Source organism: Mandrillus leucophaeus, unplaced genomic scaffold, assembly GCF_000951045.1.
Source record: "Mandrillus leucophaeus isolate KB7577 unplaced genomic scaffold, Mleu.le_1.0 Scaffold649, whole genome shotgun sequence".
Taxonomy (NCBI): domain Eukaryota; kingdom Metazoa; phylum Chordata; class Mammalia; order Primates; family Cercopithecidae; genus Mandrillus; species Mandrillus leucophaeus.
In genome coordinates, this window is record NW_012107019.1 from 458,169 (window position 1) to 529,467 (window position 71,299).

The 71,299-nt window shown below is 44.7% G+C and overlaps 2 protein-coding genes across 3 annotated transcripts in view; one reads left to right on the forward strand and one right to left on the reverse strand.

The window, feature by feature from the left end:
- The first annotated feature begins 6,918 nt into the window (after positions 1–6,918).
- CHRNA6 (cholinergic receptor, nicotinic, alpha 6 (neuronal)) lies at positions 6,919–22,732 on the forward strand. Of its 2 annotated transcripts, XM_012001042.1 has the most exons (6): positions 6,919–7,353; positions 10,509–10,648; positions 16,543–16,587; positions 18,324–18,433; positions 18,537–19,515; positions 22,064–22,732. In XM_012001042.1, the coding sequence occupies exons 1-6, from the start codon at positions 7,275–7,277 to the stop codon at positions 22,193–22,195; spliced, it is 1,485 nt and encodes a 494-aa protein (XP_011856432.1). In that variant the 5' UTR covers positions 6,919–7,274; the 3' UTR covers positions 22,196–22,732. The 2 variants fall into 2 exon arrangements, with proteins under 2 accessions (XP_011856432.1, XP_011856433.1); XM_012001043.1 differs by lacking the exon at positions 16,543–16,587.
- Positions 22,733–44,078: 21,346 nt separating this feature from the next.
- Positions 44,079–71,299, reverse strand: part of CHRNB3 (cholinergic receptor, nicotinic, beta 3 (neuronal)) — a 34,534-nt gene continuing 7,313 nt past the window's right edge. The window contains exons 2-6 of the mRNA XM_012001044.1: positions 65,930–66,081; positions 64,363–64,407; positions 49,207–49,316; positions 47,690–48,572; positions 44,079–44,996 (exon numbers count right to left, since the gene is read on the reverse strand). Of these exons, the coding sequence (XP_011856434.1) occupies positions 44,862–44,996; positions 47,690–48,572; positions 49,207–49,316; positions 64,363–64,407; positions 65,930–66,081 (1,325 nt within the window). The 3' untranslated portion in view covers positions 44,079–44,861. The remainder of the gene's footprint in view (positions 44,997–47,689; positions 48,573–49,206; positions 49,317–64,362; positions 64,408–65,929; positions 66,082–71,299) is intronic.

The window sequence follows — 71,299 nt, forward strand, 5'->3', positions numbered from 1 at the left end:
AGACCAGCCTGACCAACATGGAGAAACCCCATCTCCAGTAAAAATACAAAATTAGCCAGGCGTGGTGGTGCATGCCTGTAATCCCAGCTACTTGGGAGGCTGAGGCAGGAAAATCGCTTGAACCCAGGAGGCGGAGGTTGCAGTAAGCCAAGATCCTGCCATTGCACTCCAGCCTGGGCAACAAGAGTGAAACTCCATCTCAAAAAATAAATAAGATTGCCCGCACCCTTGATTCTGATGCGCATTAAAATTTGAGAACTGCTAATTAAGAACCGTCATATCTACAGATTTTCAGGGTTTTTTTTCTTGAAATGAACAAGAAATTGGTATAATTTTTCCTTTTTTTTGGTTGTTTTGTTTTTGTTTTTGTTTTTTGAGGCAGAGTCTCGCTCTGTCACCCAGGCAGGTAGTGCAGTGGCGCAATCTCGGCTCACTGTAAGCTCCGCCTCCCGGGTTCACGCCTTTCTCCTGCCTCAGCCTCCTGAGTAGCTGGGACTACAGGCGCCTACCGCCACGCCCAGCTCATTTTTTGTATTTTTAGTAGAGATGGGGTTTCACCGTGTTAGCCAGGATGGTCTCCATCTCCTGACCTCGTGATTCGCCCGCCTCGGCCTCCCAAAGTGCTGGGATTACAGGCGTGAGCCACCGTGCCCGACCAGTATAATTTTTCTGTAAAAGCAGTCATAGTTTCTGGGTCTTCCTACTGGCTCCAAAAGCCTGTTATTATACCCATCAAAATGTTGTTCTCTGGAAGAAGAAAATTAATGTGCATTACCCCATGTATTTCAGTAGCTGCTGTTAGTTACGTATTCTAATTAAATCCTTACCACAATCATGGGACGTGGTGTAGTGAGCTGAAGGGTGGCCCTCCAAAAAAATATACTCACGTCCTAACCCCTGGTACCTGTGAATGTGACCTTTAGAAAAAGGGTCTTTGCGAATGTAATTTAATTAAGAATCTAGAGATGAGATTAACCAAGATTACCTGGGAGGTCCCAGAATAACCAGCTTGTTTGTAAGAGACAGAAAAGGAGAAGGTACAGGCACAGAGAAAGCCGTGCAACCACAAAGTCAGAGGTTGGGGCGATTCCAGCCAGGAGCTGGAAGAAGCAGGGAAGGATCCTCCCCTAGAGCCTCCACCGGGAGTGTGGCCTTGCCCTAGCACCTTGATTTAAGACTTTTAGCCTCAGCCAGGCGTGGTGGCCCATGCCTGTAATCCCAGTGCTTTGGGAGATCAGGAGTTCAAGACCAGCCTGGCCAACATGGTGAAACCCTGTCTCTACTACAAATACAAAAATTAGCTGGACGTGGTGGTGCATGCCTATAATCCCAGTTATTCGGGAGGCTGAGGCAGGAGAATCACTTGAACCTGGGAGGCAGAGGCTGCAGTGAGCCAAGATTGCGCTACTGCACTCCAGCCTGGGCAACAGAGCAAGACTCCATCTCAAAGGAAAAAAAAAGACTTTTAGCCTCAGAACTGTGAAAGAATGACTCTTTGCTCTATGAAGTCACCAAGTTGGTGGTAATTCGTTATAGTGGTCCTAGGAAACAAACACATTGGTATTGTTATTTTCATTTACAATCACAGAACTGAGTCTACTACAGTAGAATAAATTTTATTATAATAACTGCTGTGTTCTAGGACAGTGATAACTGAATTGTTTTAAGGGACTTAAAATTTAGGCACATTTCCTTCTACCTTGAAAGGCCCAGAGATGATCATTAAAGGTTGGAGGGAAATAATAGAAGGTTATTACTGATAGAGGGCTCTCAAAGGTCTGTACAGGAATCATTCTGGCTGGAGGTGTGTGGCCCATGTGCTCTCCACCAGCTCTTAGCTTCGAGATGTTCATAGCACAGCTAGCAAGGCACAACCTGGATGGGTGTGGCTGTCATTGGCCACTCTCCCAGGGTTGGAAACTTGCCTGATATTAGTTTGTGGCCTAAGAGGGCACTCTCCCCAGCTCCCACTTCTGTCTGGCATTATGTCCGTTGTTTCAACTCCCTGTATTAATTAGTCTTGGCTTCCTCACCTTGTGGAGTGGAACAAGGGGATCAGTGGTGAATAATGACGCAGGTGGAGCTAACCATGGCCCATGTCACTAACAGCTTTCTAGAAATATATTGAACTTAAAAAGTATTTATGGATTAAACAGCACTTTTGGATCACCTTAAGGTTAAAGCATAGCTTTGATATAGACGGACCTGGATTGGAATTCCAATTCAGCCACTCATCAGCTGCGATGGACATTTAAGCGAGTCACCTTGCCTCCCTGAGTGTCCAACTCCTAACCTGCAAAATCGGGTCTTGCTTTATAGAGCTGCTGTGAAGATTAAAATAGATAATTTAGAGACCCTGGCATGGTGATTGACACATAGGACGTGCTCAGAGGAAGCTCTAATTGTTATTCAATGTCTCAACATTTTCAGCAGTTTTAACTTTCACTGCTTGACACCATCCCAGGTTCTAAGCCTGTCTTTTTTTCTTAAAATTTTGATGGACAAAAGCTGGGCATTGTAGAGTTAATTTGAGCCTTCCTTATAATTAGCGATTTATTAAATGTTTCTTTGTGGTTTAAAATTAGCATTTAATTTGAATACTTACCCTACTGCTGTTTCATTTTCCCTGCGTGATTTGGACATGTCAAGAGTGGTGGATGTGAAATACTACCGACTAGGGATGTAGAACATGTGAGAGTTAATGACAGTGGATATTTTAAAAAAGCAGATGGGATCATTAAATTATTGATGATGTTTTTTGCTGCAGTGGAGTTATAAATAATACATGTTTAAAGGGCTATTTCCTTTATATTTCTTTATGGACAACTAAAGAATGTTCTCATTTTGAGTTTAAAGAGAACTGACAGTTGGAGAAAGGTCAACAAAAACGTTCATTTGTGCAGTTTCTATGCCAAAAAACCCTCAAACTTCAAACAAGAGCATAGCCAATTTTGTAGAACCATATCAAATCATCTTTATTTTCAGAGCAGAATGAAGCACTGGATTTAATTTAGCAAATGGGGGTAGAGGGGAAGCTTGAAATAATTTTTATAATAAAAGTTTCGGCCAGGCGCGGTGCCTCACCCCTGTGATCCCAGCACTTTGGGAGGCCAAGGTGGGCGGATCACGAGGTCAGGAGTTTGAGACCAGCCTGGCCAACATGGTGAAACCCTGTCTGTACTAAAACAAAAATTAGCCAGGCATGGTGGCAGGTGCCTGTAGTCCCAGCTACTCAGGAGGCTGAGGCAGGAGAATCACTTGAACCTGGGAGGTGGAGGTTGCAGTGAGCTGAGATCGCACCAATGCACTCCAGCCTGGGATGACAGATGAGACTCCGTCTCAAAAAAAATAAAAATAAAAAGAGAAAGAAAAAAGAAAAAAAAGTTTTGTATTAAACAGTATCAACCTCTTTTTTTTATTTCAGAAAACCTCTAAATTGAAATGAGCTTCTATAAATAAAACAGAAAAAGAAACCCAACAATTATTCCCTGAAGTCTATCAGTTTCCTAATACATTAGCTCTTTAGAATGTATTGTTTATTTATTATTATTATTATTTTTTGATGCCGGGTCTCATCTCACTCTGTTGCCCAGACTGGGGTACAGTGATACAATCACAACTCACTGCAGCCTTGGCCTCCTGGGCTCAGCGATCCTCTCATCTCAGCCTCCCAAGTAACTGGGACTACAGGCACACACCACCACACGCAGCCAAGAACGTATGATTTTTTTTTTTTGACGGAGTCTCACTCTGTTGCCCAGGCTGGAGTGCAGTGGCACGATCTCAGCTCACTGCTAGCTCTGCTTCCTAGGTTCACGCCATTCTCCTGCCTCAGCCTCCCAAGTAGCTGGGACTACAGGCACCCGCCACCACGCCCAGCTCATTTTTTTTGTATTTTTTAGTAGAGATGGGTTTCACCGTGTTAGCCAGGATGGTCTCAATCTCCTGACCTCGTGATCTGCCTGCCTCAGCCTCCCAGAGTGCTGTGATTACAGGTGTGAACCACTGTGCCTGGCCCCAAGAATGTATGATTTTTTAAAAGGGATGGTATAGAGTGACTGGGAACAGATACTGGGGGAAACTATGAAACCAACTATGGTTGGTTTTTTAATGAATCTGTGAGTTCCCAGAAGTCATATGCAAAATTCTGTTTAATCTGCATATGTATATGGGGAGGTATAGGATCCATAGCTTCTTTCTTTTTTTTTTTTTTGAGACTTCCCAGAAGTCATGTGAAAAATTCTGTTTAATCTGCATATGTATATGGGGAGGTATAGGATCCATAGCTTCTTTCTTTTTTTTTTTTTTGAGACTTCCCAGAAGTCATATGCAAAATTCTGTTTAATCTGCATATGTATATGGGGAGGTATAGGATCCATAGCTTCTTTCTTTTTTTTTTTTTGAGACAGAGTCTCATTCTGTCACCTAGTCTGGAGTATAGTGGCGTGATGTCGGCTCACTGCAACCACCTCCTGGGTTCAAGTGATTCTCCTGCCTTAGCCCTCTGAGTAGCTGGGACTACAGGTGCACACCACCATACTTGGCTAATTTTTTTGTATTTCTAGTAGAGCCAGGGTTTCACTATGTTGACCAGGCTGGTCTTGAACTCCTGACCTCAGGAGATCCGCCCACCTCAGCCTCCCAAAGTGCTGTGATTACAGGTGTGAGGCACCATGCCTGGCAAGATCCATAGTTTCAATCTGACTCATGGACCTGAAAAAGTTAAGATCCACTGCTGCTTCTTATTTCCCTTTAAAAATGGCTACGAGGAATGAGGGGTAATGTGAAGAGGGAAATAAGGGACAGGAGACACCAAAGCTCTTCCAATATTAATCAGCCTCTTTCTGTCCAGGCTTGCATGTATCCCTCCACCTCCGTTTATCCTTTCCACCTCACTAAACCTTGGACAGCACTCTAAAGTTTAGACTGTTTAAACAGTATAGCTGAACAAAAAATAATTGCTGGAATGTGAACATGAAGCAGTATCAGGTAACATCAGGAAACGACAGAATGTCTTTAAATTTTTGGTTTTTTAAATTTATTTTTTGAAAACATATTTATTTTCTCCCTATACATGTGTTTGCTTTTAACTTCCATCTCTGCAATTTTCTTTTCTTTTGAGATGGAGTCTCACTTTGTCACCAGGCTGGAGTGCAATGGCACGGTCTCAGCTCACTGCAGCTTCCACCTCCTGGGTTCAAGCGATTCTCCTGCCTCAGCCTCCCGAGTAGCCAGGATTACAGGCGAGTGCCACCACACCCGGCTAATGTTTGTATTTTTAATAGCAACGGAGTTTCACCATGTTGGTCAGGCTGGTCTCAAACTCCTGACCTCAAGTGATCCTCAGGCCTCGGCCTCCCAAAGTGCTGGGATTACAGGCTTGAGCCACTGTACCTGGCCTGATCTTTGCAATTTTCAAAAAGAGTTTGGAGCAGGATGAAAACCTGTAAATTCAATGACAAATCTCAAGCATTTTTCTGATGATGGGGGCACAGTTTAAATGTTTTCTTTGAATGGAGAATGTATTTTCTTTATAAGCACTTAAACTGTATCCTTCTTACAAGCTGAGGCTCCAACATTTACTTAAATATTGTGTTATCTATTTGAACTGGCAAGAGAGTGAATAACAATTACATGCAAAATTGGTAGAGAGAGATTCAATGATTTATATTACTAAATTTAATCACATTTTTCTGATGAGGACAGACTGAGGTAGCTTCAGTGACTTGCCCAATGTCCCCCAGGTGAGTCTCAGGACCAGAGTCCAGCTCTGGGTTTGTCTGACTCCAGAGTCCATATTCTCTCTCCTGCATTCCTTGCCTCTGGGGAGCTCTTCCGCAACCTCTGGACATGAAAACCCCCATCCTCCTGCTCTGCACCCTTGGTATAGTGGCATGCAGTTCGCCTACTCCTAGAATGGAGCAAGCGCTGACTTTTGGCGTATTCCAAAGGACTCCTCCTCTAGAGGGGCTTTTTTTTTTTTTGAGAAAGGGTCTCATTCTGTCACCCAGTCTGGAGTGCAGTGACATGATCAAGGCTGTCTGCAGCCTTGAACTCCTGGGCTTGGGTGATCCTCCCACCTCAGCCTCTCAAGTAGGTGGAACTACAAGTGGATGCCACCATGCCCAGCTAACTGTTTTGTGTATTTTTTGTAGAGACAGGGTTTCACCATGTTGCCCAGGCTGGTCTTGAACTCCTGAGCTCAAGGGATCTGCCCGCCTTGGCCTCCCAAAGTGCTGGGATTATAGGCATGAGCCACCATGCCTGGTCTTTCTTCAGTTCTAACTCCTCTTTAACCAACACTGATATCTGGTCAGAGGCTCAATTAATTAGAAACCCACTGACATGGCCGGGCGCCGTGGCTCACGCCTGTTATCCCAGCACTTTGGGAGGCCGAGGTGGGCAGATCACAAGGTCAGGAGATGGAGACCATCCTGGCTAACACAGTGAAACCCCGTCTCTACTAAAAATACAAAAAATGAGCTGGGCGTGGTGGTGGGCACCTGTAGTCCCAGCTACTCGGGAGGTTGAGGCAGGAGAATGGCGTGAACCCGGGAGGTGATCCACCATGCTTTGCAATAAGAATATTTAAATAAATGTGAAAATATCCAGGTGGTATCCATTCCTCTCATTCTCTGACATCTAGTCTCTAGTCCTGGATGATCACTGAACTCCGAAAAGGCACTGGAAGCCTGGAGTCAGAAAAACAAAAACAAAAACAAACTTCTGTTCTCTCCAAGCTGCACTCATTAAGAGAGAAATGAGGATTCATATTGCAGAAAGTTTTCTAACAAGGTTAAGCCTTGATTAACTGGAGAACTCCATGAGTCAGAACAAACTTGTTGGGACCTAGCGTGAGCTTTACCTGTAGTTGGAGCTCAGTGAATTCCCCTAAGATTATGGTTGAAATTGCACCACAGAAAGATCTCAGCCACTCACAGGTGCTTGTCCTCCCAGGGTCCTGTCTGCCCCAGCATTTCCTTTCTGCTTTTCTTCCCCTTTCTTGCATGAAGAGACATCTAGGCTGATAGGAAATGTGATGACTCATCTGACATCAGATCGAATCCTTTTTATTCGCCCTTCATGTCTGCCTCAGTCTCTGATCCTGGGAATAACCATGTGAAGTCCTGGGGATGTTTTGATTTCTCAGAAGACACACACAGATTGCAGTGGGCTTCTGATGATGTCAAGGTTGGATGCATGTGGCTGACTGATAGTTCTTTGTTTTCCACAATCCTTTGCCTAGAAAAAAGGAATCCAAGTGTGTTTTGACCATGCCGACCAGCAAGGGGCAGGGATTCTTTCACAGGGGCTTGTATCTCTGGCTGTGTGTGTTCACACCTTTCTTTAAAGGTAGGTTTCATTTCTGCTTTATCTTCTATTTCCTTTTTAGCTACATGTATTTACTCTCTTTTCTAGTTGTGCTTGAGAAGATACATTAGTAAAAGATTCTGTGGTCTGCATAGGAACCACGACTGTTACAACTGCTAATTAATCTATTTGGTTTTTATGCGTTAGGTGTAACAAAAGATGAAATCTGAGGGGTACGGTGGGGAGGAGAGGACCATGAAACATAGTGCAAACCATATTTTATTTTATTTTTCCCAATGAAAATATAAGAAAAATGATACAGTTTTCTATTGATCTTTGCTGTGACTGTATTGAACTTATTTACTGGCAGTTATGTTTAATGTTTTTTCAAAGTGGTAATATATTTGTTAGCTGATATTATTACTCAGTCAATGAACTCTTCCATTTTGTAGGTAATTGTGTTCATTTGGGGAAACACATCACATGATTATGCTGAAACGTATCCCATGAGTAAGATCATTCATTTTAAAAGTTACAACTTAGAAATGGACCACTGCTGTTGTGCTGAATAAAATCACATTTTTATGCTGTTAGATTTGCAGGGGACTTGCTTTTCAAGGCTGATGAAGGGTTTATCTGCTATAAAAAGTCTTCAAGAGGAAGAAAATGGGTAATGAGGATTATTTGTTGTCTGCCATGGAGAAATATGTTTATCATGATTAATTACGATGGCAAGAATGATGTTTTACCTTAAATTTGTCCTTCCTGCTAAAAGCCTAGCATTTCAGTGTTTCCAAAGGCATTCGTCAGGCAACTCTTTCCATTTAGTAATTTAACAGAGATCTTTCCATTCGTGTTGCCTGATGAACTTTTCAATCCCTTTCCATTTTTTTTCCTTCAATGTATAAATCCCTTTGGGAAATTTGTGGCGTCCTACGTTAGGTATCAAATTTAAATTCTGTGAGGGAAAATGTAGAGGAGGTAGTAATGAAATCAATTATGTCAAATGAGGACAAGTAACCCCACTTTTAAGGTTTTCTTGGAAAAATACAAAGAGATATGCATAAAGTTATTGTCGAAAACTTAGTGAATGAAAGTGCTATTATTTAAAAACCAATTTCAACTTTTAAAAACGTTTCAAGTGGCCAGGCGCGGTGGCTCACGCCTGTAATCCCAGCAGTTTGGGAGGCCGAGGCAGGCGGATCACGAGGTCAGGAGATTGAGACCATCCTGGCTAACACGGTGAAACCTCGTCTCTACTAAAAATATAAAAAATTAGGGCGCCTGTAGTCCCAGCTACTTGGGAGGCTGAGACAGGAGAGTGGCATGAACCTGGGAGGTGGAGCTTGCAGTGAGCCGAGATTGTGCCACTGCACTCCAGCCTGGGCAACAGAGCGAGACTCCATCTCAAAAAAAAAAAAAAAGTTTCAAGTAAATTTGCCTTAAAAGCCTTGCATTCTCAGAAATCTCCACAATAACTGAATTTCAAAGTTGATTTTTGTTTTATTTTAAGTTCTGGGGTATATGGGCAGGATGTGCAGGTTTGTTACACAGGTAAACGTGTGCCATGGTGGTTTGCTGCACAGATCAACCCATCATCTAGGTATTAAGCCCAGCATGCATTAGGTATTTTTCCTAATGCTCTTCCTCCCTGGACCCCCTCAAGAGGCTCTAGTGTGTGGTGTTTCCCTCCCTGTGTCCATGTGTTCTCATTGTTCAGCTCCCCCTTTAAGTGAGAACATGCAGTGCTTGGTTTTTCATTCCTGTGTTAGTTTGCTGAGGATAACGGCTTCAAGTTCCATCCATGTCCCTGCAAAGGACATGATCTTGTTCATTTTTATGGTTGCATAGTATTCCATGGTGCATATATACCACATTTTCTTTCTTTTTTTTTTTTTTTTTTTTTTGAGACAGAGTATTGCTCTGTCGCCCAGGCTAGAGTGTAGTGGCGTGATCTTGTCTCATTTCAAGCTCACTTCAAGCCTCCCGGGTTCACGCCATTCTCCTGCTTCAGCCTCCGAAGTCGCTGGGCCTACAGGCACCCACCACCACACCCGGCTAAGTTTTTGTGTTTTTAGTAGACACGGGGTTTCACCGTGTTAGCCAGGATGGTCTTGATCTCCTGACCTCGTGATCTGCCTGCTTCGGCCTCCCAAAGTGCTGTGATTACAAGCGTGAGCCACTGCGCCCAGCCTATACCACATTTTCTTTATCCAGTCTATCATTGATGGGCATTTGGGTTGATTCCATGTCGTTGCTATTGTGAATAGTGCTGCAGTGAACATACACATGCATGTATGTTTATAATAGAATGATTTATATTCCTTTGGTATATACCCAGTAATGGGATTGCTGGGTCAAATGGTATTTCAGGTTCTAGGTCTTTGAGGAATCGCCACATCATCTCCCACAATGGTTGAACTAATTTGCACTCTCACCAACAGCGTAAAAGCGTTCCTATTTCTCCATAGTCTCTCCAGCATCAACAGATTTCTTGACTTTTTAATTATTGCCATTCTGACTGGCGTGAGATGATATCTCATTGTGGTTTTGATTTGTGTTTCTCTAATGATCGGTGTTGAGCTTTTTTTCATGTTTCTTGGCCACATAAATGTCTTCTTTTGAGAAGTGTCTGTTCATGTCTTCAAAGTTGATTTTTTAAAAGAACATGACTTGCAAAGACCATCATGAAATTACTAGTTATTTCAGTTTCCTTGGTGAAGATTCCCCAGCTAAGCGCCTTGCTGGTGTAGATACAGATGTTAGTTGATTCAGTATTTTAGACAAGAAAGGACAGGATTTTCCTGAATTACTGGAAAGGGTCTAGTGCCAGCAGTAAGACTGCGAGTTACTTCAGTGGCATAAGCGAAGATTCCAAGCCTTGTGTCTACTCCTTTATATCTGCAGTGCCTTAGACTTTAAGAAATGCTCTGACCAACATAATTTTCTTTGATATTGCTCTAGTCCTGAAATTCAGGCATTACTCTTTTTATCTCCACTGTAAAGGTGAACAGCTGAGGCATAGAGGGTGGGGTGAGATGGGCACTGGTGGAGCATGCACAGGTGGGGACAACACCCGGATGCAGTCATGGGCTGGGACATCCACTCCCCACAGGGCCCGGGAAGAATTGCCTAGAATCTCTGCAGTGGCCAGTGGCCTGGCTGGCTTTAACTCTCCCCTCTGTTTGGCCTCACAGGCGGTGCGGGCTGTGCAACTGAGGAGAGGCTTTTCCACAAACTGTTTTCTCATTACAACCAGTTCGTCAGGCCCGTGGAAAACGTTTCTGACCCCGTCACGGTGCACTTTGAAGTGGCCATCACCCAGCTGGCCAACGTGGTGAGTGCCATCTGATCAGAGCATTCCCCAGCATTGTTACGCTTTTGCAGGCGGTAAATGAAGGAATTTTAGAAACACAGATAAATGCAGATCTACAGAGATCTGGCCCTTCAAAGCCATCCATTTGGGAGGCAGGCACTTTTCCCACCAATGCTGCACCTGTCTGTGTGAGGCAGTGTTTTTCCTTGAAGTGCTTTCAGAACCAGTTTATGAATCAAAAAGTTGCAGGGGGAGTGAAAGGCAGCTAACTTCATGGGGCACCCATTGTGCACCAGACGCCTGTTAACACTGCGTGGCCAACATCTTCATCTCACTGCTGAGGAAATGGAAGTTCAGTTAAGTGACTTTCCCAGGGTCACTTAACTATAACTATAAAATGGCAAAATTGAGATTTAAATCCAAAACTCATGCCCTTTTCACTCCACAGTTAAAAAATTGCTTTAAGGCTGGGTGTGGTGGCTCACCCCTGTAATCCCAGCACTTTGGGAGGCTGAAGCAGGCGTATCCCTTGAATTGAAGAGTTTGAGACCAGCCTGAGCAACATAGCAAGCTCCTGTCTCTACAAAAATGCAAAAATTAGCCAGGTGTGGTGGCACATGCCTATAGTCCCTGCTACTAGGAAGGCTGAGGTGGGAGGATTGCTTGAGCCCAGGAGGTCAAGGCTGCAGTGAGCCAAGATTGCACCACTGCACTCCAGCCTGGGCAACAGAGCAGGGGAAAAAATATTGCTTTAAGTCTTCTATGTTATGAGAACGAAAAAAATGCAATTTTCATTTAGCCTTGGGAAGAAAAAAAAGGATGGGAATTTGAGGATCTTAATTTAATTCCTTGCTACTGTGTTCAAGGGCAAGTAGGACTGGAGCTCTTTCTTTTGGATCATCTTTGCTCCCCCATTGCAGGGAGAGGGAGTGGCGAGGCCCGTACTCTTGAGTCAGCAAGGTCTGGGCTCCAGGGTTCAGACCAAATTCCAGGAAGATGCAGGCTTAAGAAGCAAGGGAGGTCTGAAGTGTCTCCAGAGAGGGGCTCTGGAGCGTTCTTGAGACTACAGCATGCGGAGGGGAGCCCTGCCCATCAAGTCAGCCCCAGCCATGGATAGTGAAGGGGCCTCCTTCCTCCCAGACTTTGCTCTGTGGGTGAGGTGGCGGTGACTCTTCTGGGTACACCTGGGGAAAGACCCTAATGACAGGCATGAGTCAGACCCCACCACATTCTCCAGTCCATACTTCCCAGTGGATGAAACCAACCCTGGCCCAGTCCTCTATCTGTGACCCAGGCTGGAAGTGTGCATGCACTGGCTGAAAAAAATAAAGCCAGATGTTTCCCCTTACCTGGATGCGCCCTCCCATCCTTTAGTGAGTATTTATTTGGTGCCTGTTCTAATCTCTTTCCCAACTCCAGTAGCTTTGTCCTGGTTCCTGGTCTCCTGCTGGGCTGGAAGCAGTTCTTGCTGTGTACTAGGTTGTTGTGAACTGAGAGCTGAACTGAGTTTCCTCTGAAGTCTGTGAGGGCCACCTCACTGCATGGCATCACTCCATAACCCTGCTGGACACGCCCTTGCAGGAGGTTATTCTGAAGATGGGGGTGAAATGGCTGGTAAATGCAGATTTTGGCATTTACATTTGGTTGCAAGTATCAGATATTAAAAGAAAACCCACAGCCTTTACAAAACAAAAAGTGTATTCCTTTCTTATGCAACAGAAATCTAAAGATTAACAGTCCAGGAGATTAATATCAGTCAGTTTCTCGGTGTTAGTGGTTGCACATGTATGTTCAGTTGTCCAAGTTATGCACCGCACAGCTCCAAGGGATATCATTCCAACGGACTGTGATTCTAAACGTATAAACCAGATGAGGCAGCAGTGACCAAGGTTCCTTCCTTCTTTCTATTTCACTACTGTTTGTGCGTGGCTTCTTCCCTCAGTGTTGCTTCATGGTTCAAGATAACTGATGTATTCCCATCCTCACATTCACATTCTTTGCAAGAAACAGAAGGAAGAGAGGAAAAGGGCAAAGTGTACATCCTGGACTTCTGTGACTTCCGTAAGAGTTGTTGCTTTCCGTCTTATTGACTACCTCCAGCTGCAAAGCAGACTTGGAACTGCAGGTTTTTAAAATTGAATTTTTATTTCTTGAGATCGTTATAGATTGACATGCAGTTGTAAGAAATAACAGAGGATCCCTTGTAGACTCTGCCCGTTTCCCCCACTAATCTGCCCTCCATTCTGAAATCTTCTCCTTTCAACAATGTCATACGTAACTGGAATCATAGAGTGGGTAAACTTGTGGGGCTGGGTTTTTCCCTCAGCATCATCTTTAGAGATTCCTCTGAGTCGCTGAGTATATCAGTAGTTCATTCCTTCTTGTTGCTGAGTAGTACTCCAGATTGCTTTTTTTGTTTGCTTGTTTTGTTTGTTTTTGAGACAGTCTCACTCTCACCCAGGCTGGAATGCAGTGGCGTGATCTCGGCTCACTGCAACCTACGCCTCCCGGACTCAAGTGATTCTCCTGCCTCAGACTCCCAAATAGCTGGGATTGCAGGCATGCACCACTACGCCCGGCTAATTTTTGTGTATTTAGTAGAGATGGGGTTTCACCATGTTGGCCAGGCTGGTCTCGAACTCCTGACCTCAAGTGATCTGCCCACCATGGCTTCCCAAAGTGGGGATTACAGGTGTGAGCCACCACACTTGGACTACGATGTTTTAACCATTAACTTGTTAAAGGACATTTGAGCTGATTCCAGTTTTTGGTCTATTGCAAATAAAGCTACTGTGAACATTTGTGTACAGGTTTTGGTGTAAATATAAACCTCCATGTCTCTGGGATAAATGCCCAGGAGTGCAATAGCTGTGTGTTGTCAGGTGAACTTGGGGTGGCGGAGAGAAGTGGCACAGCCAGGAAACTTTGTTGCCCCTCCCTTCTGGAGGGCCTCGGGGCCCTCTGTCTGATCCCCAGCTTGGCTCTGGAGCACCAGGGCTCTACCTGGAAGTGTGTTCGTGTCATGCAAAATGACCTTGGCCAGAAGGTTTTCTGGTTTCTTTCAGTGCAGGAGCAAGACCAGGTGCCCCTCGGAGGGATCCAGTGTTTGTGCTGGCCTGGTATATCTGAAATGACAAAGATAAAGCTTTGGTGTAATGCAGCCCACTTGGCCTTTCTGATCCGAGTCTCCGAGTCTGCTGCTGCTCCAGAAATGAGTCCATTTGAAATCATAACTCAAAGCCTTTGATGCAGCTGCCATGTCAATGAATTGATTTTTCCAAGAAGGAGGTACAGGTTGATGGCGCTAGGAATGGAGTTGATGCTGTGGGTCTTTGGATTCCTCCAGCAGGGACGTGTGATAGCAGTGCCATGCCCATTGGTGGGATCTGGAATTGGATGGAGAGAGTACGACTTGCCAGACAGGTCCTGCTCCATAGGGTCAGCTGACATCTCTCAAGGTGTCCACACCCCCATGGGCCATGTCCATAACACTTGGAGCTTCTCTGAGCCTGTGGAAGTGAGGCTGTGGAGTTGGCTATTGCCAAATGATCTCAACTTTCTGAACACAGTGTGCTCATTCAGAGACAAAGCAGGCTTTGGAGGGCAGTTAGGGCTTATACCCTCACCCCCGAGGCCTTCCTGGAACCGAGACTGCAGGGCTAGTCCATTCCTGACCAGCAGTGAGTGGATTTATGGACACAGCCCCTGCTGGACTCTGCAGATTGCAAGGGGACGCTCATCACCAGAAGGCACTGACCGCAGGCTTGTGTAATTGTAAAGCCATGAATTGGTTGACCAATAGATAAGTACAGATAATTTCTTTGCTTCCTGGAACTCACAGGAACCCATGACTGCAACTCCTTTGCTGATCTTTCAAACCCCGGGGCTTACCCTGTCTTGTCACAGGCCCATTTGAAAGAGGAAGCCTGGCAGGGTTTCTGTTTAGAGTTTTCCAGGAGGAGCAGCAGTGGGGATGGAGTAGGGGAGAAGAGAACTGCAGGGCAGCCACTGGCCCAGGGCAAGCTGGTGTCTGAGCCTGACCACGGCTCCCTCGGCCACCACCACTGAGCTCATTTACTCTGGAGGGTGCCTGGGTGTCTTGGGAAGCAAGGCTGACTGAGGAAGACTTGTGAATCTACGACTGGCCACTGGGGACATACCACAGCCACCAGGCTGCTGGGCCGTAAGGCTGCTCAAGGTGCCAGATGTGTCTTTGCTAGTTCTCCCACTGAGAGGTGGTAGCTTAGGAACTCATTACATTTGGAATGCCACCTGGAATGCTCTTCCTCCACACAGCCCTGTCTGTCTTCTAGTCATTTAAGTATCTGCTTAAACATTACCTCCTCAAAGAAGCCTTCTTTGCCCATCCCATCTAAAATAGATATGTGTGTTTGAGACTATGTGCACGTGTGTGCATGAGCGTGTGTGTGCATGAGTGTGTGTGCATGTGCACCAGCGTGTGAGAGCATGTGTATGAGTGTGTGACTGTGCCTGAGTGTATGAGTGTGTCTATGTGCATGAGTGTGTGTGTGCATGAGTGTGCACCAGTGTATGAGTGTGAGTGTGCATGTATGAGTGTGTAAGTGTGTATGAGGGTATATGTGTGAGAGTACGAATGTGTATGAGAATTCATGAGTGGGTATGTGAAAGTGTGCATGAGTGCGTGTGTTCATGAGTGTATGTGAGAGTGTGTGCATGAGTGTGTGTGTGCATGAGTGTGTATGAGAGTACCATGAGTGTGTGTGCACATGTGAATATGTGTGCATGAGTGTGAGTGTGCATGAGTGTGTGCGTGTATGAGTGTGCATGAGTGTGTGTGCATATGTGTGTGTTTGTGTCCACACATGGACCATTCCCTCCTCCTTTATCCTCATAGGACTTACCGCTCTCTTATGTTATAGTATAGATCTATTAGTAATTTTATGTCTCCCCATCTAACAGCTAAGACACATGAAGGCAGGACATTTTCCCATCCTCTTACTGCTGTATTCCCAATATTTATAGAGCACGTAGTGGTTACTCAATAAATACTTGTGTAGTGAATGATCGAAGTGGTGGCTTGGCTGGGGGTGAGTAGCAGCTGCCAGCTGGAAATTCCATGGTGGCAGAGGCTTTTTTTTTTTTTTCTTTTGAGATGGAGTCTCGCTCGGTCGCATGGGCTGGAGTGCAACGGCGCAATCTTGGCTCACTGCAACCTCCATCTCCAGGGTTCAAGCACTTCTCCTGCCTCAGCCTCCCAAGTAGCTGGGATTACAGGCACCTGCCACCACACTTGGCTAATTTTTTGTATTTTTTAGTAAAGACGGGGTTTCACCATGTTGGCCAGGGTGGTCTCGAACTCCTGACCTCAGGTGATGCACCCGCCTCGGCCTCCCAGAATGCTGGGATTGCAGGTGTGAGCCACTGTGCCCGGCCGACTGAGGCTGACATTTTAAGGTGGAATCCCAGGGCAGGGGTCTCAGGACTCAGAGCCTGGAGAGCCCTGAGGCACAGTCGGGGATGGGAGGCGTTTAGGGAACAGGCAAAAACACTGCAGGATTGGAATCCCCACCACTATCTGTAGCATCTCCCTCCCTCCTTCCTGCTGTCGCTCTTCTTTTCTTTCCTTCCTTTCATGGAACTAGAAAACTTGATGGGCTGCAGAGATCAGAAGCACTTCACAGAAGAGGTGAGACTTAAATCAGCTATGAAAGAGTTTAAAGCCACATTTCCTCTCAAAATCCACAGGGCTGGAGCCAGATGTGAAAATGCTGCATTTCTGCTTGCATGCTGAATGCTTTCACACGTTGCCTTTAAGTCTTCTTTCACTGGCATGAATATGTCAGATTTGGTTCTTTTTAGTTGTAATTTTTGCTCTAAGACTCACCTCTATGGCAAGCACATTTGAGGCTAAAAATATTATTTCTTCTTCCCAGGATGAAGTAAACCAGATCATGGAAACCAATTTGTGGCTGCGTCACGTATGTGCCTATATCATCTGTTGGCTTAATGATGTCAAATGGATAAAACCCACAAGCACTACCTTGTTCCATCTCCAACTGGTTTTAGAATATAAAATATTATCCTCTAGGTCATCTCCAAAGGCTAAAGTGCAGCTCTGGTAATAGCTGACTTGATGCATGCTTCACAGGTGCAGACACCTAGTGACAGAGGTCCTTCTGACATAGAGATTTCCATCCTTCCTGGTTGCTGCTCTCAGATCTTCCACTTTTCTGTAACTTGAGCTCCCGGGTCGGATGCTTGCCTGCTCTTTGATCCCTGCTTGACCAGGCTTGGAGAAGTCAGTAGCTGAGCTTGGGAGCATGTACATGAGATTCCCAGCAGCTGGTTTTATCAGTCGTACCCCTTCTTCCTTAGGAAAGTCTTGGAGGGGTGCAGTGGCTCACGCCTGTAATCCTAGCACTGTGAGAGCCTGAGGCAGGAGGATCACCTGAGGTCAGGAGTTCGAGACCAGCCTGGCCAACATGGTGAACCCTTGTCTCTAATAAAAATACAAAATTAGCCTGGCGTGGTGGCGGGCGCCCCAAACCCAGCTACTCGGGAGGCTGAAGCAGGAGAATTGCTTGAACCAAGAGGCGGAAGTTGCAGTGAGCTAAGATTGCGCCACTACGTTACCAGCATGGGCAACAGAGCAAGAGTCTGTCTTGAAAAAAAACCAAAAAACAGAAAGGAAGTCTTAATCATTTATTCAGATTTTGTTAAAAGAAAATCCAAAACTTATCATCGTACCCTTGAACTTTTTGATATTAGAAATGGGTTGCCACTCCAGTGTGAGTGTTGTACCTCATGGAATATGGAAGTTAAGCCTAAAACGTTGACCTGCTAACTAATAGTCAATACATAATTATCTAATGAAATATTTGCCTAAATCAGCTTAGCTATTTAGCTCCCTGTTCCCCATGGATAAAATTGTCCGGATTTTGATAGAAACCAATGCATTCTTCAAATAAGAATGTATTCTTTTTACCTTTTTTTTTTTTTTTTTTTTGACGGAGTCTTGTTCTGTCACCCAGGCTGGAGTGCAGTGGTGCGATCTTGGCTCACTGCAAGCTCCGACTCCCAGGTTCACACCATTCTCCTGCCTCAGCCTCCCGAGTAGCTAGGACTACAGGCGACTGCCACCATGCTTGGCTGCTTTTTTTTTTTTTTTTTTTTTTTTTGTATTTTTAGTAAAGACGGGGTTTCACCGTGTTAGCCAGGATGGTCTCGATCTCCTGACCTCGTGATCTGCCCACCTCAGCCTCCCAAAGTGCTGGGATTACAGGTGTGAGCCACCGTGCCCAGCTGAATGTATTCTTTTTTGAAAAACAACTGTTGAACCATCATAAAGTTAACATTGGAAGAAAGATATTAAGAAACGATTTTTTTTTTTTCCAGATAGTCTCACTCTGTCACCCAGGCTGTAGTATGGTGACATGATCTCAGCTCACTGCAAACTCTGCCTCCCAGGTTTAAGTGATTCGCCTGCCTCAGCCTCCTGACTAGTTGGGACTACAGGCGCGTGCCACCACACCCAGCTAATTTTTGTATTTTTAGTAGAGACGGGGTTTCACTATGTTGGCCAGGTCTTGAACTCCTGACCTCAAGTGATCTGCCCGCCTTGGCCTCCCAAAGTGCTGGGATTACAGGCATGAGCCACCGTGCCTGGCCAGAAAGTTATTAAGAAATTTTAAAAGCCGATTTCTATTTATTTTAGATCTGGAATGATTATAAATTGCGCTGGGATCCAATGGAATATGATGGCATTGAGACTCTTCGAGTTCCCGCGGATAAGATTTGGAAGCCCGACATTGTTCTCTATAACAAGTATGGGTCTCTGACCACTGTAGCCTCTTTCCAAAGCTGCTGTTGGTGTATTCTGGCCTATAGCAAAGGGAGTGTTACTAATGGTGTCTGACTTGCTTTGCAGTGCTGTTGGTGACTTCCAAGTGGAAGGCAAGACAAAAGCTCTTCTTAAATACAATGGCATGATAACCTGGACTCCACCAGCTATTTTTAAGAGTTCCTGCCCTATGGATATCACCTTTTTCCCTTTTGATCATCAAAACTGTTCCCTAAAATTTGGTTCCTGGACGTATGACAAAGCTGAAATTGATCTTCTAATTATTGGATCAAAAGTGGATATGAATGATTTTTGGGAAAACAGTGAATGGGAAATTATTGATGCCTCTGGCTACAAACATGATATCAAATACAACTGTTGTGAAGAGATATACACAGATATAACCTATTCTTTCTACATTAGAAGATTGCCGATGTTTTACACAATTAATCTGATCATCCCCTGTCTCTTTATTTCATTTCTAACCGTGTTGGTCTTTTACCTTCCTTCAGACTGTGGTGAAAAAGTGACGCTTTGTATTTCAGTCCTGCTTTCTCTGACTGTGTTTTTGCTGGTCATCACAGAGACCATCCCGTCCACATCTCTGGTGGTCCCACTGGTGGGTGAGTACCTGCTGTTTACCATGATCTTTGTCACACTGTCCATCGTGGTGACTGTGTTTGTGTTGAACATACACTACCGCACCCCAACCACACACACCATGCCCAGGTGGGTGAAGACAGTTTTCCTGAAGCTGCTGCCCCAAGTCCTGCTGATGAGGTGGCCTCTGGACAAGACAGGGGGCACAGGCTCTGATACAGTGCCCAGAGGCCTTGCCAGGAGGCCTGCCAAAGGCAAGTTTGCAAGCCTTGGGGAACCCAGACATCTTAAAGAATGCTTCCACTATCACAAGTCAAATGAACTTGCCACCAGCAAGAGAAGATTAAATCATCAGCCGTTACAGTGGATGGTGGAAAATTGGGAGCACTCGCCTGAAGTTGAAGATGTGATTAACAGTGTTCAATTCATAGCGGAAAACATGAAGAGCCACAATGAAACCAAGGAGGTAAATGTGTGTTCCCTCCACCCAGCCAGCTTGCACCCTTCGCAGCCTATGGGCACTCTGGAGGCACAGTCAGACCTTCAGTGTGAGTGTTGTTCCTGAGACAGTCCTGCAGCCTTGCTCTGAGACCTGGCTTTGTTATTGTGTGGTTATGGGTGGACTGACAGGGTCACACCTGCCAGTGGAGTGGGGTCAGGTGCAACAGCCCTAGAGCAAATCTCCACCTCCAGAAATGTGAACTCAGGTAAAATTTGCTTAAAATAAACATTCAGGGCCGGGCACGTGGCTCACCCCTGTAATCCTAGCACTTTGGGAGGCCAAGGTGGGCAGATCACCTGAGGTCAGGAGTTTGAGACCAGCATGACCAACATGGGGAAACCCCGTCTCTGCTAAAAATATAAAAATTAACCAGGCATGGTGGCACAGGCCTGTAATCCCAGCTACTTGGGAGGTTGAGGCAGGAGAATCTCTTGAACCCAGAAGGTGGAGGTTACAGTGAGCCGAGATCACACCCCTGCACTCCAGCCTGGATGACAGAGCGAGACTCCATCTCAAAAATAAAAATAAACAAACTCAGGGCAACCTCAGTTAATGAAACCAAGAACCTCAGCCTGAGCAACATAGCGAGACTCTGAACTACCAAAAAAAAAAAAAAAAATTAGCAGGCGTGTTGGTGCATACCTGTAGTCCCAGCCACTCAAGAAGCTAAGGTGGGAGGATTGCTTGAGCCCAGGAGTTTGAGGCTGCAGCCTGGGAGATAGACGACAGATCAGGGTCCTGTCTCAGAAAAAAAAAAAAAAAAAAAAAAAAAAAGCCCCTGCACAAGAAACAGCGGCAAATAAAAAGGTAGAGAGAGAAAAGCTGCCCCAGAGGGAAGGAGAAATGAGTTCAGAGTAGCGTGCAGCCTGGGGGTGCTGGGAGACATGGGAGAGGGCAGGAGTGCTTTCGCTCCGGCAGCTCTGGCTCCACTTGTCCTACTTGAGAGGGATTTAGGTGCTGGTGAAATGAGCCCCAGGGATATTTTTAGCATTCACGTACTCTGCTCCTGCTGCCCAGAGTCTAACTATAGCAGCATGTGCCTCCCTCAGCCTCCAAAGACAGAGCTCAAGAGAATCATGCCAATTTCCCACAGCATGTGGGTGACTAGCGGAGGGCATCTGAAACTTGGGCCAGGTGTCTGGGTTTGACTTCAGACTGCAGCTGCTGGCAGCCATCACTCCTAGTGAAAGGATACTGTGAGACCGAAAGTCCACCCTGTTGGTGTAGGAGGAGGATGCTGTGAATGGCTGTCATGCGGATGTGTCACGGGACAAGAGAGCCCAGAAAAATTCACCTTCATACAATTTAAAAGAAGACCCTCTCTCTACAAAAAATACAAAAATTAGCAGGGCATGGTGGCGCATGGCTGTAATTGCAGCACTTTTGGAGGCCAAGGCTGGGGAATTGTTTAAGTAAGGCCAGGAGTTTGAGACCAGCCTGGGCAACATATTGAGACCCCGTTTCTAAAAAACAAATTTTAAAAAATTTGCCATGTCTGTTGTCCCAGCTACTTGGGAGGCTAAGGCTGGAGGATTGCTTGAGCCCAGGAGTTCCAGGTTTCAGTGAGCCGCAATCACACCACTGCACTTCAGCTTGGGCAACACAGCAAAATCCTGTCCCTAACATTTTTTTTTTTTTTTTAAATTTAAGAAACAGCTGCTGTTGACTTAATCACTACCAGTTAGGGCTCTCAAGACACAAGTACAGAGACAGTGGCAGAAGGCTGGAGGGTCAGGAACTGAGAGAAATACAACCAGCTCTCCATGGCCAGTATCCCTTTGAGGGCTGGAGGGCTGCCTATTCCTGATGAAGTGGTTCTCAATCATACCTCATGTCCTGCACCCCCAGCGGTACCTGCTGCGTCAAACTCATTCCCCAGACTTGCCATGGAGCCAGACTACCCAGCGTTGCAAAGCATGAGTCTAGCTCTCTGAGCAGCTGCTTCTCAGTAGTGTCTCTTGCAGTTGGGAAAGTCCCTGGGGACCCACGGAGTCAGGGCTTTGCCGCAGACTCTGCTGTCTGAGGCTCTCACAGAGGCTGTGCATTCGCCCTCTGCGGACGAAACAAAATGTCTTGTGTGTCCTATACAGGAGACATGGATTCACCAAATACCAATATTTGCTTTATTTTTATTTTTATTTATTTTTCGAAATGGAGTCTTACTCTTGTCACCCATGCTGGAGTGCAATGGTGTGATCTTGGTTCGCTGCAACCTCCACCTCCTGGGTTCAAGCGATTCTCTTGCCTCAGACTCCCGAGTAGCTAGGACTACAGGCACATGCCACCACGCCTGGCTAGTTTTTGTATTTTTAGTAGAGATGGGGTTTCACCATGTTGGCCAGGCTGGTGTCGAATTCCTGACCTCAGGTGATCTGCCTGCCTGGCTAATATTTGCTTTAAAATGTGCCAGAGAAACCTTCTTTGAAAAAGAAGCAGCTTATTGATGAAACAACGCATGTTTCTTATGATTTTGGTTTTTTAAAACAGCTCTTAATTTTTGTTTGCATTTCAGGTAGAAGATGACTGGAAATACGTGGCCATGGTGGTGGACAGAGTATTTCTTTGGGTATTTATAATTGTCTGTGTGTTTGGAACTGCAGGGCTATTTCTACAGCCACTACTTGGGAACACAGGAAAATCTTAAAATGTATTTTCCTTTATGTTCAGAAATTTACAGACACCATATTTGTTCTGCATTCCCTGCCACAAGGAAAGGAACGCAAAGGCTTCCCACGCAAGTCCCCCATCTGCTAAAGCTGATGGCTAGATGGAAAAAGAGGACTTTCTTGCACCTGAGGAGGCGGAATATCCTCCAGTGTAGCACAGGGGGAGAAGTGAGAAGTGTTATGACATTAGTGCCTAGATTGGGCAGCACCCACGGCTACAGTATCAGGTCAGTTTTCTCATGTCTGTGTACTTGGCTTCCCAGGACACAAATGACTTACAATACAGCCTAACTATGTAATTTACATCAAGCCACACTAAGAAGTTCTGCTTTACCTCCAGCGGTTGCTGTTTCTCAGTATTATGACAGGTGACAGGTGAACTCCGGGAATTGGACCTTGCAACATTTGTGAACCGTTTACAATACTTGTGAACTATTGCATCCTTGATTTCTTGTGCATGTCTCTGTGATGTAGCTCACCCTCCTCAGCATTATTTGATATAGATTGTTTGTTTTTTAAAAAAAAAAACAGTTTGGCCAGGTGTGGTGGCTCACGCCTGTAATCCCAGCACTTTGGAGGCTGAAGAAGGAGGATTGCTTGAGCCCAGGAATTCGAGACCAGCCTGGGCAACATAGGGAGACCCTGTGTTACAAAATTAAAAACATTAGCCACTGTGGTGTTTTGCACCTGTGGTCCTAGCTATTTGGGAGGCTGATGTGGGGAGGATTGCTTGAGCTTGGGAGGTTGAGGTTACAGTGAGCCATGATCACACCACTGCACTCCAGCCTGGGTGACAGAGTGAGACTCTGTCTCAAAAATAAATCAATAAATAAAAACTACCAGATAGTCAGAGTCTTTCTCAACAGGCTGTATTTGCTTAGCATTCATCTGGCAAGAAGCTTGAGGGGAAACCCAGCACTGTGCTAGGCATTGCAAGGGTGACAGCAGTGGATTCTTTCACACAAGTGCTTGTAGCTTCTTAGGAAAAGTAGTAGCTATGAAGACTGCAGGCCAGATGTCATCTGGGGAATGTCACTAGAGCAACCAGAATAGGAGAACATGACGAGACATGGCCAGGGAAACCCAAAGCAACCCTTTTGTTGTGGGTTGGAAAAAGTTGTCTTTCTAGTCTTTTTAATTTTTTTTTTTTTTTTTTTTTTGAGACACTGTCTTGCTGCAACACCCAGGCTGGAGTGTAATGGCTCAATCTCGGCTCACTGCAACCTCTGATTTCCCTGGTTCAAGTGATTCTCCTGCCTCAGCTCCCCCGAGTAGCTAGGACTACAGGTGTGTGCCACCACGCCCAGCTAATTTTTGTATTTTTAGTAGAGACAGGATTTCACCATGTTGGCCAGGCTGGTCTCGAACTCGTGACCTCAAGTGATCCACCCGCCTCAGCGTCCCAAAGTGCCAGGATTTACAGGCGTGAGCCACCGCGCCCAGACATCTAGTCTTTTTTCATCAACAGTTTTCATTTCTTCATTGTACTGATATTGAAAATAAAGTTATTTCTTTTCTTTTCCTTTTTTTTTGAGACAAAGTTTCACTCTTGTTGCCCAGGCTGGAGTGCAATGGCGCGATCTGGGCTCACTGTAACCTCTGCCTTGCGGGTTCAAGCGATTCTCCTGCCTCAGCCTCCTGAGTAACTGGGATTACAGGCATGTGTCATCATGCCCAGCTAATTTTATATTTTTAATAGAGATGGGGTTTCTCCATGTTGATCAGGCTGGTCTCAAACTCCTGATCTCAGGTGATCTGCCTGCCTCGACCTCCCAAAATGCTGAGATTATAAGCGTGAGCCACAGCGCCTGGCCTAAGTTATTTCTTTTTTAAAATTTTCATTTAGGTTTTTAGTTTTAAGTTGGGTCCAATGCCACATGCATATTTCTTCTATAAGGAATTATAATCTTGGAGCTTTTGGAGCAATTCCTTTTCTGAGAGGGAGGAGCTTGGGAATTCTGTTTTATCATACTCTGATTATCTTCTTATTTGTCGTATAAATATTATAACACTTTTAAACATGTATTTTAAGGCAGAAAACAATAAATCAAATCTAGCAAAGGAAATAATTTCATTTGTGCCTTTTCCCTTCTAGTCTTTGTCTATATGCAAGCACTTCAATTTTACCTTGCAATGCCGTTTCCTTAAAACATAATATCAGCAACATTCTCCTTTACAGAGTCTTGAAGTATAATTTTTATGATGGCATAATTAACATTGTGTTGGTACATCATAATTTTTATGACTACCATGTGAATTCTTCTTTGTCTTTTTTCTGCTGGAGCTTGAGGTTCTCTGTAGGACGTTAGGCAGAGGTCTTGAATTTGAATGACTCTATTTTATTTTTTATTCTTTCTTTATTTTTTTGAGACAGACTCTCACTCTGTCATCCAGGCTGGAGTGCAGTGGCACGGTGCCGGCTCATTGCAACCTCCTCCTCCCGGGTTCAAGCGATTTTCCTGCCTCAGCCTCCTGAGTAGCTGGGATTACAGGGGCCTGCACCATGCCTGGCTAATTTTTGTACTTTTAGTAGGGATGGAGTTTTGCCATGTTGGCCAGGCTGGTCTCGAACTCCTAACCTGAAGTGATCCACCCGCCTCAACCTCCCGCAGTGCTGGGACTACAGGCATGAGCCACCGCACCCAGCCTGAATGACTCTATTTTAGAGCATTTTTTATTCCCTGTAATGTTGGTGACTGTAGTACCTACCTTTTATCTTCCTGTCTTTATAGAGGATTGGTTGTTACACAATACTTTATTTTTTATTTCTAAGCCCAATCAATATTTAATTTCATTTACCTTTTTTTAACTGTGGTAAAATCATATAATGTAAAATTTCCTATCTTAGCCATTTTTAAGCATCCAGTTCAATGGTATTAAATGCCTTCTTTTTTGTTAAGATGGAGTTTTGCTCTGTCACCAGGCTGGAGTGCAGTGGCACAATCTCTGCTCACTGCAACCTCCGCCTCCAGGGTTCAAGTGATTCCCCTGCCTCAGCCTCCCAAGTAGCTGGGACTACAGGCACACACCACCACGCCCGGCTAATTTTTTGTATTTTAGTAGAGACAGGGTTTCATCATGTTGGTCAGAATGGTCTCAATCTCCTGACCTCGTGATCCGCCCACCTCGGCCTCCCAAAGTGCTGGGGTTACAGGCGTGAGCCACCACACACAGCCCATAATGCCTTCATGTTGTTGTACAACCTTCAGCACCATCCATCTCCATAACTCTTTGTCCTGCAAAACTGAAACCCTGTACCCAGTAAGCAATTACTGCTCCTCCTGTCCTACCTCACAGGCAACCCCCATTCTACTTTCAGTCTCTATGAATTTGACCACTCTGGGTACCTCAAATAAGTGGAATCATATTGTGTTTGTCCTTTTGTGACTGGTTTATTTCACATAGTGTAAACAGCTTCAAGGTGCATCTATATCGTAGCATGTGTCAACATTTCTTTCCTTTTCAAGGCTGAATAATATAGTGTCGTGTGTATTTACCGAACTTTATGTATCCATTCACCTGTCAATGGACACTTGGGTTGCTTCTACCTTTTGCCTGCTGCCATGAACTTAAGCTTACAAATAATTCTGAGTTACTGCTTTCAGTTATTTTAGGTATACACTCAGAAGTGAAATTGCTGGATCAGATAGTTATTCTATTTTTTAATTTTTAATTTTTGTGGGTAAATAGTACTTGTATATATTTATGGGTTATGTGAGATATTTTTATATAGGTGCACAATGTGTAATAATCACATTGGTGATTATTATAAATGGGGTGTCCGTTACCTCAAGCATTTATCCTTTGTGTTACAATCTAATTATACTCTTTTAGTTATTTTTAAATGTACAATTAAATCATATTTTACTAGTCACCCTATTGTGTTAGCAAATACTAGATCTTACTCATTCTTTCTATTTCTTTGTACCCATGGTTATTCTATTTTTAATTTTCTGAGGAATCATTATACTGTTTTCCACAGGGCTGCACCATTTTACATATTCCCACCAGCAGTGCACAAGGGTTTTGATTTCTCGACATCCTCACCAACACTTGTTATTTTCTGGGGTTTTTGGCAGTTGCCATCCTAATGGGTAAGAGGTGATGTCTCATGGTGGTTTTGTTTTGTGTTTCCCTAATGATTAACAATGTTAAGCATTTTTTCATGTGCTTACCGGCCATTTGTATATCTTCTGTGGAGAAATGTCTATTTAAGTCCTTCACCCATTTTAAAAATCAGGTTATTTGTGGCCTTGCGTTGTGGTGCACGCCTGTAATCCCAGCACTTTGGGAGGCCGAGGCAGGCAGATCACAAGGTCAAGAGATTGAGACCATCCTGGCCAACATGGTGAAACCCCATCTCTACTAAAAATACAAAAATTAGCTGGGCATGATGGTGCACACCTGTAGTCCCAGCTACTTGGGAGGCTGAGGCAGGAGAATCACTTGAACCCAGGAGGTGGAGGTTGCAGCGAGCAGAGATTGTGCCACTGCACTCCAGCTTGGCAACAGAGTGAGACTCCATCTCAAAAAATAAAAAAAATCAGTTTGTTTTTTGAGTTGTTGAGTTGTAGGAGTTCTTGATATGTTCTGTATATTAATTGCCCATCAGATATAAAAACAAGACTTTCAAGAATTGCATTGCAGCCAGGTGCGGTGGCTGATGCCTGTAATCCCAGCACTATGGGAGGCTGAAGCGGAGGGATTACCTGAGTCCAGGAGTTTGAGACCAGCCTGGGCAACATGATGAAACCCCGTCTCTACAAAAAATACAAAAATTAGCTGGATGTGCTGGCACCTGCAGTCCCAGCTACTCATGAGGCTGAAGTGGGAGGATTACTTGAGGCCAGGAGGTCAAGGTTGCAGTGAGCTATGATCATGCTATTGCATTCAGCCTGGGCAACAGAACGAGACCCTGTCACAAAATAAAACAAATAAAATAGAAAAAGGAACTGCATCGCAGGAAGATGGGAGGAGAGTGCTCCCAGCCAGGGTCAAGCAAACCCCATCCTGACTTCTTAACACATACCTTTCTACTTGAGCATGCCTTAGACTGCTCAGTTCAGCTTTCCAGAAGTTGCTCAGTGACCCTTAGGGGAGAGAGAATCTTGAACTTACAAGTAAACAAACTAGCAACATAGTTTTAAGAAGAAATGAACTGAGCATTGGCGGGGAAAAAGGGGGAATCACAGCATTTGTTCAGAAGAACATATGAAAGCGTGGATTGAAAATGTATAAAGGGGCATGAAGGGAGTAAAAAAAAAGGATCTCTTTGTTAATTGAGATTTTTAGCTTTTATTTTTATTTTTATTTTTTTTTGAGCAGGAGTTTTGCTCTTGTCACGCAGGCTGGAGTGCAGTGGTGCGATCTTAGCTCACTATAACCTCTGCTTCCTGGGTTCAAGCGATTCTTCTGTCTCAGACTCCCTAGTAGCTGGCATTACAGGCACACGCCACCATGCCCAGATAATTTTTGCATTTTTAGTACAGATGGAGTTTTATCCAGTTGGCCAGGCTGGTCTCAAACTCCTGATCTCAGTTGATCCACCGGCCTTGGCCTCCCAAAGTGCTGGGATTACAGGCATGAGTTACCTCGCCTGGCCCGAGATTTTTAACTTTTAGAATTGACTTCAAATAATCTTGATTATGATTTCATCATTAATATCTGTATGTGTGTATGTTCACACATGTGCACATGCATTGGGGATTGTCTGTGTATCTGAACTATAGAATCAATGACTTAGACGTGAAATGAAACTCATAGATTATTTAAGCCAAGTCTTACTTTATCTCAAAAGATAGAGTAGTTTGTCCACAATCATACAGCTAATTAATAACAGATCCAACACTAAAAAACAAATCTCCTGACTCTTTAACCATGTCTCTACCTCCTGTACAATTCATCCTCTTCCATGAGATGAGAGTAGAAAAAGAAGTAAATCAATTGAGATAGTTCAACCTGTCCCCGCCCCAAACCCAGGCTCACCACCACAGGACAGGGGTGGCAGGGGATGCCCGAAGTAGGGAGGGTGGTTTTGGGGACACCTTTCACTGTCAGTAGTCAGTAAGGAGAAATAGGCTTTCAAATGTAAACCGTGTCAGAAAGATGATGGAGCATGCGGCCCACTTATTTTAGGAAGATCAGGGACTGGGTGCGGTGACTCATGCCTGTAATCCCAGCACTTGGGGAGGCCGAAGCGGGCGGATCACGAGGTCAGGAGATCGAGACCATCCTGGTTAACACAGTGAAACCCCGTCTCTACTAAAAATACAAAAACTTAGCCGGATGTGGTGGCGGGCGCTTGTAGTCCCAGCTACTCGGGAGGCTGAGGCAGGAGAATGGCGTGAACCCGGGAGGCAGAGCTTGCAGTGAGCTGAGATCGCGCCACTGCACTCCAGCCTGGGCGACAGAGCAAGACTCCGTCTCAAAAAATAAACAAATAAAAAAAATAAAAAAGGAAGATCAGGACTATCAGTTGGGGGGAGGGAACCTGAGAAAGTTTATTTTAATGAGCATAAAGGATAAAAATACCTAATGTATACAAGTTTTCACAATGAGACCAATCAAGGAGGTGGCAAACTGAGTTGCGTGGTTGATATTTGGAGGAAGACAAGTCACAGGCCAGATGGAAGCATCCCAGGTCTCCTCTTTCCACTGCCCTGCCCCACCCACCCTGTCACACTTTCCATGGCAGAGGCAGCAGAAAGTGGGCAGAGGAAAAACCACTGACATCATCAGATGCTGAGTGCAGAGGGGCGATGTCCGGAGTAGGTCATCCTGGGAGCTCATGAGCCAGATTGGAGTTGGCTGGGAAAGACAGGCAGACACCCCTGTGCCCTCACCCAGCTCCACTCGGTAGCCCTCGAAGCCGCATGCTGGATGTGGCCTCAGGTGCTTGATCTTCTGATTTTTCAGAGAAACGATGACCAAAATGAAGGACTGAGGCATGTCTCTATCACTGAGGTTTATTAAACCACTTGAAGGCGAGTCTGGGAAAAACACCGCACCTGTGGGACACACCTGTGGCTGTTTTTCAGAGGAGGATTTCAGTAGGTTTAACATTTATACACGTCCTTAGAGGTGGGGGTGGGGCAGGTAGGGAGAGGGACAGGCTGGCTCCAAATGGTGCATTTTACATAAGAGAAGGTGAACATCTGGAGAGGAAAAAGGGAAAGAATCAAGCTGGGCGTGGTGGCTCATGCCTGTAATCCCAGCACTTTGGGAAGCCGAGGCAGGTGGGTGCTTGAGCCCAGGAGTTCGAGACCAGCCTGGGCAACACACGGAGACTCCCATCTCTACAAAAAAATACAAAAATTAGCTGAGTGTGGTGATGCCTGCCTGTGGTCCCAGCTAGTTGGAGAGGCTGAGATGGGAGGATCATCTGAGCTTGGGAAGTCAAGGCTGCAGTGAGCTGTGATCCTGCCACTGCACTCCAGCCTGGGTGACAGAGTAAGACCCTGTCACAAAGAAAAATAAAAAAAGATAACAACAAAGTTAAAACTATAAACTAAATTTCTCCCAGTTTGGCCTATGTCCGGGGATGAACGATGGCAGCTTGGAGGTTAAAGGCAAGATGGAGTGGGTTAGGTCAGATCTCTTTTCTCACTGTTATAATTTTTACAAAGGTAGTTTCAGGAACAAGGCAATAAGAATAGGGGCACACATGTGCACACCTCCCCTCACCCATCCCCTTTAGACTTTGGAGCGATCGTCTCAGTACTTCAGCATATCCAGCTGCTGTAGACTGAATGTGTGTCCTCCCCAAACCCATAAGTGTATTTTATTTTATTTTATTTTATTTTATATTTTATATTTTATTTTATTTTATTTTATTTTATTTTATTTTTTGGAGACAGAGTCTCACTCTGTCACCCAGATTGGAGTGCAATGGTGTGATCTGGGCTTACTGCAACCTTTGCCTCCCAGATTCAAGTGATTCTCCTGCCTCAGCCTCCTGAGTAGCTGGGCTACAGGCAGCTGCCACCACATCTGGCTAATTTTTTTAATTTTTATTTCTAGTAGAGATGGGGGTTTCACCATATAGGCCAGGCTGGCCTTGAACTCCTGACCTCAAGTGATCCGCCTGCCTCAGCATCCCGAAGTGCTGGGATTACAAGCGTGAGCCACCGTGCCTGGCCCAAACCTATAAGTTTAAATCCTAAACTCCAATGTGATGATATTAGGAGGTGGGGCCTTTGGAAGGTGATTAGGTCATGAGAGTGGAGACTCCGTGAATGGGATTAGTGCCATTATAAAAGATACCCCAGAGAGTTCCCTCACCCCTTCCACCATGTGAGGACTCAGGGAGAAGAGGGCCGTCTACAAACCAAGAAGCAGCCCTCACCACACACCAGACCTGCCAGCACTTTGTCTTGGACTTCCCAGCCTCCAGAACTGTAAGCGATAAATTTCTGCAGTTTAGAAGCCACCCAATTTATGGTACTTTTATTATAGCATCCTGAATCGATTTAGATACCAGTTATTCTCAACTGGAGATGCCACTGCACCCATTCTACACACACACACAGACACACACACACACTCACACAATTTCCCATTGGTGTTTGGAAATGTTTAAAGGGGTATTTTGGCTGCCACGGTGACTGGGGGTGGCCGAGTAAAGTAGGGTGAATCCTTCCCCATTCCCACTCCATGGAATTTTGCAGATGAAGAGAACCTTCATCTGTAAAACAAGAGCGATAATAGCGCCTTCCTCACAGGGCTGTTTCTCTAAGGTTGCCTGAGCTGACGTCACAGTTTTCATCCTTCTGTTGTTTCCTTTTGAACACTGTGATCTTCTAGCCTGGCTGGCTCTCCTTTTGATGCCCAGAGCTGAGACTGTCCTTGAGCATTCAGACGAGCATGTGTAATTCCACAGCAGGCCAGGCTGCCCTGTCCCATGACCATCAACACTGCCTGGAGGTGTGACAGTCCACATCTGGGCACGGATTGCTGCTCTCACCTAGTTTTCCCAAACCTGAGATTATGTCCATGAGCCAAAGACATAGCGTTACTTTTATGGTCACTGGTACTTGATTGACATACTGAACAGAAAGTTTTAATGCAAAGAAGAAATACATGTCAGGTTAAACATATATGGTAAGCACTGTGTTAATTAAATGAATGAATTTAAGTGGATAACAGTAGGTACTTCAGAGAAAGAATTTTGACACAACCGAAAGGTCCATTGCAACATAAGAACATTACTCTCTGGAAATTACTGTGTTCCAATGTTAACTGGCTATACACCATCTTCAAAGGGACCAAGATCATAGCTAAGAGTTTTTGTAACTTTGCTGTGTGTTGTGGCCACAGGCTAGACCACAAGATTTACTACTGGATACAGTGGAGAGATCAGACTTGCATTACCTTAATCTTAGAGATTAATCTTAACTCAAATGATCAAATAGCCAAGTAGCCTCCCTCCTCACTGTGGTACAATATGAACGCTATGTTACCATCTATAGCACATCCCTAACAAAAAGACTGCGGTGGCTCACGCCTGTAATCCCAGCTCTCTGGGAGACCCAGGTGGGAGGACTGCTTGAGGCCAGGAGTTCAAGATCAGCTGGCCAATATGGTGAAGCCCCATTTCTACTAAAAATACAAAAATTAGCCTGGCGTGGCAGCACAAGCCTAGTGGCACAAGCCTATAATCCCAGCTACTCAGGAGACTGAGTCAGGAGAATCGCTTGAACCTGGGAGGTGGAGGTTTCAGTGAGCCGAGATCGTGCCACTGCACTGCAGCCTGGTGACAGAGCGAGACTCCGTCACGGGGGAAAAAAAAAAGATTGAACCAGAATTATAGTTAGGGATACGGTTGTAACTTTCAGTTTACAGAAAAATACAGGAGACAAAGGAATAAGCTAAATGCCACCAGAAGCAAGGAACCAGACAAACTCCAAGTAGGGAGATATACTTGGGGAAAACGCATCTGGTCCTTTCAACAAATCAGTGCCAAGAAAGAGATTAAAATAGATTTAACATCACGCCTGTAATCCCAGTACTTTGGGAGGCCGAGGCAGGCAGATCACGAGGTCAGGGTATCGAAACCATCCTGGCTAACATGGTGAAACCCCATCTCTACTAAAAATACAAAAACAAAATTAGCCGGGCGTAGTGGCGGGCGCCTTTAGTCCCAGCTACTCAGGAGGCTGAGGTGGGAGAACGCGTGAACCTGGGAGGTGGAGCTGCAGTGAGCTGAGATCATGCCACTGCACTCCAGCCTGGGTGACAGAGCGAGACTCCGTCTCAAAAAATATATAAATAAATAAAAATAAAAAGATTTAAGAGGCATAACAAACGGTCTTGGGTCAACTCCTATTTGAGACAAGCTATATATCAAATTAGGATTTTTTGAGGCGGGGAACTTGAATGTAGAATTATTAATTTTGCTAAGTACGATAATAGTATTTTGGAGATTGTTTTAATGTAAGAAAATGTTGTTTAAGGTGCATACTGAAAATTACACACACACACAGCCAGAAATATTTGGAGGGGCTGAGCAAGAGTACACGTTTGTCCCCATTTTAGACAACTTCGTCCAAAATTCCTGGTATCTGGTTTAATTAATCAACAAATATCAAGTAAGCCTTGACTGTGGACTAAGCTCTATTAGATGTTGTTTGGGTATTACAGAGAATATGCTGGTATAGCTAAGAAAATGAGGTTCACTTAATATAATAATAGAAATGATATTCGAAATCATACAGCATACACTGGAAATGCCACTGGCTTTCCAACACAGAGAGCCTGGGGGGGCCATGTGTTCTATGAAGGCTTCAGGAGGAGCAGTGGAACGGGGGTGTGAGCAGAAGTCTGAAGGCTGCACATAACGTGGACAGCTCTCTGTGGCCCCCCGTGTGTGGGCCTGCACACGTGTGTCCCGTACTCACACATGTGATACAGTGAGAAATCGTTCTTGCAGCTTTCACTTCTTGGATTAGTTGGCAGATTTTGCACACAGATTTTTCTTGCTATACATTTGGAATTAAAATTTATTTGCCTTAGAGTGATCTTTTGTGGTTACTTCCTTAGGATTATTATGTTAAATAAATATTTGTTCTTTTCTGTGTTTGAAGCTGTTATTATCTCCCACCTTGGCTATGTGCATGCATGTGAAGGCTTAATCTTTTCTGAATCTGTGTCTGATCAGTAAGAAGCTTGCTGTAGAAGGTGTTTCATGCTGGTATTTTCCTTTTTTTTTTTTTAAACATTGTTTTGTTTTTGTTTTAGACATGAGGGCTCACTCTGCTGCTCCAGGCTGGAGTGCAGTGATACAATCACAGCTCACTGCAACCTTCAACTCCTGGGCTCAAGTGACCCTCCCCTTTCAGCCTCCCATGTGACTGGAATTACAGGCATGAGCCACCCCACCTGGCTCATACTGGCATTTTTTCAAAATTTGAAAGTGAATTCAGATCTAAATACATTTTTCTGAAATTAGTATCATCATTGTGAAAATAAATAAAATTTAAAAGCTGTTGGAAATCCCCAAATGCTTTAAGCTTTGAGAGAGATGTGGCTGTTATCTGAGTTATATGGCATGTTGTTGTAACATCTGTTTCTTAGATTATAACTTAACTCTCTTCCTCATTGTCCTTGTTCTGTCATTGTCTAGGAAAGACCAGACCTCCCTCTTCCAAACACTGAGCGTTGTGATAGATTAACTGCCTCCTTTGTTTTCCTGTACCTAACTCAGGCCAGATGGTGTCCCAAACAGGGACCCCATGACAGTTCCATCTTCGGTGTAGAATTTTTTTTTTTTTTTTTTTTTTTTAGACGGAGTCTCGCTCTGTTGCCCAGGCTGGAGTGCAGTGGCGCGATCTCGGCTCACTGCAAGCTCCGCCTCCCGGGTTCACGCCATTCTCCTGCCTCAGCCTCCTGAGTAGCTGGGACTACAGGTGCCCGCCACCGGGCCCGGCTAATTTTTTGTATTTTTAGTAGAGACGGGGTTTCACCGTGGTCTCGATCTCCTGACCTTGTGATCCGCCCGCCTCGGCCTCCCAAAGTGCTGGGATTACAGGCGTGAGCCACTGCGCCTGGCTAGAATGTTAAATATACCTTTCCCAAAAGAAAAGAACCACCTTGACTAATGAGATCATTGTGACTATGCATTAAGACTTACATAGAAAAAGGTTGAAATTCTGTTAAACTTCCCTAAGGTTTGTCTATAAAAGTAATCCCAAATTTGTAACTTTGGAACGCTGACTTCCTTTCTTTGGAATCTGTGCTTCCTGGGAGGGTTGTCCTCAAACTTTGCACTTGAATAAACTGCTTAAGTTGAAGTTAAGTGGTGTGTTAAAGTCAATAGTATTCTCAATAAAAAGGAGAGGAATAGTGGCTTGCCCTTTGAATCCACAATCCCATCAATAATTTAAGGCAAGGAATCCTTGATTTTCATCACAATGTGTTCCTGCAAATCCCGTCCTAAAGTACTGATAAAGCAGATTCTATTTTCCCAAAGGAACAAAGTTACAATGAGTTGGGTGGTTTAAAAACTGTGAAAGCTCCAGTAAAATTATCCAAAGTATAGAAATTTAGAGCACGGGAGAGCTTCAAAGGTCATGCATGAATTATAACTTCTGTAAGCTGAAACTAAAATGTTAAGGCCTCCCAACCATCTGAATGGTCCCCTCCTTTTGGCCAGGGCAGTCCAAAATTAATCTGAAAAATTAATCTTGTTCAGGCCATGATGGAAGTGGGGCTCAGACATGCCTCACTATACCCTCCTCCTTTTTGGAATTTAGGAAAAGCCAACCAGAATTAACATCAACACCAATCTGAAGTCTGATAAGGAACATTTGCAATCTCTTATCTCTGAAGCCTGCTACTTGGAGGCTTCATCTGCATGATAAAACCTTAGTCTCCACAACCCCTCATTGTCAACCAGACATTCCTTTCTACTGATAATAACTCTTTCAACCAATTGCTAATCAGAAAATTTTTAAATCTACCTACGACTCAGAAACTCTCTCCAACCCCACTGCTTTTATTTGTCCTGCCCTTCCAGATAGAACCATTTTAGGCTGGGCGCGGTGGCTCACGCCTGTAATCCCAGCACCTTGGGAGGCCGAGGCAGGTGGATCACAAGGTCAGGAGATCAAGACCATCCTGGCTAGCACGGTGAAACCCCATCTCTACTAAAAATAAAAAAGAATTAGCCGGGCATGGTGGTGGGCGCCTGTAGTCCCAGCTACTCGGGAGGCTGAGGCAGGAGAATGGCGTGAATCCAGGAGGTGGAGCTTGCAGTGAGCTGAGATTGCGCCACTGCACTCCAGCCTGGGCGGCACAGCAAGACTCCATCTCAAAAAAAAAAAAAAAAAGAACCATTGTAAACCTTACATGTATTTGATTGATGTCTCCTGTCTCCCTAAAATGTATAAAACTGGGCCATGCCCTGACCACCTTGGGCATATGTCCTCAGGATAGCCTGAGGGCTGTGTCACAGGTCATGATCACTCATATTTGACTCTGAATACATCTCTTCAAATATTTTACAGAGTTTGACTCTTTTGTTGATACTTCTTGTTACCAACTGGGAAACTGAAACCCGAGAGGGACCTATTGAGTGGGGAATAAACATCGACCCCAGCATGCTCCCCATCTAGAGCACGGGATATCACACAATAATGTTTTCAAAGCTCCAAGGGAAAATGATTTTGAAACAGAATTCCATGCCCAGCCAATCCATTATTTAAATGTGAGTGTCACACGCATCCGTATGAAGAGAGTCCACCAACAGGCTTTGTGTGAGCAACAAGGCTGTTTATTTCACCTGGGTGCAGGTGGGCTGAGTCCGAGAAAGGAGTCAACAGGCCAGGTGTGGTGGCTCATGCTTATAATCCCAGCAATTTGGGAGGCTGAGGCAGGCGGATCACGAGGTCAGGAGATCAAGACCATCTTGGCTAACACAGTGAAACCCCGTCTCTACTAAAAAATACAAAAAAATTAGCTGGACGTGGTGGCGGGCACCTGTAGTCCCAGCTACTCGGGAGGCTGAGGCAGGAGAATGGCGTGAACCTGGGAGGCAGAGCTTGCAGTGAGCCGAGATCGCGCCACTGCGCTCCAGCCTGGGCGACAGAGCGAGACTCCATCTTAAAAAGAAGAGTGAGCAAAGGGTGGTGGGAATACCATTAGTTCTTATAGGTTTTGGGATAGGTGGTGGAGTTAGAAGCAATGCTTTGCGGGCAGTGGGTGGATCTCACAAAGTACATTCTCAAGGGTGGGGGAGATTACAAAGAATCTTCTTAAGGGTGGGGGAGATTACAAAGTACATTGATCAGTTAGGGTGGGGCAGAAACAAATCACAATGGTGGAATGTCATCAGTTAAGGCTATTTTCACTTCTTTTATGGATCTTCAGTTGCTTCAGGCCATCTGGATGTATATGAGCAGGTCACAGGGAATATAATGGCTTAGCTTGGGCTCAGAGGCCTGACATTCCTGTCTTCTTATATTAATAAGAAAAGCAAAACAAAATAGTGGTGAAGTGTTGGGGTGGCGAAAATTTTTGGGGGTAGTATGGAGAGATAATGGGTGATGTTTCTCAGGGCTGCTTCGAATGGGATTAGGGGTGGCATGGAAACCTAGAGTGGGCGAGATTAACCTGAAGGAAGATTTTGGGGTAAGGGATGATATTGTGGGGTTGTTAGAAGGAGCATTTGTCATATAGAATTATTCGTGATGGCCTGGATGCGGTTTTATATGAATTGAGAAACAAAACGAAAGAACGTCCAAGTAAAAGAAGGAGAAAAATAGGTATTAAAGGACTAAGAATTGGGAGTACCCAGGATGTCCAAGTAGAGAGTGTCCAAGGGGGTTCAAAGTTATTGTTTGCTTGGTTGGTGAGGTTTTGGGCTCTATCCTTGAGTTTTTTTTATGATGTCATATACCAGGCCAGATTGATTTAGGTAAAAACAACAATCTTCATTTAAAAATATACTCCGTGTTTCATGTGTCCGTGTGAAGAGACCACCAAACAGACTTTGTGTGAGCAACGTAGCTGTTTATTTTACCCAGGTGCAGGCGGGCTGAGTCCGAAAAAGGAGTTAGCAAAGGGTGGTGGGATTATCATTGGTTCTTACAGGTTTTGGGATAAGTGGTGAAATTAAGAGCAATGTTTTGGGGGCAGGGGTAAAGCTCACCAAGTACATTCTCAAGGGTGGGGAGAATCACACAGAAACTTCTTAAGGGTTGGGGAGATTATAAAGAACCTTCTTAAGGGTGGGGGAAATTACAAAGTACATCGATCTGTTAGGGTGGGGCAGAAACAAATCAAAATGGTGGAATGTCATCAGTTAAGCCATTTTCACTTATGTGGATCTTCAGTTGCTTCAGGCCATCTGGATGTATACGTGCAGGTCGCTGGGGATATGATGGCTTAGCTTGGGCTCAGAGGCCTGACATAGAGTCCTCCTTTTTCAGCGGCGAATAAATTGAGGCCTTGGCAGTTCTGGAGCTAAAGAGTCAACCTGGACTTGGAGAACAGATAAAGTTTGTGATATGTCTGTAATGCTAGCAGAGAAGTCATTAGAGAGGCTGTGGAATGTTGTGACAGAGGTTGAGATGCCTGCTATTCCAGTTCCAAGTGCAATAGTGGAGGCAGAAAGTCCTAGACACACAATTAAAGGGATTAGTGGGATGACTCTTTTTTGTAGTTTGGTGTCATGAGGGGGACAGGCAGTTGTTCGCTCCCAGCTGCAAACTGGATTTTGGGGGTAAGGAAGACTAGAATACATGTGCCCATCCAGTTGGCAGGTAGGTACATGTAGGTGGAAGAGCCACATAAAAAGAAGAGACCTTGTGTTAGGCAGAACTGGAAATGTAAAGTGAAAAGGTGAGAGGGTATACTGAAAGAGGAATCCTGCACCCAAAATCCTAGAGATCCAGCAAGGGCAGCAGCCGTTAGAGGTTGTAATGGGGATTGATGGTGCAACTGCATAGAGAGAGAGGTTTGGTTTTCATGGTGTATCAGAAAATGCATAGTGTCCACAAGTAACCTTTCACTGCTATTCATGGGGCTGGATATAAGCAAGCAAGAGGAGGGGCTAGAAGGAGATTCATATGAGCAGGGGGAGGGTAGCCAAGGATGGAGTAAGATGCAGGGTAGGTGTCTTCCTAAACAATAGTGACTGCCAATGTTTTTTAGTTTGTCAGTAATGATAGAGGACTTATCAGTAATGCGAAGTTGGAATGCTCCCATCTGTTTGGTAATGTGTGGCTGGGTTCTGGAGATAAAGAGTAAAGGTACATTTGGACAGTGGAAGGTTGCCTAAAGGGATTCCAGTAGGCTGTTGTTGGGAGATGCATAAAGGAGTGGCAACAGGGATAGTTGTTTGTGTGGTTAGGGGTCCAAATATGGAGGTGGTGGTGGAATTGACATAAGAAAGGTGCCGTAAGTAGATGTGGAGAAGTGTGGCAGCTTGTTGGTATGAAATGTCTGGGGAGTTCTCACCAAATTTGTCTAGAAAGTAAAGAAGTTCCTCAGGTGGGTAAAGATGAGGGCTATTAAAGGAGGTTCTGAGGTGTGGGGAGACAGGAGAGGTAGCCCAGTCGGCCTGTAGAACAGGCATGGCTGTCTAAGAGCAGGAAGAAAAGGAAATGCATAGCCAGCAATTCTGTGCTAGAGAAGGATTGGAGGCAGTGAGGAGAGACTGGGTGAGATTGATAGTATGCTGGAGGTAACTAGGGAGAGGTAGTGAGTGGCATAAGAATGGGAATGAGAATAAGAGTGAGTATAAAAGTAAAGAATAGAACTTCATCAGGGTACTGCACAGCCCTGCACTTTGGCTGTGTGTAATGAAAAGGGTTGGGATGAGTCAAGGAGAGCTAGTGTGGGAGCAGTCTCTAAAGCTGTCTTCAAGGAATGGAAAGAGGAGTGGGAAAGGATTTAGGATCTGTGGAGTCAGCTAGATTTACTTTTGTGAGTTTACATAATGGTTTAGTCAGGATGGTAAAACTAGGTATCCAAAGGTGGAAGTACTTAACCATGCCTAGGAAGGAAAGGAATTGTTGTTTTGTAGAAGCAGTTGGGGTTTGAGAGATTAGCTGGACACGATCAGCAGGGAGAGCATGTGTGTTTTCATGAAGAATTATGCCGAGATAGGTAACAGATAAGGAAGAAATTTGGGCTTGACTGAAGTAATGGGGGCTGTCCGCAAAGACTTGTGGCAGTACAGCCCAGGTAATTTGCTGAGCCTAATGGGTGTCAGGGTCAGTACAAGTGACAGTGAAAAGAGGCTGGGATGAAGGGTGCAAAGAAATAGTAAAGAAAGCATGTTTGAGATCCAGAACAGAATACTGGGTTGTGGAGGGAGGTACTGAGGATAGGAGAGTATATGGGTTTGGCACCATGGGGTGGATAGGCAAGATGATTTGGTTGATAAAGCGCAGATCCTGAACTAACCTGTAAGGCTCGTCCAGTTTTTGGACAGGTAAAATGGGGGAATTGTAGGGAGAGTTTATAGACTTTAAAAAACCATACTGTAACAGGCAAGTGATAACAGGCTTTAATCCTTTTAAAGCATGCTGTGGGATGGGATATTGGTGTTGAGTGGGGTAAGGGTGATTAGGTTTTAATGGGATGGTAAGGGATGCATCATCCATCACCAAGGAGGGAGGTAGAGGTGTCCTATGCTTGTGGATTAAGGTGGGGAGATACAAAGAGAGGATGTGAAGGAGGCTTTGAACTGGGGGAAAAGGCGGCAATGAGGTGTGACGTTAGCCCAGGAATAGTCAGGGGAGCAGATAATTTAGTTAAAATGTCTCAACCTAACAAGGGAACTGGGCAGTGGAGATAACTAAAAAGGAGTGCATTAAAGAATGTTGTCCAAGTTGGCACCAGAGTTGGGGAGTTTTAAGAGGTTTAGCAGCCTGGCCATCAATACTCACAACAGTTGTGGAGATAAAGGAAACAGGCCCTTGAAAAGAAAGTAATGTGGAGCGGGCAGCCTCCACATTGATTAAGAAGGGAATGGACTTACCCTCCACTGTAAAAGTTACCAAAGTGTCCACGATGGTCCAGGAGGCTTCTGAGTCGATCGGGCAACATCAGTCTTTAGCCGCTAAACTGAGAAGATCTGGAAAGGAGTCCATCAGAGAGCCTTGGGCCAGAGTTCCAGGGGCTCTAGGAATGGCTGCCGGGTGAGTTGGACAGTCCAATTTCCAGTGGGGTCCCACACAGATGGGACATGGCTTAGGAGGAATCCCGGGCTGTGGGCATTCCTTGACCCAGTGGCCAGATTTCCGGCACTTGAAGCAAGATCCTGGGGGAGACAGTCCTGGAGGAATGCCTGGCCACTGTGGTTCGATGTTTTGAAGTTCTTGTGTGCTGGAGATGTGGCTGGGGTTTCTCTCACAGTGGATGCAAGTAGTTGCAACTCAGAAATACGTTGCTACTTGGCTGCCTCTAATCTATTACTGCACACCTTGAAGGCAGGGTTAATTAGGTCCTGTTGTGGGGTTGGAGGGCTGGAATCTAATTTTTGGAGCTTTATTTAATGTCGGCAGCAGATCGGGTAATAAAATGCATATTGAGAATAAGACGGCCTTCTGGCCTTTCTGGGTCTAGGGTGGTAAACGTCTAAGGGTTGTTGCCAAATGGGCCATGAACTGGGTTGGGTTTTTATATTTGATGGAAAAGAGCCTAAACGCTAACTGATTTGGGAGAGGTTGGATAAAGAAAAAGGAGCATTAACCTTGGCTTTGCCTTCAGTTCCAGCGACCTCTTTAAGAGGAAATTGTTGGGCAGGTGGGGGAGGGCTAGTCACCGAACGAAACTGTAAGCCAGACCAGGTGCGAGGAGGGGAGGTAATAGAAGGATTGTAGGGTAGGGGAGCGGAGGCTGAGGAAGAATTGGGACCTGGCTCGGCCTGGTGAGGAGCAGCCTGGGGAGGAGGCGAGAGGTCAGATGAGTCCACAGAAAAGGATGAGTCCCTAGAAAAGGAGGATTCAAAGGACTCAGAGCTTGGGGTGGAGACTGAAGGAACAGACAGGAAAGAAAGAAGAAAGATTTGAGACGAGTTGCATTGGGAGCAGAGACTAGGGAGGGACAAATGTGTAAAAGAATGCCTGGACGTCAGGCACGTCAGACCCATTTGCCCATTTTTCAACAAAAATCATCCAGGTCTTGTAAAAGGAGGAATCAAAAGTGTCATTTTCTGGCTATTTAGTACGATTGTCGAGTTTGCATTGGGACCAAGCAGTGTTGCAGAAGAAAATAAGACACTTACACTTTAGGTCAGGAGAAAGTTGAAGAGGTTTTAAGTTCTTGAGAACACTGGCTAAGGGAGAAGAAGGAGGAATGGAGGGTGGAAGTTTGCCCATAGTGAAGGAGGTAAGTTTAAAGAGAAAGGTAGAGACGCAGAGAAGAGGGTGGGTGAGCAGCCAATGCAGGCGTCCCACAATTGACTTGCCACCAAGGGAATGTAGGTGAATGACCAAGGCAGGCATCCCCGCGGTGATCAGACACCAGTGAAATGTGGGTGAATAATCAGGCAGGCATCCCCGCAGTGATTAAACACAAGGGAAGACTGTCTTCCCGAGTCCGTGACCGGTGCTGGAGTTTTGGGTCCATGGATGAAACATGTCTCCTTTGTCTCTACTAGAGAGGAAAAAGAACTGGAGTTGAAGGACAGGGAGATTGAAGGGTAGCAAGAGAGGCTGGAGAAGAGAGTGAAAAGACTACTTAGTTGGAAGGACAGGGAGATTGAAGGGTAGGAAGAGAGGCTGGAGAAGAGAGTGAAAAGACTGCTTACCCGATTTGAAATTGGTGAGATGTTCCTTGGGCTGGTTGGTCTGAGGACCCAAGGTTGTAGGTGGATCTCCTCATGGAGTAAGGGCGAGGACAGGGGACTGGTCTCCCAAAGAAGTCCTCCTGTCCCGGGTCTTTGGCACCAAATGTCACGCGCATCCGTGTGAAGAGAGTCCACCATCAGGCTTTATGTGAGCAACAAAGCTGTTTATTTCACTTGGGTGCAGGCGGGTTGAGTCCGAAAAAGGAGTCAGCAAAGGGTAGTGGGATTATAATTACTTCTTTAGGTTTTGGGATACCCGGTGGAGTTAGGAGCAATGTTTTGAGGGCAGGGGGTGGATCTCATGAAGTACATTCTCAAGGGTGGGGAGAATTACAAAGAACCTTCTTAAGGGTGGGGGAGATTACAAAGAAACTTCTTAAGGATAGGGGAGATTACAAAGTACATTGATCAGTTAGGGCGGGGCAGAAACAAATCACAACGGTGAAATGTCATCAGTTAAGGCTATTTTCACTTCTTTTGTGGATCTTCGGTTGCTTCAGGCCATCTGGATGTTTACGAGCAGGTCACAGGGGATATAATGGCTTAGCTTGGGCTCAGAGGCCTGACAGTGAAGGCAAAATCAATTACAATTTCAGAAAAGCAAGGGTTCAGGAAGGTTACCACACTCAAATGCTTCCTGAAAAAATTACTTGAAGACATGTTCTTCTGAATAATGGAAGAAATGAAGCAGAAAAAGAGGAGTGCTTAAGATGAAAAACAGTGATGAACAAAGAAATGAAATTGTTTGCCATGTGGTTGTGGACAAAACGTGTGGTCAATACATAGTTCTTAGGGAAAGGAATACATAATATAAAAATTAATCATACTGAACTAAAATTTATGATTTAAAGAAAATGTAGAAGGGGATAAAAGTGAAATGAAGGTGAGGGGAAATGAGAGTCCTAAAGAAATTATTTTGTGTAGAAAGTGGCAGCCACAAACACTAATTCTCAACATGGATTTTAAAAGTTGAATGTTTATTAATAAATTAACAGAAGTGGACACGTAACTTTCAAGCCATTAAATGCAAAGAAGGAATGGACAAACTACAAACTCGACCAAGGCTGAAAAAGAGGGGAAAAGGTGAAGGAACAAGAAAATGTTATACAGAAAACACAAACTAAATGGCATTAATAAGACAAAATACATCAGTAGTAACAATATGTGAAGGTTTTTTCATGCTTAGATTTTTTTTCTTGTTTTTAATGGAGTCTTGCTCTGTTGCCCCGGCTGGAGTGCAGTGGCATGACCTCAGCTCACTGCTAGCTCTGCCTCCCGGGTTCAAGTGATTCTCCTGCCTCAGCCTCCCAAGTGACTGGGACTACAGGCATAGGTCACCACACCTGGCTAATTTTTTGTATTTTTAGTAGAGATGGGGTTTCACCATGTTAGCCAGGATGGTCTTGATCTCCTGACCTTGTGATCCACCTACCTCAGCCTCCCAAAGTGCTGGGATTACAGGCGTGAGCCACCACACCTGGCCATTTAGATTTTCTTTAAGAGACTGCGTCTTGCTCTGTTGCCCAGGCTGGAGTGCAGTGGAGCAATCACGGCTCATTTCAGCCTCCTGAGTAACTGAGATTATAGGCACACATCACCATTTAAAATTGTTAAAATTTTAATTTTTAAAATTTTTTGTAGAGATAGGGTCTTGCTGTAGAGAGAAGGCTGGTCTCAAACTCCTGACCTCAAGCAATCCTCCTGGTTTGACCTCCCAAAATGCTAGGATTACAGGTGTGAGCCACTCTACCCAGCCTAGATTGCAAACTGCTTGCAAGAGCCATGCCTAAAAGTACTCCAGAAAGGGATTTGGATTTGTAACTGGGCAGAGAGAAAAATTGCTTTAAGCTAAAATTCAGGAAGGATTTGGCGGCAGCAGCAATTTTGGAGGGCAAGAAGAACCTGAGCAGACTCCCCTCAGAGTCTTAGAGGAGGAATGATGGTGGGTGGGGGTGAAGCCCACCCAGGTGCCAGGAGACAAGGAAACAGAAGGTGGAGCCTAGGGGATAGTGTTGGTATGGATCCGAGTAGACGAGGTGACATCAAAAACCATTATCAGAGAACGCTCTGTACCCTAGTTTACTAGGAAAAGATAATGGATATTAATGAATTCACTTCTGGTAGCAAAGGGTTGTTTCTTTTGTGAGTTATTTTGGTATGCATGACCTTAAAGCAAGTCACAGCTCACAGTGGGCTCCAGTTTCACCATCTGAAAGCCTTATCGTGCTGGGAATAAACCATGAATAACATCCGCCTCGGTAGGCCAGGCATCTTGGAATCTGTATTATTGTTAAGTATGTAGTGCCAGCTGCCCTGCCAGTGTAATCCCCAAACCCTTCTTGAGATTTGCCTGGCCCATTGCTACAGAAGCACAACACAGCCCCAGTTTGCAACTCAGACAAAACCACCAAGGAGGTCAGTGCTGGGTGGGAGATCCAGGCTCTGTCCACACAGATAGTTCAATGTGGAGACCTCCTTAAACTCCAGGTGGATTCCCCCTCTCCCCACCGAGGCCTGCTGGTTCTAGGAGGTGTTCCTCCACCAAGTAGCAACAGCTTTTTGTGCACTCTGGCTATGAGCTCAAGCCTGGACCTATTATCCCTCCCTGAATGTTCAGGGAAACCAAGGCAGGGGCCTGAGGAGGTGTCACTTTCTTTAAAAGCAGTTCACTCTCATGGCAACCACAAATGAGCACATTTACCAGAGTTTCCCCTGTGAGGAGATGTTCCATTTCCACGAAGACAATGCAATCAGGGTTCATAGAACAAGCACGTGCATTTGGATTCTGTCTGTGCAATAGCCAGATGTCAGGTCTAAGATGTAATCTAGTCTTTACATCTTTTAAATTCCTAATGGTAACTACGTAGCCACATCTTCAAAGCAGGGGTAAAAATCAGAACCGAGCCTGTAACTGACACTATCAGAAAGAGCCACAGGAAGATTCGGTCAAGAACTTGAGCTACAAATTTCCAGTCTTGTACTACCTGCAAAAGAGAAAAAGATGCCTTTCACTCAAGACACTGAGCAACTGTTCTGTATTCATCTCAAGGGATTTAAAAAGAGTAACATTCAGATTTAGAGCATTTACTTAAGTTTTCAAAATGCATCTAATGTCCCAACCACGCTACAGGCTCAGGTTCTTTCAGGGACTTCGCTAATCATGCCCAAAGGAAGTATCTTGGAACACTGTCATCAGCCCTGAAGAAGGAAAATAGAAACAATAGAATTCTGTGTGCATATGTCAACATTCCTGATCAGAATGGGAAAAGTCTGATTTTTACGTGAATAAAAAGCCAGTATAGGCCAGGTATGGTGGCTCACACCTGTAACCCCAGCACTTTGGGGAGGCTGAGGTGGGGGGATCACCTGAAGTTGGGAGTTTGAGACCAGCCTGGCCAACATGGTGAAACCCCCTCTTTACTAAAAATACAAAAATCAGCTGGGCATGGTGGCGGGCGCCTGTAATCCCAGCTACTCGGGAGGCTGAGGCAGGAGAATTGCTTGAACCCAGGAGGCGGAGTGTATCTTAGTATGCCAGTGTATCTTACTAGGGTGCTTCCTGATACTCGTATGAAAAGAATCACAAATTTATAATTTAAGAGTTTTTGTGGCCAAATGTCACAGGCTTTCTTTTCTTCCACTCCACCTGTGCTGCAGCTCCAGAAGGAAGGGTGCTGCCGAGCAGAAGAATCGACCAGGACAAGACAGAAATTCACGAAGGAGACAGAAGACTGAGTCCCCTTTACTAGGAAGGGGAGGGGAGATGCAGAGAGTGGGCAACAGGTCCATAACACAAAGTCAAGGCACAACTGGCTGAGGAAGTCTGAAAGGAAGGGGAGTCCTCATCCCTCTAGAGTAAATAAATATCCTCCATCTTGGGACAGGGGGAAGAAATCTTTGTATTAGGTTTTTGTTTTGTTTTTTTGAGACGTAGTCTCGCTCTGTCACCCAGGCTTCAGTGGTGCAATCTTGGCTCACTGCAACCTCCGCCTCCTGGGTTTAAGCGATTCTCCTGCCTCAGCCTCCCGAGTAGCTGGGATTACAGGCACTTGTCATCATGCCCAGCTAGTTTTTGTATTTTTAGTAGAGAGGGGGTTTCACCATGTTGGCCAGGCTGGTCTCGAGCTCCTGACCTCAGGTAATCCACATACCTCGACCTCCCAAAGTTCTGGGATTACAGGGGTGAGCCAGCACGCCCAGCCTGTTTTTAAAAGATGTTAAGAAACAAACAAAAAAATCTGCCCAGCTTGATAGCTGAATGTTTCTTGTCTAGCAGCAGTCACTTTTCTAGTGCTTTTAAAAAAAATTTAAGTGGATGAAAAACATGACAGATTGTTAAGAGAGAGGGTATATGAGGCAGTGTCTGAGAACACAAGAGAAAATGTATAAGGATAATTGTAAAAAAAATTCTTAGCTGGGTGCAGTGGCTCACTCCTGTAATCCCAGCACTTTGGGAGGCCAAGGCGGGCAGATCACGAGGTCAGGAGATCGAGACCATCCTGGCTAACACAGTGAAACCCCGTCTGTACTAAAAACACAAAAAATTAGCTGGGTGTGGTTGCGGGCGCCTATAGTCCCAGCTACTCAGGAGGCTGAGGCAAGAGAATGGTGTGAACCTGGGAGGCAGAGCTTGCAGTGAGCTGAGATGGCGCCCCTGCACTCCAGCCTGGGTGACAGAGCGAGACTCCATTTCAAAAAAAATAAATAAATAAAATAATTCTTTCATCAGTTTGTTTAGGGAATGAGGCTCTTGGCACTAATTTTCACCAATTTTAGAGTAAAATACTTGAACTCTGTAAAGTGAAGTTATTATATAAATTGAAAATATGTTACTTGCTGTAGGCAACAGATCACTTTTTTTTTTTTTTTTTTTGCTGGACACTTAAAAAAAAATCTGTAAATAACCACATCCTCTTTCCTCACCAAAATATCTGTTGTAACACTAAATTTTTTATTAATCAAAAAATCTGAGTATTTCTGGTCTTTTATTTCTAAATACTGTGGTTGAACATATCTATCATCCCATGAAAAATGAGAGATAAATTACCAGAGACCAGGATAACCAACTTAAAATGTGTAATTGAGGCCGGGCACGGTGGCTCACACCTGTAATCCCAGCACTTTGGGAGGCCGAGGCGGGCTGATCACGAGTTCAGGAGATCAAGACCGTCCTGGCTAACACAGTGAAACCCCGTCTCTACTAAAAATACAAAAAATTAGCCGGGCGTGGTGGCAGGCACCTGTAGTCCCAGCTACTCGGGAGGCTGAGGCAGGGGAATGGCGTGAACCCAGGAGGCAGAGCTTGCAGTGAGCAGAAATTACACCACTGCACTCCAGCCTGGATGACAGAGGGAGACTCTGACTCAAAAAAAAAAAAAAAAGAAAAATGTGTAATTGAATTATTTAATATAGAATTATAAGAAACAATTATAAGAAACAATGCTTAATCAACAGTTGCTTCACTTTTGCTCCTTATGTTTTTGTGAACTACTTCCTAAAAATTCATACTAAGATCACTATGTTATGTGAGGGCTTGCTTTAAATGGTACATGTATAAAAAGGATGTCTTATAATGTCACATTTAAACCATGACAACATTTTATGGTAAACAGATGTCAAAATATTTGTCTTTGGCCCACCTTTATAGCGGCATAATTGGGAATACCAGTTTACTCACCTGGCTGATAAAATGTTCTTTCTTCACATGTCTTGAAATGTATCTAATAGAATCAGCAGCTTTTTCCAAAAAAGCAACCAGAACTTTTTCTCCATCACTAAGCTGTTTCTGTTTCTTTTTTTTGAGGACTTTGCCTTTCACTACTGGTTGACTCTCCTCTTTCTCTGGGAATGAGTAGCGATCCACGTGGTCTTTCATGCAAAGTAATTTTGGAAGTTTCTGCAGAAAGAACCTCTTAACCCAGGGGGCCATGGGGTGGTATGTGGAAGAAGATCTATGGTGAACGTTAATGACAAACACGGTAACAATGATGGACAGGGTCACGAAAATCATGATGAACAGCAGGTACTCCCCAATGAGAGGAATGACTTTGGAAGATGATGGGATGATTTCTTCAATCACTAAAAGGAAAACAGTCAGAGAAACCAAGACTGATGTGGATAATGAAAGTTTTTCTCCTTCATCTGAAGGTAAATAGAACACGAGAACTGTTAGGAAAGACAGCCCCAGGCAGGGGATGATGAGAAAGAGTGTATAGAATAAAGGCAGGCGTCTCAGGACGAAGGAATATGTGATAAAGGGATAGGAGTACATGCCGTCCCTTCTGTTCCCCTTCATCCCCTTTGCGTTCAGTATTTCCCATTCTCCGTTATCGAAGAAGTCCTTTCTGTCAACATTTTCATTGATCAAAATGAGGTCAACCATGGTGCCATCATAAGTCCAGGATCCAAACTTCATGGAGCAGTTCTGTCGGTCGAACGGGAAAAACGTGACGTCCATGGTGCAGGAGCTTTTGTAGCTGGCGGGAGGGGTCCAGACAACGGTTCCATTTGATTTCACGATGACCTTGGTCATCAGGGAGCCTTCAAAACGGCCGTCAGCGCTGCAATCAAAGCAGTTTCACCTTAGCAGTCGGTGGAGCACCTGCTAGTTTTTGTTCTTTTTCCCAGCATTGACTATTTCTATTTTATGACTTTTCTTTTCTTTTTTGAGATGGAGTCTCACTCTATCGCCAGGGCTGGAGTGCGGTGTGGCACCATCTCGGCTCACTGCAACCTACACCTCTTGGGTTCAAGCAATTCTCCTGCCTCAGCCTCCTGAGTAACTGGGATTACAGGCGCCTGCCACCATGCCCAGCTAAGTTTTTGTATTTTTAGTAGAGACAGGGTTTCACCATATTTGCCAGGCTGGTCCCGAACTCCTGACTTCATGATTAGCCCACCTCGGCCTCCCAAAGTGCTGAGATTACAGGCATGAGCCACCGTGCCCTGCCCTATTTTAGGACTTTTCTACCGCAACACCAGGCAACTGTTTTAAAATAAACAATTTTTTTAATTTAAAGTTGAATAAGTATTTTTGCCTGAATCAGAATTTTCTATTCCTGGTGTTAATCAGGAAAAATAGTTTTCTTCTGTGATATTTACTTTTCTTTTTTTCACTTTTAAAAAAAAATTTTTTTTTCACTTTTTAAAAAATCTATTTTTTTCCCCATAAGTGAGAAACAATGTGATACTTACTTTTCAAAAAGAACTATGTCGGGAAGCCACAGAGATTCTGATGGAACTTTAATGGAATGGATCCCACCATAATCATCAGGATTCCAGCGTAACTTGTGGTCTGTCCATTCCTGCATGAAATTGGTACACTGTGATTTTATTCTGAAAGTTCAATATATTAGATCTTGAAATCTTCAAGTTTCTGTTAGCTTTATCAAGCCACTGTTTTATTAAGAAAAGGAAATTGTCCTGGTTGGACTGTGTGACCCTACTGGGGACTCAGTACAGGATTCACCTTGGGCCAGCCTGGCCTCTGATCTCACCCAGGCCCACACCCTTTGCATGTTACATATTTCCAAAATCACTGTACCTGCCTCACCACGAAGAGGCTCTACAACAAACGCCACTAATTCATGATCTATCTTTTCAACCTATTTTCTCTTAACAAACAAACAAAAGAAAAGCAATGATGTGTCTAATTCAGTTTATTCTAGGAGGGTGAGTCCAGTAATACTTTAATCACATGCTAACAGGTACAAGTGATTTTGAACACCACTCAAGAGGCTTGGATGAACATCCACCTGCTATGTTAATATGAGACATCCATTTTCCATGAATTCTTCTTGATCACATTAGAACTTGTATCCAATAAAAAATGTTTTCCCAGCATTTTCTTTTAAGTTCTGAATTTATTTTTGGAGCTCCAATTATAATTTTAAGTTACATTCCTAATATTGTTAGCCTCCAGGCACTTACACATTTTTCTTCATAAGGATGAAATCACATGGCGTGTTTTACGGGGCTGATTAATCTAGATAAATAAACCTGACCATGAATTGGTCAGACTGCGAAGGTCAAGAGGATGATGTATGGATGACCCGATCACAGCAGAGTGGACTCTACTAAAAAGATTTTGGGTCCAAAATCATAGGAAATCTGACCTGAAAATTGAATTTTTCTATTCTACAGCCTCTCATGTGGGTAGGTGAATAAGGATGCAGGAGTTCAGAGAGTTAGAAGGGCATGCCCAGCATGAGGCTTCCCAGAGCCCAGTGATGCCAACTTTGTCATTAAAACATCAGGAATCAGCAGACGGATGATGTCACTAGATAGTAAAATACTGAAATATGCATGGTGCCTGACAAATGATGGAACTCCACACCCCAGAGGAAACTGTCTATCTTAGACAATATTTTTGAGACTTGATCCCCTAAAAACAAAGTTTAAGATGTATGGGCCTTTAAAAAACTAGAATAGAAAGTATAACAAAATGGCATGATATTTATGGGAAAACATGCATATGAAACTGACAATTTAAGAGCCCAATAATAAAGTATTCACCGTGTTTACTTGGTGCTTATGGGCTTCTCTTTTTTTCTTCCTCCTTTGCCTATTTTGAAGAGCAAATATATTCTCCTTCCTAGGAATAATTTGTCTCCTGCTGAGGAGACTCTTACTATCATTGGTAGGTCTGAGTCTCAGAAATCTTGGAGGGAACTCACTTATAGTAGCATTTGTGGTTTGTTTCAATTCCACTTTATGCACTTTGTAAAAATTTACTTACAATAAAATTCACTCTTTTGTTTACAGTTATTAATGCGAATAGCTGTATAATAACTGCAGGCATTAAGACACCAAAACAGTTTTTTTGCCCAAAATATTTCCCAGGTGCTGCCCTTTTGTAATCAACCCCTCCCACATTTCCAACCCTCAGAAATCCCTGATTTGTTCTCTTTTTCTATAATTTCACCTTTTCTAGAATGTCATGTAAATGGAATCAACATAACATTTCAATTCTGACGTCTTTACTTAGCAATGCGTTTAGATTCTTCTTCTTTTTTTTTTTTTTTTTTTTTTCATTTGAGACAGAATCTCATTCTTTTGCCCAGGCTGGAGTGCTATGGTGACATCATGATTCAGTGTAGCCTCAACCTCCTGGGCTCAAGTGATCCTCCTGCCTCAGGCTCCCAAGTAGCTGGGACCACAGGTGTGTACCATCACACCCAGCTAATTGTTTTGCTTTGTAGAAATGAAGTCTTCCTATGTTGCCCAGGCTGGTCTTGAACCCCTAGGCTCAAGCAATTCTCCTGCCTCACCTCCCAAAGTGTAGGGATTACAGGCATGAGCCATTGAGCCCAGATTCATTGTGTTTTTTAATATGCATTTTCCTAATGACTAATCATTAATATCTTCATGTGTTTATCTGCCATCCATGTATCGTATTTGGTCAAGTGCATAATGTTTAATCAAGTTGTTTGTTTTCTTACTGAGTTTTAAGAGTTCCTTATACATTCTGGATAAAAGTGGTTTGTCAAATATTTGATTTACAAACATCTTCTCTCAGTCTTTTTTTCCTCTTAATAATGTATTTCACAAGTCAGAAATTCTAAAAGTTCATTTTATCAATTTTATTGTTTATGGATTGTGTCATATCTAAGAAATCTTTGCCTAACACAGGGTCACAAAGATTTTCTTATATACTTTCTCCTAGAAATTTTGCAGTTTTTTGTTTTTTGAGACAGAGTCTCGCTCTGTCACCAGGCTGGAGTGCAGTAGCACAATCTCGGCTCACTGCAACCTCTGCTTCCTGGGTTCAAACGATTCTCCTGCCTCAGCCTCCCGAGTAACTGGGACTACAGGTGCATGCCACCACACCCAGCTAATTTTTGTATTTTTAGTAGAAATGAGGTTTCACTGTCTTGGCCAGAATGGTCTTGATCTCTTGACCTTGTGATCACCAGCCTCGACTTAGGTCTAAGATCCATTTTCAGTTAATATTTTATAAAGGTGCAGGAATGGGTTGAGGTTCATTTTCTTTTGCATGTGAGTGTCCAATTGTTTCAGTACCGTTTGTGGAGAAGACTAAACATTACCCATGGAACTTCCTTTGTACATTTGTCAAAATGTAGTTAACTATGTATGTGCATGGGTCCATTCTGGACCGTTCTGTTTCACTGATCTGTGTATCTGTCTTTTTTTTTCTTTCTTTTTTTTTTTTTTTTCGAGACAGAGTCTCACTCTGTCCCCTAGGCTGGAGTGCATTGGTGCGATCTCGTCTCACTGCAACTTCCACCTCCCAGGTTCAAGTAATTCTCCTGCTTCAGCCTCCCAAGTAGCTGGGATAACAGGGGTGTGTCACCACGCCCGGCTAATTTTTGTGTTTTTAGTAGAGACAGGGTTTCACTATCTTGGCCAGGCTGGTCTTGAACTCCTGACCTGAAGTGATCCACCCACCTTGGCCTCCCAAAATGCTGGGATTACAGGTGTGAGCCACAGTGACTGGCCCTGGGACAGTATCACACTGTCTTGGTTATTATAGCTTTAAGTAAATTTTTGAATCTGCTTGTTGCTGTCTATAAGATATCCTGCCAAGATTTTAATTGTGATTGATTTGAATATACAGATTAGTTTGGTGAGAACTGGCACCATGATATGGAATCTACTGGCCCAGGAATATTATTTACGTCTCCATTTACTTAGGTCTTGATTTTTTGTTGTTGTTGTTTTGTTAGTGTTTTGCAGTTTTAGGCTTACAGACATTGCACATATTTAGTTAGATTTACACCTAAGTAGGCCAGGTGCAGTGGCTTATGCCTGTAATCCCAGCAGTTTGTGGGGCCAAGATGGGTGGATCACCTGAGGTCAGGAGTTCATGACCAGCCTGGCCAACATGGTGAAGCCCAGTCTCTATAAAAATATAAAAATTAGTCAGGCATGATGATGGGTGCCTGTAATCCCAGCTACTCGGGAGGCTGAGGTAGGAGAATCGCTTGAACCCGGGGGCAGAGGTCGCAGTGAGCTGAGACCACACCAATGTACTCCAGCCTGGATGACAGAGCCAGACTCCGTCTAAAAAAAAAAAAAAAAAAAAAGAAAGTCATTTAATTTTTAAAATTCCAATCGTTCATTGTTAGTATCTAAATATACAATCGACTTTTGCATATTGACCTGGTCCTGTGACCTGGCTTAGCTCATTTAGTTTTGGGATATTTTCTGTAGATTTTCTGTATAGACAATTATGTCATTTGCAAGCAGAGCGTTTTATTTCTTCCTTTCCAATCTGAATAACTTTGAATGCTATTCTTTGCCTTAATTACTGAGTAGTAGTAGCTGCAACACCAGAAAGATGGCAGAGCAAGAGCAAAGAAAAATTCCTTTGGTTCCAGAAAATCTCCTGAAAATGAAGAAGGCTTATCAAGCCCTCAAAGCCACCCAGGCAAAGCAGGCACTTTTGCAAAGAAGGAGCAGAGAAAAGGAAAAAGGCTCAGGTTTAAACAACTGGAATCATTCCTATATGATTCCTGGTGGCAGAAACGTGACAAGGTGTGTCTCAGACGACTAGAAGTGAAACCTTGCGCCTTGGAATTGCCAGATAAACATTCCTTGGCCTTTGTTGTATGCATCGAAAGGATTGATGGCATGAGTTTACTGGTGCAGAGAACCACTGTGAGACTTTGCCTAAAGAAAATTTTTAGTGGTGTCTTTGTAAAAGTCACCCCTCAGAACCTAAAAATGCTGCATAGAGTGGAACCTTATATAACCTAGGGATTTCCAAATCTGAAGTCTATCCAGGAGCTCATTTTGAAATGTGCACAAGTCAAAGTCAAGAATAAGACCATTCCTCTGACAGACAACACAGTGATTGAGGAGCACCTGGGAAAGCATTTCCAGGCGATCTCATGGTTCTTGCACCCTTTCCACCTCTCAGGGGCCTGTCATGCTACCAAAAATAGAGTGGGCTTCCTCAAGGAGACGGGCACACCTGGCTATCAGGGTGAACGCATCAATCAGCTGATCTGCCAGCTGAACTAGACCCAGGTGCCAAACTGCAGTAAATTTTTTATCAATGAATTGGAAGCATGTGCTTTTGTATTTGGGGGAATTTTTATCAAGTATCTTCAGAGAAGTTTATTTCCTGCTTTATCTTCAAAAACTGGAAAGGAAGGGTCAAAGAAAAGACAGTAGCTGGCCGGGTGCAGTGGCTCATGTCTGCAATCCCAGCACTTTGGGAGGCCGAGGTGGGCGGATCACCTGAGGTTGGGAGTTTGAGACCGGCCTGTCCAACATGGAGAAACCCCATCTGTACTAAAAATACAAAAATTAGCCAGGTGTAGGGGTTCATGCCTGTAATCCCAGCTACTAGGGAAGCTGAGGCTGGAGAATTGCTTGAACCCCGGAGGTGGAGGTTGTGGTGAGCCGAGATTGCACCATTGCACTCCAGCCTATGCAACAAGAGCAAAACTCCATCTCAAAAAAGAAGAAAAAGAAAAAACAGTAGCTTATGTCCATGGCAAGCACCTCTCATCACAGTCCAGTTTTGGCATTTGAAAGTCAGAAAGATTTGTGTTGCTTACCCGACCTTCAAAAGCAGGATTAACAGCTGTGACCAGAGATAAAATGGAGATAGTGGTTTATGGGGCTCACTGTTTTCAAAGCGTTCATTCATTCATCAAATATGCAAGGCATGTACTAGCACTGAGCACAGCTGCCTCGACCTCTTATCCTGGGGCTGACTCAGATGATAAATCAGTCAACTAACAAATACCCACACCTCCTGACAGTGGCTATAAAGGAGACAGTTTTGGTATGGAATACAGAACAGTGGAGTGGACAGGGAAAACATTTCCAAGGAGATGACATTTAGACTAAACATGCAGGGTAAGAAGGAGTCTGAGGGCTGGGCGCGGTGGCTCACGCCTGTAATTCCAGCACTTTGGGAGGCCGAGGCAGGCAGATCACGAAGTCAGGAGTTTGAGACCATCCTGGCTAACATGGTGAAACCCTGTCTCTACTAAAAATACAAAAATTAGCTGGGCATGGTGGCACGGGTCTTTAGTTCCAGCTACTTGGGAGGCTGAGGCAGGAGAATCGCTTGAATCCAGGAGGCAGAGTTTGCAGTGAGCCAAGATTGTGCCACTGCACTCTAGCCTGGTGACAGAGCAAGACCCTGTCTCAAAAAAAAAAAAAAAAAAAGAAGGATTCTGAGCAGGACAGGGTTAAGAAGGCTGGCCAAAGATGGAACCACCTGTGGGAAGGTGCTGGGGCAGGAAGGAAGGAGAGCATGAATGAGGGATGCCTTCAGATCCTTGAGGAGGATATTAAAGGGATCTAGAGCAGACTCAGTTGCTTCTAACCAGTAAAGAAAAACAGGCTGGGTGGGACTTGTGGTCAATACTGCTTACACTGGTGGCCTCGAAAGAGAAAGCACACTAGACTCCACTCACAAGCCCTGAGCTCCACACTAGGACTGTGCTTTACTAGCTGTACAACTTGGACGAGTCATTGATCTCCAGTTGCTGCATTGCTTTGCAAGGGTGAGAGAGCATTCTTCACAACCTTAGTGTCCTTCTGCTATCAGACCAGGGAATCACAGAGCATTCTCCCTGAGATGCCCATCAGAGGGTTCATCCAGTTTCTTTCCTGTTGTTTTTAGACAGGGTCTCACTCTGTTGCCCAGGCTGGAGTGCCATGGTGTGATCACAGCTCATTGCAGTTTCAACCTCCTGGGCTCAAATCATCTTCCAACCCCAGCCTCCCGAGTAGCTAGGACTACAAGTTATGCACCACCACGCCCGGCTAATTTTTCTTATTTTTTGTACAGACAGGGGACTCCCTGTGTTGACCAGGCTGGTTTCAAACTCCTAGCCTCAAGTGATCCTCCTGCCTTGGCCTCCCAAAGTGTTGGGATTACAGGCAGGAGCCACCACGCCCAGCCCACCCAATTTCTGCCAGGATGCGTGTTCACCACAGAGCTGGCTGTGCCTTGTAGCCCAGGACCACTGTGGGTTTAGAATGGCACAAGCCACAGGACATTTGCAAGTGGTGGAATTAGCAGTGCCCAGCTGAGGAGCCACAGCCCAAACCTCTATCTTGTTCTCTAAGGGGCTGCGAGGTTTTCTGGTCACTTCTTTGTTCTTTCTGAAACCCCTGGTGACATCTGGAGATTAAGCTCCTGTCTCTCCCTTCTTAGGGTAAGAGATGAGAAATAATATTCCATGTTTGCATAGTGTGTTCTAGCTGAGACGCTCAAAGCCGTTGTCAAACACCAGCTCTGCATCACAGCAGTTCCTGGCTTGAGAGCCCTGTTTTTGCAGGAAACAGGAGCGCAAAGGGTATGTCAGAGCCAAATATCAAAGTTAATCTATGACTAAGAAAAAAATGGAAAAACACTCCAACTCTAGGTTTCCTCATTCAGAAAAAATGCAATTTCAAATCCATTTCAAATATATATATAACCCTTTAAAATGGTCTTTTCTTACATGTATTACCTGAATGATCACTCATAAATGTCTAGCTAAACCACAACCCAGAGTCAAATTTTATTTAAACCTAAATCATAAGCTTTTTAAGAAAACTGTAAACAAAGTCCTCGAATTTTTTTTTATTTTTATTTTTTTTGAGACAGAGTCTCCCTCTGTCACCCAGGCTGGAGTGCAGTGGCATGATCTCGGCTCACTGCAAGCTCCGCCTCCCAGGTTGGTGCCATTCTCCTCTCTCAGCCTCCCGAGTAGCTGGGACTACAGGCACCCGCCACCATGCCCAGCTAATTTTTTTGTATTTTTAGTAGAGACGGGGTTTCACTGTGTTAGCCAGGATGGTCTCAATCTCCTGACCTCGTGATCTGCCTGCCTCGGCCTCCCAAAGTGCTGGGATTACAGGTGTGAGCCACCGCACTCGGCCAAGTCCCCGAATTATTCTTACTTCAATGCTAAAAGGACCAAGAGATAAGGAACAAATATTCTTTGCTGTTGTCTTGATATGCAGTCTCTGGGACATCCCTGGGATCTCCAGTCATCTTAGATGTGAAATTCTTAAAGTCAAATTATTGTTGATTCATTTTAATCTTAAAGGCAGCAACATGACATATTATATGTTTCATATTCCTGTAAAATTCGTGAGTTGTTAAGGCCAAGAAATGTGATTTGTTATTAAGGATGAAGGCCAGGCATGGTGGCTCACCTGTGTAATCCCAGCACTTTGGGAGGCCCAGGCAGGTGATTACATGGGGTCAGGGTTCCAGGCCAGCCTAGCCAACATAGTGAAACTCCGTCTTTACTAAAAATACAAAAATTAGCTAGGCGTGGTGGCACATGCCTGTAATCACAGCTACTCAGGAGGATGAGGTACGAGAATCATTTGAACCCAGGAGGTGGAGGTTGCAGCGAGTTGAGATTGCACCACTGTACTCTACACTCCAGCCTGGGTGACAGAGTGAGACTCTGTCTCCAAAAAAAAAAAAAAAAAAAAAGATGAGAAAGCTCAAAAGTGGCAACAGGAAGTGACATTTATTGAGCTAGTCATATTCACATACATTATCTCATGTAATCCCCCAGACAACACTGTGAGCTAGTTATCACCTCTATTTAATAGATGAAGAGACTGAGGGTCAGAGAGGTGAAGTGACTTGCCCAAGTTTATATAGTAGGCCGTTTGACCCCTACTCAATTCTTACCAGGGTCTACTTGAATAAGAAGTCCAAACTTGGCCTCCTTTGCTAAGGTCAGAGTAAGGTTGCAGAAAAGGAAGGAAAATCAGATCATGAGTAAAGATCTGAGATGAATTCATGAACTTACAAGTGCCATTCCAGGTGGTGGATGGTAGATTTTGGGGACATCACCCAGACCTCTAGGACTAGCTTGATCTTTCCACAACAGGTCTACTTCTTATTTCTCCTGAGAAATCAGCTCCAGGGGTCTATCCAATAAGGCCTTCATGTTTGCTGAACTTTCTGTTGATCTAAAACAGACATCAGCTGTTGGAAAGACACTGCTACTTTAAGATGTTGGCCTTGGCAGACATTCCAGCAGTTTTATTTTCCTCAGGATTGTCATGGGGAGAGGAGAACAAACTGTCTCGGCTACAGTGAAGCCGAATCATTTAGTCCTCTCATTGTCTTATTTTTATATGCAACAGTGCCCAGCTCAGGGCCTTATGAGGCAGAAGGTGAAACTGATTCTAGAGGTGGGGACTCGGGTACCGGACCAGATTGAGAACTAGCTAAACAGGGCAGGGCAGAAGCGGCTTTCCATAAGACACAGCCACCAGGGCACTATGTCAGTTTACCATCACCAAGGCAACACCCGGAAGTTACCACCCCTTTCCATGGCAATGACCTGGAAGTTACCACCCACCTAGACATTTCTGCATAAACTGCCCCTTAATTTGCATATAATTAAAGGTGGGTTTAAATATGACTGCAGCCCTCGTCTGGACGTACTGCTGGCAGGTAGTCGTGGTCTGTAGGGAGTAGTATCTCTGCTGCCGCTGTCCTTGAGTTCTTTTCTCGGTGAAGCCAGGCTAAGCCCCAGTTTTGGGGCTCACCTACCCTGCATCACCTACACAGTGCAGAGTAGGCTCTCAGGAAATATGGAGTGAGTAAATTTGGCATTTGTTGTCATAGTGATTATTTCTATGGTAACATCTAGGCAAAAGGGCCAACCCTTGTGTCATTTCAAAAAAGGTCAGTTTCGCTCAGCGCAGTGGCTCACGCCTGTAATCCCAGCACTTTGGGAGGCCAAAGCGGGTGCATAACCTGAAGTCAGGAGCTCGAGGCAGCCTGGCCAACATGGTGAAACCCTCCTCTCTACTAAAAATACAAAAATTAGCTGGGCGTGGTGGCCGGCGCCTGTAAACCCAGCTACTCGAGAGGCTGAAGCAGAATTACTTGAACCCAGGATGCGGAGGTTGCAGTGAGCTGAGATCATGCCACTGCACTCCAGCCTGGGTGACAGAGCAAGACTCTATCTCAAAAAAAAAAAAAAGAAGGTCAGTTTAATTTTCATTGTCTCTAAGGTGCTGTCCATGTTTTCCTAACCTTGATATGACGGTGCAGGATCTGAGGGGCTGGGGCAGTAAGTACTTTCTCACGTAGTCCTAGTGAGTCAATGTTAACAATATATTTATAGTTTATAGGGTTTTGATTACTGTCTGGAAGTACAAAGGAGGAAGACAAACTAGTTCGCAATATAAAATCAATAAAATAAAAATAGCACCATGTAGAAGACTTCCTCTGGATGTCACTAGATTTGTGCTGTATAAAGTTCTTTCTAGAAGAAGAGTGTCTAAATATACCGGAGGAGAGCTATGGAAACAGGATAAAACAGGAGAATTGACTAAAAAAACCCCACAAGTATCTCATTTGCATGCGCTACCATGGAACGTGCTTTTGTTCCAAGTGGGTAGAATTCTCTTCTCCACGTGGATACGAATTAGAGAACATTTTTCAGTGTCTGGGAGGCAAATGAGGAAAGAGGGGGAATTGGGCATTTTTGTTTTCATTTTGACTGAGGGACACAGAGATGACTGCAAAGAGTTACCAATGGGTTTGCTCAAATGTGAGAGCTTTTGGATAGTGGTGTTATTGGGACTACTATTCACTATTCAGGTGGTTCACAACCTCTCCACCTTTTTGACTTGTAGAACTTCTGTTTGTCCTGTAAGACTCAAATTAAATATCCCTCCCCTTGGGAGCTTTCCCTGACTTTCTTCCTGTCTCACTGTCATTTTTCAAGCTCCACAGTGTTTTATATGTACTTTGTGATATTTATCATGGTAATTACTTTTTGGTAACTAACGCTATGTCCTCTTCTTTCAGTCGGTGCTGTGTGTCGTTCTTTATATATCCAGGATCTAGCAGGGCGCCTGGCACATAGGCTCTCAATAAATCCTGGTGAATGGATGGAAGATGGAGTGGATCCTAACTTCATTCTCTCCTGAATTCTTTCTAGACCAACTCCATCAGATGTTCCGGAGATTGAGGAATCCAAGCCTTAGAAGACCAGGATTAGGAAATTATACAGGAACAGGACTAACAGGAGAACAGTATACTCTTCAAACTCTCCCTCCAGTCTAAGGCAAGTGAAAGATTTTCTCGACATAAGTCAGACTTCCCCTAACAGTGCTTAACCCTGGGCAAGTCACTTCCACTCTCCAGTTCTCAATTTCCTCATCTGCAAAGTTAGGATAATAATAGGACCTCCCTTTTAGGATGACTGTGAAAATTAAATGGGATTATTCCTATTACAGTCAGCATAGTGTCTGGGCACTTAGTAAGTACTCAGTAAATCTTAGATATTATTATTAGCTGCTCTGAAACTAAGATCTGTGTAAAACACCAATGATAGCTTTTTATAAATATCTGTTTTATCTTGTTTTTTTTTTTTTCATCTTTTTTTTGAATCCTTCAACTTTCTTTAATCCATGTAGCTTTAAAAAGCTTTTTTTTTTTTTTTTGAGATGGAGTCTTGCTCTGTCACCCAGACTGGAGTGCAGTGGCGTGATCTCGGCTCACTGTAAGCTCCGCCTCCCAGGTTCAAGTGATTCTCCTGCCTCAGCCTCCCAAGTAGCTGGGACTATAGGCACTCGCCACCACGCCTGGTTAATTTTTTTGTATTTTCAGTAGAGATGGGATTTCACCATGTTAGCCAGGATGGTCTCTGTCTCCTGACCTTGTGATCCACCTGCCTCGGCCTCCCAAAGTGCTGGGATTACAGGCGTGAGCCACGCGCCTGGCCAAAAAGCCTTTTTTTAAAAAAGCATAAACATAACATCATGGCGAAGCTCAATGCCTCCTGTTCCAGGCAGCCTTCCCTTCTTGCCACCCAGTGTTGTAAAAATGACCTTTCTTTTCTGCCCCAACATTGTCTGTGCCATAACAGCACATATTAACTAATATCCACTGTAAAATTTCCCACTCCAAACTCAATCCGTGCCAATGGACGTTGCATTGACTATATCCTCTGTAGTTTTCTGGAATGTGAAGCTTTGTTTCCCCTGCTTCGGCTCTTCCTGTGGTCTAGAAGCAGGGCTTAGTGTTCAGGGAGGAGGCTGCATAAGGCCAGAAAGATCCTGGCCAGGGGTTAGGAAACCCAGATTCCTGCCGGATGAGAACTGGACTCTTCTATCTCTATAGAACAGGGGTAATGATGTCTCTTTTCCTAAGTCAGGTGGTAGAGAGGTTTAAATGAGATAAACCTCGTTTATGCATTTGTGAATTAAACACAAAATATATTAATCTCAATAGATATTGGAGACTCGGAAGAATGGGAGGGTGAGAGGTGGGTGAGGGATGAGAAATTACCTAATGGTTACAATGTACATTAGTATTCAGATACACTAGATTTCACCACTACACAATATATCTGCGTAAAAAAACCACACTTGTACCTTACACATTTATACCCAAAAAAGTCGATTATTCTCATTGCTTCTGTCAAATGGGAACTTCAGTCAGTGGGCTGACTTTTCCAAGTGTCAGTGTGCTTCTTGCCTGTGGATTTCTCCTGCTTGGTTTTGGATATTGAATTGACTTTTAGGACTTAATTCTGCCTTGGTTTGAAGACACCCACCAGGCTTCTGGGATTCTGGTGGCAAACTTTGTGGAAAGTCCTTTCCAAAGCTGTAGCTGAGGCCTGAGGGACCCTTGGCACCCACTTTTTTGTGTCTAATGCTGTTCTCTTTGGCTGAAATGACTCCTTATTTTCAAAAGCACAAGAAAAGTGAAAAGACCTACTATCCCCATGTGAGGGCCCAGAGTCTCTGGACCCCTGCTTTGTGCGAGAGATTAGAGCTTAATCTCGGTCAGGCAAAGTGGCTCATGCCTGTAATCCCAGCACTTTGGGCTGACATCAGGGGTTCGAGACCAGACTGGCCAACATGCTGAAATCCCGTCTCTACAAAAAATACAAAAATTAGCCAGGTGTGGTGGCACGTGCCTGTAGTCCCAGCTACTCGGGAGGCTGAGGCAGAAGAATCTCGTGAACCTAGGAGGCAGAGGCTGCAGTGAGCCGAGATCGAGCCACTGCATTCCAGCCTGGGTGACAGAGTGAGACTCCGACTCAAAAAAAAAAAAAAAAAAAGCAGTGGGGTAGGAGGCATGCGGGAAGTAAAGGTTTGTGTGTGTGTTTGATTTTTGTTAACTTCTAAGCCTATTTTCACCTTAAGAGGAAAGTGTGGATATGTTTATTTAAGTGGTATTTTTATATATACATTCCAAGCTTATTATTTTCTTCTGGATTTTTTATTTGCAAGTAAAACAATATGCAGATCCATTTCACAACTTGTTCATATATCTACTGATTAGAGAATCAGATGAGTAGAAAGCACTGAAAATCATCATAGTTCTCTAATTCTCACTGAAGTTGTTGGGTGGGAGAAATTTGATGACATGAAATGAAGCTGAGGGAAGCTCCTTGCTGTTTCTTGTATCCATTGCTCCTTATAAAGCATTAGCAGAAAGATATCCCACTAGGAATATTTTTAAACTATGGGGCAAATTAGGCAATATCTGGACATTCATTTAAATATTTAGGCCTGGCGAGGTGGCTCACGCCTGTAATCCCAGCACTTTGGGAGGCCGAGGTGGGCAGATCACCTGAGGCCAGGAGTTCAAGACCAGTTTGGCCAACATGGTGAAACCTCATCTCTACTAAAAATACAAAAATTAGCCAGGCGTGGTGGCATGTGCCTGTAGTCCCAGCTGCTTGAGATGCTGAGGCAAGAAGATCACTTGAACCCGGGAGGCGGAGGTTGCAGTGAACCGAGATTGTGCCATTGCACTCCAGCCTGGGTGACAGAGTGAGATTCTGTCTCAAAAAACAAACAAACAAACAAAAACACAAACAAATAAAAAACTTTGGAAAATCAAATATTGCATGTTCTTGCTTAGAAGTGGGAGCTAAACAACTGGTACGCATGGACACAAAGATGAGAACAAAACACACTGGGGACTCCAAAAGTGATGACGTGGGAGGGAGGGAAGGATGGAGGGAGGGAGGGGAATGAGCTGAAAAACTGCCCGTTGGGTATGATGTTCACTATTTGGGTGATGGGTTCACTAGAAGCCCAAACCCCAGCATAACGCAATAGATACATGTAGCAAACCTGCACATGTAACTCCTGAATCTAAAAATAAAAAAATACATACAGAGACTCAAGTCTATAATCCTAGCACTTTGGGAGGCTGGGGTGGGCGGATCGCTTGATGCCAGGAGTTTGAGACCAGACTGGCCAACATGGTGAAACCTTGTCTCTAGTAAAAATACAAAAATTAGCTGGGCATGGTGGCGGGCGCCTGTAATCCCAGCTACTCAGGAGGCTGACTCACAAGAATCACTTGAACCTCGGAGGCAGAGGTTTCAGTGAGCCAAGATCATGTCACTGCACTACAGACTGGGTGGCAGAATGAGACTGTGTCTCAGATAAATTTGTAAATAAATATAAGACAAAACTAAATTTTTAAAAAAGCTAACAAAACAAAAACACAAAGTAAACAATTAAACCAAGTGTATTTATTTATTTTTTTGACACAGGCTCTTGCTCTGTCACCCAGGCTGGAATGCAGTGGCACAATCTCGGCTCACTGCAGCCTCTGCCCCCTGGGTTCAAGCAATTCTCCTGCCTCAGCCTCCCGAGTAGCTGGGATAAACCAAACTTCTTACCCACTATCAAGTGTCAATATTTTATCTTTGTAGATAACATATGCGAAATTGGGATTTGAATGGTAATTATTTACTGACAATCCTCAAACAAACTCCTCTGGACACACTCCCCTGAGTTTAGGAAATAAACTCTAGCCAAGCTAAAAACAATTATCTAAAAAGAAAGCTGAAAACGATTCAAAATGCATTTTCAGTGATGTCAGGAAAACACGTATTCATCATTTTGTTTTGGGCTTCACTCTGTTTTGAAATTAACGATGGGCAGCCCTGTTATTCCCTCATTCAGGGCTCAGTTCTTCCTTGGAAGCAACAAGAAGTATTAGAGGTAGATTCTACCCACAGAGGACCAGAGGAGGCTTGGGAGGATGTAGCCCTGATTTTCCTACCCAGTTGCAGTTCCCTACCTGGGGGAAAGTGGTGCATCTTGGAGGCTCTTTGTTCTTTTCTCTAAGTGGTCCTAGGGCCCATCCCCAGGCCTTATGGCAGGAGAGTCACCTCCGCCCACCGCACGAGCAGCTCTACTGCTGGGAGCAACCACGCACAGCAGTGTGCACCCAGGGGCTTGCCAGGATCAGTTCCCCAACACTCACAATGGAAAATAAAAGCCATAGACCCTTCCCACAAATCTCCCTGAGGAACACGATATGCCCTCTTAAATAAATATTTTTCAGATGGGAGGCTTTCTAAATAGAAAATAAGTGACTGGGTTAGCAGACACAATCCTTGGATCGAAATTTACCTGTTTGAGCCACACATTGGTTGTCATCAGCTGATTCTTTTCATCCTAAGAAAATGACAATTAAAAAAATACTGTAAGTTGAAGTGAAAGTAAGTTGTGATTTTTGCTGTTGTTTTAGAAATGGGGTCTCAAGATGTTGCCCAGGCTATAGTGCAGTGGTGCCACCATAGCTCACTGCACCCTCGACCTTCGGGGCTCGAGCCATCCTCCTGCCCCAGCCCCCAAGGAGCTGACTATAGGTGCACGCCACCACACCCAGCTGTTTTCTGTTTGGTTTTGATCAGAAAAATCTATCTGAGTCTTACCTTTGAGGTGTTAAAAGTACAAAAGATTCTCAATTTTAAACAGTCAAATGGCATGTAAACAGTCAAATGGCATATAAATAGTCAAACGGTATGCAGATTTTGCTTAAAATGAAAAATAACTAAAACAAGTAGCAGTTCATTGTGGCTGTATTTATATAAAATTGCATAACCCAGAAGGCACTTTAAAGGTACGAAGTAGGCTGGGCACAGTGGCTCACTCCTGTAATTCCAGTACTTTGGGAGGCCAAGGCGGATGGATCACCTGAGGTTAGGAGGTCGAGACCAGCCTATCCAACATGGCAAAATCCTGTCTCTACAAAAAATACAAAAATTAGCTGAGCATGGTGGCGCCTGCCTGTAATCCCAGCTACTCGGGAAGCTGAGGCAGGAGAATCACTCAAACCTGGGAAACGGAGGTTGCAGTGAGTCGAGATCACATCACTGCACTCCAGCCTGGGTGAAAGACAGAGTTTCTGTGTCAATAATAATAGTAATAATAATAATAATGAAGGGGCAAAGTAGAGGGAAATAATAGCTAAATTGGAGATGGGCTTTGCATGACTTCCTAGAAGGAATCCTGGGGTATTGAGCCAGCCAGGGCAGGTGAGCATGCACACACGTGTGTAGTGGGGTGGAGAAAATGGACAACATAGGAGGATTCTTCTGGGGCTTTGGGGACCATAGCAGGACAATTTTGTTGCATTTGGGGAGTTAAAGTTCACTGGTTTCTTCTAAGAACACAATCATGGCAGAAATGCAAGCTGAAAAGGAAAATTAGAATGCGAAGGCATGGGTGAGTTCAGAAGAGGTGACGGGGCCACCTAGGGAGAGCAAGAATGGGCCTGGCTGTGGGCACTGTTGTTACCACCCCGTCTCCCTGCAGATCCCCCTACCAGCCCAGGGCACAGCCACGGAGGATCCAAGATCACAGCGCGTCAGCCCCAGGCTCAGCTCCTCTTCTCTGCAGTTCTCAGCCCTCCTTCCTGAGTGTTCAGCAAACCAGGCCAGGGGCAACGACTATCTTAGCAACCACATCCTCCCCCCAGCAAAAAGGTCCCACACTAACAGTGCTGCAATTTACCCTGTGATACCTTCTCGTTCTTTCCTCAGGTCATTTCAGTGGCTTCTTGGGGGCAGATTTTCTCTCACAATAAATTATTTTTTAAATTGAAATGTCAGACATAGGGAAAAAATATATTTTAGACTCATAAACAGGTTAAGGAATGCATGTTCTTTTTAGCTAAGTGCCAAGGATTACTCACCACATCTACGAGCTGGGATATTTTCAATCCAAAATATACTTTTATGGTGTCATTAGAATGTAATACAGGGCGGACCCATTTCTGATAACCTTGGAACAAATGTCTGAGGAGGGCATCTTCATTTTCGGCGATTGAACTGAACCCTGCAGTGGCTGTAAAAGAATCATGGGGGGACATGGGTAAATGGGAGGGGCACGATGGCTGGATGAGTGTCCCGTGGCATCCTGCACCATAGGCTGTGTCTGTTTCTAAACAGCCCAGTTCCTGAAAGGCAACTTGGAGCATGCGAGAGTCTCCATGCCCACTCCCACCTCCCTCCAAACACACACAGCTGAAAACAGAATCTGCATTTTTTTTTTTTTTTTTTTTTGGTGAAAATTTTTTTTTTGAGATGGAGTCTCGCTCTGTCGCCCAGGCTGGAGTGCAGTGGTGCGATCTCTGCTCACTGCAAGCTCCACCTCCAGGGTTCATGCCATTCTCCTGCCTCAACCTCCCGAGTAGCTGGAACTACAGGCGCCCACCACCATGCCCAGCTAATGTTTTGTATTTTTAGTAGAGATGGAGTTTCATCGTGTTAGCCAGGATGGTCTGGATTATCTGACCTCGTGATCCGCCCGCCTTAGCCTCCCAAAGTGCTGAGATTACAGGCATGAGCCACCACCCCCGGCCCAGACTCCACATTTTACCCAGAGTTCCACTCTCACAAGATTTTCCCATCATGGGGTCAACACCCGGGTCCCAGAAGCTCTATCTGCAGCCACCCCGACCCTCACCTCTGGTCCCATCTGCAATGCTCCCTCTTCACAGACATGGGCCCTGCCCATGAGCTGTTCTCTGTCCCTGAGCCTCCAGCATCTCCCTTTGGAAGTCTCTTGTTATTTGTCACACCTGTCTTCCTCTGGATCCCTGACGATGGGCGCAGTGGGCACTGTATTTGATCGTGTTTACCCAGCACCTAGAACAGTGCCTGGCCCATAGTGGGTGTTCATTTTATGTGTGTTGGTAGGTGTCAGAGTCGGCATGTGGTCACTGAACACCAGCCGTGTGCCCCTCATGGTCCTCTTGTCTTTTTCCCAAGGAAGTCTTTCCTTACGAAGTCCTTCCTTGGTCAGCAGCCAGGATGTCACACTCTGCCTCACTGTGCGAGAACCTCAGAAACACCCAGTGTTAAACTGTAACCCTCCAGTTGGGGAAATGGCTTAGGAATGCAGTCCCAAAATAAAGTTTTATTTCCTTACAGTGCAGCGCTATCACATTTACAACAAGCAAGTCCCCTACTTTTTTTTAAAAAAAAGATGGGGTCTCACTATGTTGCCCAGGCTAGAGTGCAGTGGCCATTCACAGGTGTAGTCCCATTACTGATCAGCATGGGAGTTTTAACTTGTCCCTCCTTGCCTGTTCAGCACCCGATTAATATGCTACAGCAACTCATTCTGCACCATGTCCTGACCATAAAAAACCTTTTTCTTCCCACTGAGACACCCATACGCTGGGTAATGATCTCATGAGAGACATACCCTCCAGGTTTACCCAATCAAAGTCCAGGGATTCTTTTAGGAAGAAAAGCAAAAGTGTACCTACCCCCTGTTTGCAGGAGGCTTCTGTAGGCACTTTCCTAAGAGAGGAGCAATTCAAGGTGCCTCTGTCCCAGCACCTCAGAGGCATGGGTGAGGTGGGCTGTGTGCTCTGAGGGTACCCAGCCCCGTTTTCCTCCACATAAATGCAAATGAGTGATAGAGACGCAACCTTACATTTATGCTTATTTATTTAAAAACTGTGGGCCAGGCACGGTGGCTCATACCTGTAATCCTAGCACTTTGGGAGGCTGAGGTGGGAGGATCGTTTGAGCCCAGGAGTTGGAGACCAGCCTAGGCAACATAGGAAGACCCTGTCTTACAAAAATGAAAAAATTAGCCGGGCATGGTGGCGCACCCCTATAGTCCCAGCTACTTGGAAGGCTGGAGCATGAGGATGGCTTGAGTCCTGGAAGTCAAGGCTGCAGTGAGTGGTGGTCGCACCACTGCACTCCAGCCTGGGTGACACAGCAAGACACTGTCTCAAGAAATTTTTGTTTTAATGAACAAAAACTGATCTGTTGATTACTATTAGTACCAAGAGCAGCACTGGGAGCAGCCAGCTGGGCAGCCACCAGGGTGTCAGTCTGTAAAGAGCCAGGAAACCTTCCTGGAAATGTACAGGGAGAGAACAGAGGGAATTCCCCACAGCCTCTAGGGGGCAAGTTGTGTATTTGCTCAGGGGGACATTCTTGAAGTCATCTTTGACTCCTCTTTTTCTCCCACTCCGCATCGGGTCTTAGTGTTCTTCAGAATACATCCCAGCCCTGATTGTTCCCCACCATCTCCACCGGGGCCACGCTGAGAGCACAGATGCTCTCTCTCCTGGGCTCCTGCACTGCTTCCTAATTGTTTCCACTCCTGCCCTTTCTACAGTCCATTCCGCACACAGCACCTAGAGAGGATTATGTCAGTTCCTGCTAAGCGCTCCAGATGGTTTCCCATCACACTCAGAAAGAAACATCCTAAGTTCCACCACGGTCTCCCTGACCCCATGTGGCCCTGACTGTGTACCCCCCAACCATACTGCCCGCATCCTCCTCCCCAGTCCTCGGGGCAGTCTGCGATTCCCAGAACAAGCCAGAATGCATCTGCATGGGGAAAGTTCTTACGCTTATCCAGAGAGTCCACAGCCATTCCTTCACTTGTCCAGTCTTTGCTCAAATGTCATTTTCTTGAGTAAGTCATTTCAGGCTACACTATTTAGAAATCCCTCTCCTCTCTATCCTTTTAGGGTACTTTATCTTCCAGTAGAGAACCTAATCATATCACATTTATCTGTTTATTGTTGTCTCCCCTCCCTAGATGATGCCAGCCCCAGGAAGTTGGGGATTGTCTTCCTTACTTCTGTATTCCCAGCTTCTAGAATAGTGACTGTCACCCAGCAGCTGCTGAGCTAATGACTGTTGAGTGGACAAACACTTGAGCAATGATGCAGTCAGCTTTGTGGCCTTTGTTTTACTGAGGGGCATCTGGAAAGTTGGGACCAGAGGGGAATTGCTCAAGAGAAGAGGGAAGCAGTGAGGACACAGCTGTCCTCCTCCATCTATTCCCAGGTCAGGGAGCCCCCTCCTCTAAGGCAGAGAATATTGTTTGAAAGGCACTTGTCTTCACCTGTTTTGTGCGGCTACAACAGAATACCACAACCTGAGGAATTTGTAATGAACAGAAATTTATTGGCTTACGGTTCTAGAGACTGGGAAGTTCAAGATCATGAGACCAGCCTCTGGTGAGGGCCTTCTTGCTGCATCAAACATGATGGAAGGGCAAAGAGGGGATGAGAAAGACAAGAGGGGCCAACCTCTTACGCCTCCCATGATAATGGCATAAATCCACTCATGAGGGTGGTGCCCCCATGACCCAAACACCTGCCATTAGGCCCCACCTCCCAACACTACTGTGTTGGGGGTCAAATTTCCAGCACACGAACTTTGGGGAACACGTTTAAACCACAGCAGCACTGTGGCAGACACTGCCAGTTCCCTGCCCAACAGCCATTCCCCCCTTTTCCTTGGCAATAGATGCTAAATTTATTCAGGGTTGCATGGTGCCAGCATAAAAAGCTCAGCTCTGGGCTTCCTTGCATCTGGGAATGACCTATGGCACATGTAGCCAATTAGATACAAACAGTAGCTGTTGGGATTGGGGTGGTTAGAGGAAAGGTTATTAAAAAGGATGGACTTGATCTGACATGTCTGCTTCCTTCTTTTTATCTGGAACTGGAGATTTGGCCACTCATCTGTCTTGCAAACCTGATGAAGGCTACACACATAGGAGGGCAGAGTGATACACAGAACCTGGGTTTCTGATAGCCCTGTACTATTGGCCTCCAAATTTCTTGGTATGAGAGAAAAGCAATCTCCTATTTGGTTAAGCCACTGTAGCCACTGACAGGCATCTGAACACAGCCCTGATGGCTGCTTGCACCACCTGACTAATTGCTGAGGTGCTGGAGTGCTGAAATTCCTGCAGAGTCCCTGAGTCCCAGGTCAGCCAAATTAGCACAAATTACTGAAGACAATGGGTGGAGGCACTCCAGGGAGGCTGAAAACAACTGAATGATGCCTGAACCAACACATGCGCATGCACGCGCGCGCGCGCGCGCGCGCGCACACACACACACACACACACACACCCCTATTAGCTCAAACAACTGTGAGCTGGGATAATTTCAGACACATAAGAGAGAGGGTTCCCGAAGATGAGCAGGGACTGTAACCATGAACTTCCTTTCCCAAAAGGAAAATTGTCCAGTCATTCTGAAAGGAGATGGAGTTGCACGTTGGGAGGGGAAATCTAGAATTCCGACCTGAAATGCTTAGCATTTGCACTTAGGCAGTTGTGCCCCCTGTGAAGATATAGGAATCCTGCTCTTCACCAAGATCCAGGCGCAGCGAGCAGCTCTGCTCTTTCATGCACAGCATGCATCTCCACCTGTGTTACCACTGTCAGAAGGCGCACTTTCCGTCTGAATTAACAAAAAGCACGAACCATACTGGCTGTTAGGGACTGAATGTTTACATCCCTCAAAAATCAAATGTTAAAGCCCTAACCCCCAATGTGACTGTATTTAAAGACAGAGCCCATAAGGAGGCCCAGAGGACAAACCATGTGAGGACACAGCAAGAAGGCAGCCTTCTGCAAGCCAGGAAGAGAGTCCTCACCAGAAACTGACTTTTTAGTGCATGATCATAGACTTCCAGTTTCCAGAATTGTGAGAAAATAAATGTCCGTTTTTAATCAGTCTACGGTATTTTGTAATGGCAGCCTGACTAATGCAAATCTGTTCTGACCAAAACAGACTTTATCCCCCTAACAAAAAAAGTCAAAGATTAAATGATTTCTGCTTAATATCCTGAAATTTCCAAACCTTTCCAAAATAGAAGCTGAAGTCATTGGCATTATTGAAGCAGACTTAGAGGACAAGCCTGGAAATGTTTCTGGTTTGTCCTTCTTGTGAAATAGAACATTATAAGAAAGATCAAGTGCTTCTCACAGTTGATCCTTTGAGACCAGGGCCTCCATAAATATTTGATGATATTTGAATGAACAAATGAACACATGAACAAAAGGCCATAACAGTGTTTTCTGTGACCCAGGGGAATGAGGCAGAGCTAGCCTGGCTTACTGCTCCCGAAGATGTAAAATCACAGATACGCTCAAGGTTTCCAGGACAAGTGGTCTTTGTATTATGGAATAAAAGGATTCCTGGAAAGTTGTGCATAGACCAAATTTTTGCAAAATAACTTATATTTAAGATTAATCACAATATTCTAAGATTCATTTCAGTAATCCA

Coding starts and splice junctions, on each gene's coding strand:
- CHRNA6 (XM_012001042.1), top strand. CDS start 7,275: ATGCCGACCAGCAAGGGGCAGGGATTCTTTCACAGGGGCTTGTATCTC. Junction 7,354..10,508: donor GTTCACACCTTTCTTTAAAG/GTAGGTTTCATT, acceptor TTGGCCTCACAG/GCGGTGCGGGCTGTGCAACT. Junction 19,516..22,063: donor GCCACAATGAAACCAAGGAG/GTAAATGTGTGT, acceptor TTTGCATTTCAG/GTAGAAGATGACTGGAAATA.